The 71,219-nt window shown below is 44.2% G+C and overlaps 4 protein-coding genes across 15 annotated transcripts in view; 1 reads left to right on the forward strand and 3 right to left on the reverse strand.

Moving 5' to 3' along the window:
• LOC130358244 (zinc finger protein 892-like) overlaps window positions 1-5,689 on the reverse strand; it is a 20,615-nt gene extending 14,926 nt beyond the window's left edge. Inside the window, exons 1-6 of one of the 2 annotated variants that reach the window (XM_056561193.1) lie at window positions 5,605-5,689; window positions 4,952-5,102; window positions 4,582-4,707; window positions 2,868-2,991; window positions 2,698-2,789; window positions 1,702-1,807 (exon numbers count right to left, since the gene is read on the reverse strand). In XM_056561193.1, the coding sequence (XP_056417168.1) occupies window positions 1,702-1,807; window positions 2,698-2,789; window positions 2,868-2,991; window positions 4,582-4,707; window positions 4,952-5,071 (568 nt within the window). In that variant the 5' untranslated portion in view covers window positions 5,072-5,102; window positions 5,605-5,689. Of the gene's footprint in view, window positions 1-1,701; window positions 1,808-2,697; window positions 2,790-2,867; window positions 2,992-4,581; window positions 4,708-4,951; window positions 5,103-5,334; window positions 5,532-5,604 lie in introns of those variants that run through there. The other variant, XM_056561192.1, reaches the window with a different exon arrangement.
• Window positions 5,690-11,726: 6,037 nt separating this feature from the next.
• On the reverse strand, window positions 11,727-39,805 carry LOC130358245 (oocyte zinc finger protein XlCOF7.1-like). 3 transcript variants are annotated; one of them, XM_056561195.1, is made up of 9 exons: window positions 38,713-39,176; window positions 33,056-33,219; window positions 32,358-32,519; window positions 30,360-30,483; window positions 28,945-29,042; window positions 27,925-28,024; window positions 21,405-21,499; window positions 16,137-16,233; window positions 11,727-13,863 (listed from the first exon to the last, which is right to left on the reverse strand). In XM_056561195.1, the coding sequence occupies exons 2-9, from the start codon at window positions 33,131-33,133 to the stop codon at window positions 13,163-13,165; spliced, it is 1,455 nt and encodes a 484-aa protein (XP_056417170.1). In that variant the 5' UTR covers window positions 33,134-33,219; window positions 38,713-39,176; the 3' UTR covers window positions 11,727-13,162. The 3 variants fall into 3 exon arrangements, with proteins under 3 accessions (XP_056417170.1, XP_056417171.1, XP_056417169.1); XM_056561196.1 differs by lacking the exon at window positions 38,713-39,176 and adding an exon at window positions 35,654-36,103; XM_056561194.1 differs by lacking the exon at window positions 38,713-39,176 and adding an exon at window positions 39,586-39,805 and having other exon boundaries at window positions 11,728-13,863.
• A 6,619-nt stretch (window positions 39,806-46,424) lies between these two features.
• On the reverse strand, window positions 46,425-68,374 carry MRPL48 (mitochondrial ribosomal protein L48). 7 transcript variants are annotated; one of them, XM_056561204.1, is made up of 9 exons: window positions 68,237-68,374; window positions 58,699-58,786; window positions 58,562-58,614; window positions 53,460-53,500; window positions 50,206-50,291; window positions 49,682-49,851; window positions 47,355-47,457; window positions 47,172-47,261; window positions 46,425-46,636 (listed from the first exon to the last, which is right to left on the reverse strand). In XM_056561204.1, the coding sequence occupies exons 3-9, from the start codon at window positions 58,612-58,614 to the stop codon at window positions 46,562-46,564; spliced, it is 618 nt and encodes a 205-aa protein (XP_056417179.1). In that variant the 5' UTR covers window positions 58,699-58,786; window positions 68,237-68,374; the 3' UTR covers window positions 46,425-46,561. The 7 variants fall into 7 exon arrangements, with proteins under 7 accessions (XP_056417179.1, XP_056417178.1, XP_056417177.1 ...); XM_056561203.1 differs by having other exon boundaries at window positions 58,693-58,786; XM_056561202.1 differs by lacking the exon at window positions 68,237-68,374 and adding an exon at window positions 67,793-67,941 and having other exon boundaries at window positions 53,460-53,497.
• The window catches only part of RAB6A (RAB6A, member RAS oncogene family), a 44,065-nt gene continuing 40,907 nt past the window's right edge, over window positions 68,062-71,219 (forward strand). For 2 of the 3 annotated variants that reach the window (XM_056561217.1, XM_056561216.1), the window contains exon 1: window positions 68,487-68,617. In XM_056561217.1, the coding sequence (XP_056417192.1) occupies window positions 68,548-68,617 (70 nt within the window). In that variant the 5' untranslated portion in view covers window positions 68,487-68,547. Of the gene's footprint in view, window positions 68,081-68,486; window positions 68,618-71,219 lie in introns of those variants that run through there. The other variant, XM_056561214.1, reaches the window with a different exon arrangement.

The raw sequence follows: 71,219 nt of genomic DNA on the forward strand, positions 1-71,219 counted from the left end.
TGCATTACACATAACTTAAAAGGGGTACTCCGCTGCAAAACTTTTTTTTTTATCAACTGGTGCCAGAAAGATAAACCAATTTGTAAATTACTTCTATTAAAACATCTTAATCCTTCCAGTACTTATTAGCTGCTGAATACTACAGAGGAAATTATTTTCTTTTTGGAAGTATCCCCTTACACCCTTCACTTCAATTCCCTGGTTGGACTTGATGGACGTACGTCTTTTTTCAACCATACTAACTATGCAACTATGTAACACAGAGCTCTCTGCTGACATCATGACCACAGTGCTCTCTGCTGACATCTCTGTCCATTTTAAGAACTGTCCAGAGTAGGAGAAAATCCCCATAGGGAACATATGCTGTTCCTCTGTAGTATTCAGCAGCTAATAAGTACTGGAAGGATTAAGATTTTTTTTAATAGAAGTAATTTACAAACCTGTTTAACTTTCTGGCACCAGTTGATTTAAAAAGAAAAAAAAAAAAAGTTTTCCACCGGAGTACCCCTTTAACCAACATGTATTGTTTCTCCTTGGGGAGAGTACCATAACGATGTATGCCCTTCATTCTCCCCTAAGAAGAAGGGTATACAAAGCAGTTCTCTGGCGCTACCTTTTCCTTCAAGCCAATGTTTTTTGTTTCTTTAAGAAGCCTCAGAACATGACTGGGGATTTATTGAGCCAAGACAGAGAATCAGTAGACGGCTGTATCAGGGTTTACTGCTCCTCATCAGTACAAAGCAGGGCGCTGGCTGAAGAGAGGCCCGAGTCGTGGGACCAAAGCAGTGGGTTTGGCTTCTTAACTCTCCAGTCATGTTATGAGGCTCCTTAAAGGGGTACTCAGCCCCTAAACATCTTATCCCCTATCCAAAGGATAGGGGAGAAGATATCTGATCATCAATAATCTCGACTGCGGCACCCCAGACAACCGGTGCACAAAGCAAACTTTGCTCTGTGCCGGATGACTGGCAATGCGGGGCAGAGGCTTGTGATGTCACGGCCACACCCCTCAATGCAAGTCTATGGGAGGGGGCGTGACGCCCCCTCCCATAGACTTGCATTGAGGGGCTGTGGCGTCACGAGCTTCCGGCGCTGCACCCAACGCTCTAAACGAACGCCGGGTGCAGCAGGGAGATTGCGAGGGTCCCCAGCAACGGGACCCTCGGCGATCAGACGTCTTAAAAGATATCTAGGGGCGGAGTACCCCTTTAAAGGAGCAGAAACACTGGCTTGAAGGCGAAGCTACGTCCAAAAGGTGGCACCGAAGAAATGCTCTTTAATATCCTTCTTCCAACATAACTGAGCAAAGATTCTAAACCAACTCTATTTATTAATACAACTAGAGACGAGCGAACTTACAGTAAATTTCATTCGTCACGAACTTCTCGGCTCGGCAGTTGATGACTTTATCCTGCATAAATTAGTTCAGGTTTCAGGTGCTCCGGTGGGCTGGAAAAGGTGGATACAGTCCTAGGAGACTCTTTCCTAGGACTGTATCCACCTTTTCCAGCCCACCGGAGCACCGGAAAGCTGAACTAATTTATGCAGGAAAAGTCATCAACTGCCGAGCCGAGAAGTTCGTGACGAATCGAATTTACTGTAAGTTCGCTCATCTCTAAATACAACCATGGCCATAACTCTGAGCCCTCACAGGGTCCAAGCCCCCTGACTAATGGTCAGAACACGGAGGTCACCACTCACCTGGATAGATATATGTAGTGCTCTCCTCCTCCTCCTCCTCGCACGGCTCATCCCCCCACACCTCCGTGTCCACAGCTTCTACTTTAATGACTCGGAAGCCTTTATCCTAAACAGAGCAAAGTTATATGGATTATAGAAATAAACACAGAGGACGCTTACACCTCAGTCTCTGCATCTACATCTATCATTTCAGATTTACATCGGATTAAAGGGGTACTCCAGTGGAAAACGTTTTTTTTTTATTTTTTTTTTTTTAAATCAACTGGTGCCAGAAAGTTAAACAGATTTGTAAATCACTTCTATAAAAAAAATCTTAATCCTTCCAGTACTTTTTAGGGGCTGCATATTAAAGAGAAATCCCAAAAAAAGAAATGCATTTCCTCTGATGTCATGACCACAGTGCTCTCTGCTGACCTCTGCTGTCCATTTTAGGAACTGTCCAGAGCAGCATATGTTTGCTATGGGGATTTTTTTCCTGCTCTGGACAGTTCCTAAAATGGACAGCAGAGGTCAGCAGAGAGCACTGTGGTCAGGACATCACAGAAAATGCATTTCTTCTTCTATACAGCCCCTAAAAAGTACTGGAAGGATTAAGATTTTTTTTAATAGAAGTCCTTTACAAATCTGTTTAACTTTGTGGCAAGAGTTGATTTAAAAAACAAAAAACAAAAAAAACAACAGTTTTCCTGGGAGTACCGAACGCTGGAGCCGGCAGCACGTGACGTCATAGCACCGCCCCCTTGTGATGTCACACCCCGTTCCCTCAATGCAAGTCTATGGGAGGGGGCGTGACATCCGTCACGCCCCCTCCCATAGACTTGCATTGAGGGGGCAGGGTGTGACGTCATGAGTGGGCGGGGCTATTATGTCACAAGCTCCCGGCGCCTGGTCCAGCGTTCGGAACAGTTTGTTCCAAACACTGGGCAACGGAGTACCCCTTTAAAGCTCAAATTTTCTGAATGGCACCCAGGCTGTGTCAGATCACACCCCACCTACCTGATCACCCTGCAGGACGCCATCACTCGCCTCTGTAGACTCCTGTGGATCGTCTGGACTGGGACATCTCTGTGATGTGTTACTGGAACCATCTGGAGTAGACACAGAGGCTGAGCCCCTTTATATAGAGGATTTATCAGATCACGTGTGTATGTAGTGACATCACTTACCTGGGGATGGCAGCGACTGCTGGGTCTCCATTGTGACGTCCTTATACAGATCCTTGTGTCCTTCTAGATACTCCCACTCCTCCACAGAGAGAAAGACCGCCACGTCCTGACACCGGAGAGAAACCTGACACATGGGGACAGATACCTCAATATTTATACTATGTACTGACCCCGAGGAACATCCTATACTGTGAACCAGCAGAATAGTGAGTGCAGCTCTGGAGTATAATACAGGATATAACTCAGGATCAGTACAGGATAAGTAATGTAATGTATGTACACAGTGACCTCACCAGCAGAATAGTGAGTACAGCTCTGGGGTATAATACAGGATATAAGTCAGGATCAGTACAGGATAAGTAATGTAATGTATGTACACAGTGACCTCACCAGCAGAATAGTGAGTACAGCTCTGGGGTATAATACAGGATATAACTCAGGATCAGTACAGGATAAGTAATGTAATGTATGTACACAGTGACCTCACCAGCAGAATAGTGAGTACAGCTCTGGAGTATAGTACAGGATATAACTCAGGATCAGTACAGGATAAGTAATGTAATGTATGTACACAGTGACCTCACCAGCAGAATAGTGAGTACAGCTCTGGAGTCTAATACAGGATATAACTCAGGATCAGTACAGGATAAGTAATGTAATGTATGTACACAGTGACCTCACCAGCAGAATAGCGAGTACAGCTCTGGAGTATAATACAGGATATAACTCAGGATCAGTACAGGATAAGTAATGTAATGTATGTACACAGTGACTCCACCAGCAGAATAGTGAGTACAGCTCTGGGATATAATACAGGATATAACTCAGGATCAGTACAGGATAAGTAATGTAATGTATGTACACAGTGACCTCACCAGCAGAATAGTGAGTACAGCTCTGGAGTATAATACAGGATATAACTCAGGATCAGTACAGGATAAGTAATGTAATGTATGTACACAGTGACCTCACCAGCAGAATAGTGAGTACAGCTCTGGAGTATAATACAGGATATAACTCAGGATCAGTACAGGATAAGTAATGTAATGTATGTACACAGTGACCTCACCAGCAGAATAGTGAGTACAGCTCTGGAGTATAATAAAGGATATAACTCAGGATCAGTACAGGATAAGTAATGTAATGTATGTACACAGTGACCTCACCAGCAGAATAGTGAGTACAGCTCTGGAGTATAATACAGGATATAACTCAGGATCAGTACAGGATAAGTAATGTAATGTATGGATACAGTGACCTCACCAGCAGAATAGTGAGTACAGCTCTGGAGTATAATACAGGATATAACTCAGGATCAGTACAGGATAAGAAATGTAATGTATGTACACAGTGACCTCACCAGCAGAATAGTGAGTACAGCTCTGGAGTATAATACAGGATATAACTCAGGATCAGTACAGGATAAGTAATGTAATGTATGTACACAGTGACCCCACCAGCAGAATAGTGAGTGCAGCTCTGGAGTATAATACAGGATATAACTCAGGATCAGTACAGGATAAGTAATGTAATGTATGTACACAGTGACCCCACCAGCAGAATAGTGAGTACAGCTCTGGAGTATAATACAGGATATAACTCAGGATCAGTACAGGATAAGTAATGTAATGTATGTACACAGTGACCCCACCAGCAGAATAGTGAGTGCAGCTCTGGAGTATAATACAGGATATACATCATGTCTCCTCCTCACCTCTCCCGTCAGCAGCTCGATGATCTTGGTGGTGAGGTCTAGGATCCTCTTCTTGTGTTTTCTCTCTAAATAAGATGGAGGCGTCTCTGTGCTGGACTGGGTGGTCGTCTTCATGGGACCGTGATCCTAATAAATAAGACACAAGATAAGACGTGAAGATTCTCCCCTGAAGCACCATTATAATACTGAATCCCCACAATTCCTCTGGCCACATCTCTGAGACATTAATAATGATAACAGATTTATGAATAGATATGAGGAGGTCATGTGACAGCTCCCAGAATCCTTCACTTTATTAATAGCAAATTCATTGATGTCATGTGACCTAATTCCCAGTGATGTGATGTCACATGACCTCGCCATCACTCACCTCTCCGGTCAGCAGGTAGACGATCTCCAGGGCGACATTTACGATCCTCTGGGTCACCTCATCGCAGTCCATCCTCACCTGATCAGTCATGGAGGGGGTATTGTGGTGGACACTGACCATGATCAGATCCTCCGCGGGAACGATGGTGATACTGCAAAAAAAATTGTAAAAATTAAAAAATAATGTAGTAATTTTAAAGAACGGCGTTTCACTCCTGGCGGCGGTCTGTCACTGCGTTCGTGCGATACAACCATCCACAGAATTGCATGAACCGCTCAGTTCTGCGACTCTATGGCGCTAAAACCGCACATATATTTTAAATTGTACTTTTTTCATGCAATTGCATCCTATGAGGATAATGGTGGTTGTAGTAGATACATTACCCCCCCCAGGAAGCCCTCAGATCTGGGCACAACAGCTAAAACGATACATCTATGGTTTACAGCAAAAGTATGTCACGTGACGGTCGCTCTATAATCCACATTGCACTAGTCTGGCGAGGCTACAGGAAAATGGCGCCCCTCTCCTTCCATTCGGCTTTGAATGTATAAGGGGGTGAAGAGAGACATGTTGCTGAGGTATCGGTATGTGGAGGAGCGCATTGCCGTATTCTCCTAATAAAATAAAATACAAAACAGACGTTTATTTTTTACCGATCTACACCAAAATGGCCGCCTCCCGGCCGCTACGACGGCGTCTATTTCACAGTAAGCTCTACTCTAGTCACGTGGTGTCGGGCAATCACGTGACTTTTCTCTGCCAATCCAGGTGAAGCTGCGCTCTGAAGCTGTAATGCGGTTGTCTACAACCTGTCGGTTTCCATCTGTTGCCCGACTACAACCCTCAGCGTGTTGGCTGTCCGGGAATGCTGGGAGGTGTAGTTTTCTTTTATCTTTATTTTTTAACAGAGACCATAACTGTTATGTTGTTCCTGGTATTGCAGCTCTGCACTATTAAACTCAATAGGGCTGAGCTGCAATACCACACACAACCTGCAAATGGGGAGGCGCTGTTTTGTGAAAGAATGCAGCCCTTTTAACCCCTTCCTTTCCATTTTTTTTTCTTTTTTTTTTATCATAGCCATACGAGGGCTTTATTATTCTATATTCTTCATTATTATTGTTACTTGTATAAGTGATTACTTGTTCTATACGCTGCTATACTAACGTGTTGTGATCCAGTACACATCATTGGCCTAGTCCTGAGAATATCAGTCCGGACAAACTCCAAGGAGAGGTTCTAAGTGTGACCAGCCCCATCCCCATAAATGCCAATGCCAGCCATGTGGAATTCCGCCACCCGTTCATTCTTTCGATAAAGATTGTACAGCAAAATCTCACTGACAGTAAAGAAAGACTGCTGCAAAGCTGATTCTGCCTGAAATTTCCAAGATATATTCCGTCAATGTTGGCACCCCGGAAATTTTCAAAAAAATTAAGTATTTCTCACAGAAAAGGATTTTGGCAAAATGTAGTCTTGCTTTTTTATGTCTCTCCTGGGTCTCCTCCATAGCGTTTAATTTCATTTAAATGTCGACGGATAGTTTGCGCTGACACTGATGCTCCCTGAGCCTGCAGGACAGCTTGAATATCTTTGGAACTTGTTTGGGGCTGCTTATCCACCATCCGGACTATCTTGCATTGATTTCTATCAAGAATGTTTCGGTAAATTTGCTAATTTATCCTTCCTTCACTTATATGAAGTTTTTCTGAAAAGCTGCCCCACACCATGATGTTTCCACCACCAAACTTCACTGTTAGTGTGGTGTTTTTATGGTGATGTGCAGGGGCATTTCTCCTCCAAACATGAGGGGAGATTTTTCAAAACCTGTTCAGAGGAAAAGTTGCCGAGTTGCCCATAAACGTGGAAAATGGAGAAAAACTATCTTAGAGGCGCTGCGCAAAACGTGGTCACAGATGGAAAGACTCGAGCCAGCACAGGGCAATTAATATTTTATTAGACACAACGGACGACGCGTTTCGGCACACAGAGTGCACCTTCCTCAGGTCCAAACATACAGTGCAAATTCTGGGGGTGGATCAGATGCAAGATTGCAAGGCAGACCCACGCCAGCACCGCTCATCACAGGAACCCCACAAGTGCAATCTTGCATCTGATCCACCCCAGAATTTGCACTGTATATTTGGACCTGAGGAAGGTGCACTCTGTGTGCCGAAACGCGTCGTCCATTGTGTCTAATAAAATATTAATTGTCCTGTGCTGGCTCCAGTCTTTCCATCTGTGACCACGTTTTGCGCAGCGCCTCTAAAGACAGTTTTTCTCCATTTTCCACGTTTATGGGCAACTCAGCAACTTTTCCTCTGAACAGGTTTTGATAAATCTCCCCCCATGTTTGGAGGAGAAATGCCCCCGCACATCACCATAAAAACACCACACTAACAGTGAAGTTTGGTGGTGGAAACATCATGGTGTGGGGCAGCTTTTCAGAAAAACTTCATATAAGTGAAGGAAGGATAAATTAGCTAATTTACCGAGGCATTCTTGATATAAATCAATGCAAGATAGTCCGGATGGTGGATAAGCAGCCCCAAACAAGTTCCAAAGATATTCAAGCTGTCCTGCAGGCTCAGGGAGCATCAATGTCAGCGTTAACTATCCGTTGACATTTAAATGAAATTAAACGCTGGCGGTGCTGGCGTGGGTCTGCCTTGCAATCTTGCATCTGATCCACCCCAGAATTTGCACTGTATGTTTGGACCTGAGGAAGGCGCACTCTGTGTGCCGAAACGCGTCGTCCATTGTGTCTAATAAAATATGAATTGTCCTGTGCTGGCTCGAGTCTTTCCATCTGTGACCACGTTTTTGCGCAGCGCCTCTAAGACCGTTTTTTTTCTCCATTTTCCACGTGTTGCTCAAACTGGTCCTTGCGCAAGGGTCCAGTCCCGGTCAGAGTGCGGCAGCCATTACCTACTAAAACCATACTCCCACCGGTCCACGGCAAGTATTGATCCCAGGAAACCTGGGACTAAGGCTTGCCATCCGATCTGGTGAGTATATCACTTAGGTGTGGTGGAGGGTCACGCTAAGTCGGTATGCGTAACCAAACGGAGCGCCCCCCCACCCCCGTTTTCTTTTTCCCTCTTTCCTACGACTGTGTTGCCCATAACAATCACATCGCTGCTTTCATTTTTGAAAAGGCCTTTGAAATATGAAAGAAGCGATCTGATTGGTTGCTATGATAACTTCATATTATTCTTCTCACTCCTCACCTGGTCGAGGCAAATTCATGGTGAGATTATTCATCTGTCCATTTCCGTATTATGGCCCCAGCAGTGCTCACTAGGGCTGAGCGAACTTACAGTAAATTTCGATTCGTCACCAACTTCTCGGCTCGGCAGTTGATGACTTATCCTGCGTACATTAGTTCAGCCTTCAGGTGCTCCGGTGGGCTGGAAAAGGTGGATACAGTCCTAGGAAAGAGTCTCCTAGGACTGTATCCACCTTTTCCAGCCCATCGGAGCACCTGAAAGCTGAACTAATTTATGCAGGATAAGACATCAACTGCCGAGCGGAGAAGTTCGTGACGAATCAAATTTACTGTAAGTTCGCTCATCTCTACTGAGTGGTCTACCGGTTCATACCGAATACCGAATTTTTTTTCCTGCACGATATGAATTTTAACCCATACCGCAATACCGGTTTGGCCCCTCACCCTCGGGAATAAATGAATTATCAGCCGCAGCGCGCTGTCCCCACATCGGGGAACTAATCATATGTGACCCGCGAGCGCTGTTCTGCCCCCCAATTAATTATTAGCCCAGCGCTGCGCTGTCCCCATCGGGGTACTACTCACATATGTCACCCGCAAGCGCTGCTCTCCTCGTCCTCCTGTTTGTTGCGGCCGCCGGCGCTGACACTCTATACCAGTGGTCTCCAACCTCCAGATGTTGCAAAACTATAACTCCCAGCATGCCCGGACAGCCAACGGCTGTCCGGGCATGCTGGGAGTTTTAGTTTTGCAACATCTGGAGGTCCGCAGGTTGCAAAAGGTAAACAAAATAAACTTTAACTCACCTTCCCCGTCGGTCCGGACCTGCTTCCTAGTGAATGGAACGTCGGACAGCCGTCAGCCTATCACCGGCCGCAGCGATGTTCCGCCTTGGCCGGTGATAGGTTGAGCCCACTGTCATGTAAGAAGCCGGCTGTCCGACGTTCCCGTCCCCCGGAAGAGCGTAAGGCCGACGTCAGAACATGCGCTAAAGTTTATTTTTGTTTACCTTTTGCAGCCCAGACATAGGGATACCGCACAGTACAGAGTGTCAGCGCCGGCGGCCGTTACAAACAGGAGGATGAGGAAGTGACGTGAGTAGTACGCCGATGGGGACAGCACAGCGCTGGGCTAATAATTAATTGGGGGGGGGGGGAATACCGTTATATACCGTGGAACCGCCATAAAAGTTAGAAAAATACCGCAATACACATATTTGGTCATACCGCCCAGGCCTAGTGCTCACTGGAACGTAGAAATGAGTCTGTAACCAACACCATTGTTATGTTCGGTTGTAAAGGTCTTGAGGCAGCTCTTTGCTTTTACCCATCATGAGATGTGTCCTATGTGACATCTTGGTAATGAGACCTTTTTGTAGCCATTAATTGGGATTGAACAAGCTGGTATTTATATGTACTGACAAGGGGCTTGACTGCTTTTTTTTTTTTTTTTTTAATACTGACATTTCAGCTGTTGTCTTTAGAGATGAGCGAACTTACAGTAAATTCGATTCGTCACGAACTTCTCGGCTCGGCAGTTGATGACTCATCCTGCGTAAATTAGTTCAGCCTTCAGGTGCTCCGGTGGGCTGGAAAAGGTGGATACAGTCCTAGGAAAGAGTCTCCTAGGACTGTATCCACCTTTTCCAGCCCATCGGAGCACCGGAAAGCTGAACTAATTTATGCAGGAAAAGTCATCAACTGCCGAGCCGAGAAGTTTGTGACGAATCGAATTTACTGTTCGCTCATCTCTAGTTGTCTTGGCTTTCCATGCCCTTTTTTTCCCCTTCAGATTATTAGCAGAGTACACGGTGTTGCCTGGTCATCCTACCTAAACCTTGTGGGAATAGGAAAAACAACAATCAAGCTCTTGTCCTCATATTCTGTCCTCGGCGGGGTGCTGAGCTGTGCTGAAGAGATTGTAGGCATAAATGGGGGTCAACTCATCATTAGAAGGTTGTGTCAGCACTCAAGTAGTTAGCATTAGGATGGGGACTTTATTATACTGCTTGAGGCCAAGATGGCTGGGTTCACACCATGTTTTTGCCATACTGTTTTCAATCAGTTTTTCTAAAGAAAACCGTATGGCAAAAAAAAAACCGGATGGAACAGTATGGGAAAAAGTAAACAGTATACTGTTTTTAAAAGTGCATACGGTTCTGTCCGTTTTTATTTTTAAAAAAAGCCATACGTTTAAGAAAATGTTGTCCATTTTTAATGGGAGGGGTGTTGGGTGGGGACTTTAGGATGCAAATGCGCATGTGCAAAGTAAAAACCGTATACATGTGCGTTTCCCATTGAGGTCCATGTTAAAAAATAAAATGTATGCGGTTGCAGTACTGTTTTTAAACCGGAGACAAAACCGTGGTCAATTATGGTTTTGAATGGGGGAGAAAACCGTATTGCAAGCAAACCGTACGCAACCGGGTGCATACGGTTTTCAATTATTTGTCTATGAATACGGTTTTCAATACGGTTCCACACGTTTTCAATAATGAAAACGTATACGGGAAACGTACTTGAAAAACATGGTGTGAACCCACTCTAAGGCTGGGTTCACACCACGTTTTGTTAAATATGGTTCCCGTATACGGCTGGGAGGAGGGGGGCGGGGCTTAATCGCGGCGCCCGCACTCAGCCGTATAGGGGAACCGTATTTAATGCATGTCTATGAGCCGACCGGAGTGAACCGCAGCCTCCGGTCGGCTGCGGTTTCCCGACCGCAGGCAAAAACGTGGTCGACCGCGTTTTTGCCTACGGTCGGGAAACCGCATACGGCCGAAAACGAAGTCGACCGGAGGCTGCGGTTCATTCCGGTCGGCTCATAGACATGCATTAAATACGGTTGCCGAATACGCCTGAGTGCGGGCACCGCGATTAAGCCCCGCCCCCCTCCTCCCAGCCGTATACAGGAACCGTATTTAACAAAACATGGTGTGAACACAGTCTTACACAGCATAACAACACATGACTAAAATGCATCACTCCCATATGGTTGCCCCTAGATCAGTAAAAAAAATATATTAAATGGGCACTGTCAGATTCAAAAACTTTTTATATGTTGTACATCTTGGCAAAACATTAACCTTTCTAATATACTTAAGAAAATGTTATTTCCTTTTTATAGAAATCCTGGCTTATAAGAAAAGACCACTCGGGGTCCCCATACCATTCAGAACATAATCCTGTAAAGCTGCAGCATCATCTTTGTACACAAGCAGGGACAAAGTCCAGTAAGTGAGGGCGGGACTAGCACTCCTCTGTGCTCACTCCTGTCCTATCAGACTGCAGCAGGGAGGAGGGGTTACAGAGCTGCCTGCAGTGATTGGATAAAAGGGACCAAGCACTCAGGAAGAATAATGAGTCATGCAGAGTGAGGACACGCCCCCTCCAAAGCACAGGATAACAAACCAAGTGAGCAACATATAGAAAGTATTTGTGAGAGAAATATAGGTGCTAGACACACACATTTGTGGCATATGACAGGTACTTTTAAGAAATACCATTTCTCTTCTATAGCTTCCATTTAATTACAATACATATGATACATCGCTAAATGCAAAAAGGCAAACAATGGCTTCTCCCCAGCGCGAAAGAACAAGGCATATATCAGCGAGAGTCACAACGCTACCTACAGGAACAACAGAAAATCTGCAGAATACAATCGATGCCCTGAGTATGAGGTGTTGCATAGTGGATATCAATGATGATTAACTCGAGCACTGCAAGAAAGAAATACTAAGGGAAAAGGGGAGGGTAAAATCTGCGGCAGGTACAGAGGGAAGGGGCGGCGGGTACAGGGGGATAAGGGGCGTCGGGTATAGGGGGATAAGGAGCAGCGGGTACAGGGGGATAAGGGGCGTCGGGTATAGGGGGATAAGGGGCGTCGGGTACAGGGGGATAAGGGGCATCGGGTACAGGGGGATAAGGGGCGTCGGGTACAGAGAGATAAGGGATGGCGGGTACAGAGGAATAAGGAGCATCGGGTACAGAGGGCTAAGGGGCGGCGGGTACAGAGGAATAAGGGACGGCAGGTACAGAGGGATAAGGAGCATCGGGTACAGAGGGATAAGGAGCATCGGGTACAGGGGGATAAGGGACGGCAGGTACAGAGGGATAAGGGACGGCAGGTACAGAGGGATAAGGGACGGCAGGTACAGAGGGATAAGGAGCAGCGGGTACAGAGGAATAAGGAGCATCGGGTACAGAGGGATAAGGGGCGGCAGGTACAGAGGGATAAGGGGCGGCAGGTACAGAGGGATAAGGGGCGGCAGGTACAGAGGGATAAGGGGCGGCAGGTACAGAGGGATAAGGGACGGCAGGGACAGAGAGATAAGGGGCGGAGGGTACAGAGGGATAAGGGACGGCAGGGACAGAGAGATAAGGGGCGGAGGGTACAGAGGGATAAGGGACGGCAGGTACAGAGGGATAAGGGGCGGCTGGGACAGAAAGATAAGGGGCGGCAGGTACAGAGGGATAAGGGACGGCTGGGACAGAGAGATAAGGGGCGGAGGGTACAGAGGGATAAGGGACGGCAGGTACAGAGAGATAAGGGGCGGCAGGTACAGAGGGATAAGGGGCAGCAGGTACAGAGGGATATTGAATGTCTGACATTAGAAAGGTAGGTGCAAAACTACAACTCCCAGCATTGTAGTTTTGCAACAGCCGGAGGTCCACATTTCGGAGACCACTGTTCTATTACGTGCAATCTAAGTGCTTCTATTTTGACCATAGTTCTTCATAGGTTACTAAGCAATAGCGATTCTGCTGGTCAGCTGTAGGGGGCACACCAGGCGATCCTTGGTAAGGGCTGCTGGCATCACTATACGTGCTAAATGCTAGCGGTGGAAGGTCTTCCTGGATACATCCACAAGCACCATCTTTACTGGGACTTTTCCAGTTTGGGGCTAAAACAGTGCGCCCATAAAACTTCTAGTACACCTCAACACGATTCCAGTTGTTACGGTATTCGCAGCACCGTAATTACTTATCCCCCACGTGGATCTGCCAGTGTCTCACGAGCCCTTTCTTGGTTGTAAAGGACTTGTTGCACTGAGAGCACGAGAACATCTTCAACCCCGAGTGACTGATCTTATGCGCGGAAAGCGTGGATTTGTGGGCGAATGATTTACCACATTCAGAACACGAAAACGGTCGCTCCCCCGTGTGAGTCCTCTCGTGTTCTACCAGAAGCGATCTCCTCGAAAAGCTCTTCCCGCACTGGGCGCATGAGAACGGCCTTTCTCCGGTGTGAAGGAAGCGGTGTTTGTCGAGTGCAGATTTCTGGGTAAAACATTTACCGCAATCTGAGCAGCAAAAAGGCTTCTCCCCCGTGTGGATTCTCAGGTGGTTGACGTAGGTGGATCTCATGGTGAAGCTCTGGCCACAGAAGGAACACGAGAAGGGCTTGAAGCCCGTGTGAGTCCTCTCGTGGTCGATGACAATGGATCTGTGGGCAAATTTTTGTCCGCAATACGAACAGGCGAACGGCTTCTCACCGGTGTGGATTCTCTGGTGGTCGACCAGGGATGTTTTGTGTTTGAAGCATTTTCCACAGTCTGTACATGCGAAGGGAGTTTCCCCCGAGTGAGTCCTTTTGTGTCTACTGAGCTTTGATTTATGGGTAAAACATTTACCACATTCAGTGCATGAGAGTACGTTATCATTATTGGACGATGCTGGACCTGCAAGAGAGACAGAGAAAGGGAAGTAATTGCTTGGTCTCTCAACAAACAATATTTTCAACATAACAATTGTGACTGGAAAGCAGACTCACTATACAATATACACAACATACAATGTACAGACAGTCCAGATCTGTGAAACGTGTCAATGGCTGAAAGAACCGACCAATCAGAATGGGCATTAACTGGTAAAACCCTTGTATTACTGAAGTGTATGCACTGACTGGTGTCTGGTAGCGCCCCCTACAGTACAGGGAGGTATTACATGTTCTGTACTACTCTTTACCTGTATTACTGAAGTGTATGCACTGACTGGTGTCTGGTAGCGCCCCCTACAGTACAGGAAGGTATTACATGTTCTGTACTCTTTACCTGTATTACTGAAGTGTATGCACTGACTGGTTTCTGATATCACCTCCTACAGTACAGGGAGGTACTACATGTTCTGTACTCTTTACCTGTATTACTGAAGTTCATGCACTGACTGGTGTCTGGTAGCGCCTCCTACAGTACAGGGAGGTATTACATGTTCTGTACTCTTTACCTGTATTACTGAAGTGCATGCACTGACTGGTGTCTGGTGGCGCCCCCTACAGTACAGGGAGGTATTACATGTTCTGTACTCTTTACCTGTATTACTGAAGTGTATGCACTGACTGGTGTCTGGTATCGCCTCCTACAGTACAGGGAGGTACTACATGTTCTGTACTCTTTACCTGTATTACTGAAGTGTATGCACTGACTGGTGTTTGGTAGCGCCCCTACAATACAGGGAGGTATTACATGTTCTGTACTCTTTACCTGTGCCACAGTTAGCTGCTCCTTTGGACACCAGGTGAGGGCGGCTCCATTACTTTTTTAGGACACTGTGTACTGTACAGGACCCTGAAGAAGCTCCTGTCCTCTACATAGACAGTGATTACAGCTCCCAGCAGATCTTTATTACTATTATATGTAAGGACTTTGCTTTATCTGTATTAGTTATCTACTTGTTGTTTTTTTCAATCCTTACTCTTTTCTATTTTTTGGCTTCAGAACCAATTTCCAGGTTTCCATGGAGTTATGGCCTCAACATACAATGGTCGTCCTGGAACCAATTCGTATTGTAACTTGAGGGACCCCTGTATTATTAATGCACTTGGGAGTTTTGCTCTGAAAATGAATGGAGGAACGGGGGTGGGGTGGGGGTGAAGACGCTATACATGGCCTGACCCTAGACGAGTGCCAGTCGTAGATTGTAGATCAGCGCTCGCTTACTGAACCAATACATGTCTCAGGTGTTGGGTGGGGAGGGCCACATGAATGATCACTGGATCGTTCTCCTGACTCTTCCCTGTATTCAGCTGTCGGGCCTACATCCCCTGTTAGGCTATGTTTACATGGCAGAATAAACAACCCGAAAATTCCGGGTGGACATTCTGAAAATAGCGGCTCCAGCAGAACATGCTGGAGCTAGGATCACTCAGAAATGCGCAGTCTCCATAAGATTTTCCATTTCCCCTGTGCCCAAGCTGCAAAAAACATTAAAAAAAAACTTTAACTCACCTACCTACGTTCCCCCGTTGCACCTATATCGGCGTCCCAGTCCTCTGGTGCTGGTCTTCTTCCCGGTTCCTGTGCTCGGATCGTCACACTGTGCTCAGCTTATCGCCGGCAGCAGCGATGTCCCGCCTCGACCGGTAATAGGCTGAGAGCACTGTCATGTAAGGAGCCCGGGCAGCAAGAAGAAGGCGGGCCCAGGCGGGACATCGGTGTGTCCAGCGATATGCTGAGCGCAGTATGAGTCACCGAGCCCAAGAAACAGGAAGAAGACCAGCACCGGAGGACCGGGATGCTGATATGGGCGCAACAGGGGAACGTAGGAAGGTGAGTTAAAGGGGTATTCCGGGCAAAAACATTCTTTTCTTTTTGAATTTCTTTTTAGTCTTGTCCACAGTGCTCTCTGCTGACACTTCTGTCCGTGTCAGGAACTGTCCAGAGCAGCATAGGTTTGCTATGAGGATTTTCTCCTGCTCTGGACAGTTCCTGTTAGGGGCATCAGGTGTCAGCAGAGAGCACTGTGGACAAGACAAAAAAAGAAATTCAAAAAGAAAAGAATTTCCTCTGTAGCATACAGCTGCTAAAAAGTACTGGAAGGGTAAAGATTTTTTAATAGAAGTAACTTACAAATCTGTTTAACTTTCTAGCACCAGTTCATTTAAAAAAAAAAAAAAAATGTTTTCCACCGGAGTACCCCTTTAATTAATGATCTGTACTTCGAGGATGTCACTCACCTGGGATGAGATCTGTAGAAGTCTCCTGAGGATACAGCTCATCCCCCCACGACTCCGTCTCCACAACTTCAACTTTGATGACTCTTAGGCTTCCATCCTAAACACAGCAAAGTGATTCAGACTATGGTCCGCTCACGTCTTCACATATATATACATATATATATATATATATATATATATATATATATATATAGGGTCTTTATCCCCCTCAATAACGTCAACATTAACACCAATTGGGAAGTCCACTTTAGTAATCGGAGTTCAGCGTGTTACACTTTTACAACTACATGATTATATGGGCACCAAGATGGTGAATGGTAAGACTGTAATCATTTAGTAATCTTACATACTAAAGAAGCACTCCGGGAGTTCTTTATTACCCCCCTTATATAGTGCAGCATAGGCTATTATTAGAGCAATGTAAAGGTTCTTGTGTATGCCTTGTGTATACCTGTTTTAGCTGATGTGGCAGGCATTGGGTTTTCAGCCATACTAGTTTTTATTTCAGAACTTAAATATTTTTTTTTTTTTCAATGCTGCCTACATTTCCCATGATTCCTCTGGCTTTGCAGAGACAGGGGGTGGAGTCTCATCACTGCAATTCACCTAATGAGACCAACCTAATCACCTGGCTAGACTCCAGCAACCAGAAGCTTAAAGGGGTATTCCAGGCCATAGCTTTTTTTTATATATCAACTGGCTCCGGAAAGTTAAACAGATTTGTAAATTACTTCTATTAAAAAATCTTAATCCTTCCTATAGTTATTAGCTTCTGAAGTTGAGTTGTTATTTTCTGTCTAACTGCTCTCTGATGACTCACGTCCCGGGAGCTGTGCAGTTCCTATGGGGATATTCTCCCATCATGCACAGCTCCCGGGACGTGACATCATCATTGAGCAGTTAGACAGAAAACTTCAGAAGCTAATAACTATTGGAAGGATTAAGATTTTTTAATAGAAGTAATTTACAAATCTGTTTAACTTTCCGGAGCCAGTTGATATATATATAAAAAAAAAGTTTTTGCCTAGAATACCCCTTTAAAGGGGTATTCTGGTGGAAAACATTTTTTTTTTTTAAATCAACTGGTGCCAGGAAGTTAAACAGATTTGTAAATTACTTCTATTAAAAAAAATCTTTTTTTTTTTTTTTTTTAAAACTTGACAAAAAAAAAAATCTTAATCCTTCCAGTACTTATCAGCTGCTGCATACTCTACAGGAAGTTCTTTTCTTTTTGAATTTCTTTTCTATCTGACACCTCTGTCCATTTCAGGAACTGTCCAGAGTAGGAGCAAATCCACATAGCAAACTTATCCTGCTCTGGACAGTTCCTGAAATGGGCAGAGGTGTCAGCAGAGAGCACTGTGGTCAGACAGAAAAGAAATTAAAAAAGAAAAGAACTTCCTGTGGAGCATACAGCAGCTGAGAAGTACAGGAAGGATTAAGATTTTAAAATAGAAGTAATTTTCAAATCTGTTTAACTTTCTGGCACCAGCTGTTTAAAAAAAAAAATAGTTTTCCACCGGAGTACCCCTTTAACCTCTTAAGGACACGAGCTTACCTGTATGCCCTGCACCCGGTCCCGGTCTATAATGCAGGGTCATTCCGCTATTAACCCTTTAGATGTGGCTTTCAAAATTGATAGCCGCATCTAAAGTAACAAAAATACACTCCCGGCAGCTCAGTCAGGCTGATCGGGACCATCACGGTGAAATTGCGATGTCCCGATCAGCTAGAATGCAAGCAGAGGATCCGTTACCTGCCTCCAGTGCATCCAATCAGCGATTGATTGCTCCAAGCCTGAAATCCAGGCTTGAGCAATCGACCCCCGATAACACGGATCATTGCCATGTTAATGCATGGCAGTAATCTGTGTAGAAGATCAGTGTGTGCAGTGCTATAGCCACTAGAGGGGGCTATTACATTGCAAAAAAAAATGTGTTAAAAAAAAAACCCTAATAAAAGTAAGAATAACCCCCTTTTCCCATTTAAAAAAAAAACCTGTGTAAATAAAAATAAACATGTGGTATCGTGCCGAAATGTCGGAACTATAAAAATATATTGTTAATTAAAGCGCACGGTCAATGGCGTACGCGCAAAAAAAACTCCAAAACTTTTTGGTCACTTTTTATATAATGAAAAAATTAATAAAAAGCGATCAAAAAGTCCCATCAATACAAAAATGCTACTGATAAAAACTTCAGATCACGGCGCAAAAAAATTAGTCCTCATACCGCCGCGTACATGGAACAATAAAAAAGTTATAGGGGTCAGAAGATGACAATTTTAAACGTATACATTTTCCTGCATGTAGTTATGATTTTTTCCGAAGTCCGACAAAATCAAACCTATATACGGTAAGTAGGGGATCATTTTAATCGTGACATCACGAGCACAGTGCTCCCAACTTTTCCATCATTTTTAGGTGTACATCACGAAGTGCTCTCTACTACCTGTGAACGTAGTGTGACCTGTGCAGACTGATTGTTTTATTAGTCCTCTTTAAAGGGGTACTCCACTGGAAAAAAAATTTTGTTTGTTTTGTTTTTTCAAACCAACCGATGCCAGAAAGTTAAACAGATTTGTAAATTACTTCTATTAAAAAATCTTAATCTTTCCAGTAGTTATTAGCTGCTGAATACTAAAAAGGAAATTATTTTCTTTTTGGAACACAGAGCTCTCTGCTGACATCACGAGCACAGTGCTCTCTGCTGACATCTCTGTCCATTTTAGGAACTGTCCAGAGCAGCATATGTTTGCTATGGGGATATTTCTCCTACACTGGACATTTCTTAAAATGGACAGAGATGTCAGCAAAGAGAACTGTGGACAAGACAAAAAAGAAATTCAAAAAGAAAAGAACTTCCTCTGTAGCATACAGCTGCTAATAAGTACTGGAAGGGTAAAGATATTTTAATAGAAGTCATTTACAAATCTGTTTAACTTTCTGGAACCAGTTGATTTAAAAAAAAAAAAAACGTTTTCCACCGGAGTACCCCTTTAAAGGGGTACTCCACTGGAAAAAAAAAAATTTTGAATCAACCGGTGTTTTAGAAAGTTAACCCGATTTGTAAATTACTTTTATTTACAAATCTTAATCCTTCCAGTACTTATCAGATGCTGTATGCTCCACATTAAGTTCTTTTCTTTTTGAATTTCCTTTCTGTCTAAAGATATTTTAATAGAAGTAATTTACAAATCTGTTTAACTTTCTGGCACCAATTGATTTAAAAAAAAAAAAAATTTAAAATTTAAAAATTTCCACTGGAGTACCCCTTTAATCTTAGGATCTGGGGTCCCTCACTGACTTGTCATAAAAAATATTTCAATGATCACCAGCTTTCAACAAACTTTTCAGGATAGCCTATTTCTGGCCATTATATAACTTGGATATGGTATTTTCCACCAGTTTTCCCCTCTGCAGGCTCCAACTCGGTTTTCTCTGAGCCTAGTGCAGTGTTTCCCAAGCAGGGTGCCTCCAGCTGTTGCAAAACTACAACTTCCAGCATGCCCGGACAGCCGTTGGCTGTCCGGGCATGCTGGGGGTTGTAGTTTTGCAACAGCTGGAGGCACCCTGGTTGGCAAACACTGGCCTAGTGGGTATAGACAATCTGCTATGATGTCTCCCATACACCTTACCTACAGGAGAGTAGATCCTGCTCACCTATATGTCATAGCACACCCTCAGAAGAGAGGAACCTCCTCTCTATGGGGGAGATTTATCAAAACCTGTCCAGAGGAAAAGTTGCTGAGTTGCCCATAGTGCCCATAGAGCCTAGTGCAGTGTTTCCCAAGCAGGGTGCCTCCAGCTGTTGCAAAACTACAACTTCCAGCATGCCCGGACAGCCGTTGGCTGTCCGGGCATGCTGGGGGTTGTAGTTTTGCAACAGCTGGAGGCACCCTGGTTGGCAAAACACTGGCCTAGTGGGTATAGACTATCTGCTATGATGTCTCCCATACACCTCACGCACAGGAGAGGAGATCCTGCTCACCTATATGCTTTATAAAGAAAAGTTTTGGTTGTGTTTTTTTTGCAACAATGTTTCAAAATCACTAATAACTACACATTTTTACAGCCATTTACGCAATTGTAGTAAATAGCCCCATTTCTGCCACGATCTTGGGAAAATCCAATAGATAACTGTCAGGGGTGTGGAAATTTTTATAAAAAACGACTTATCCACGGGACTAAAACGGAGCAAAATCTATTTGTCCCTCATGACGATCCATTTGTCCAGGCCAATTTTCGCTTTTACACTCTCGTTTTTTCCTCCTTGCCCTATAATAGCCATACCTACTATAATGATACCTTTTAGTTTTTCAATAACATATTCTCCGAAACAAAAACGTCAGCGCCGCTCATGAATATTCATCCCCCCCTCCCTCTGGTTAGGAGCGGCGAAGAGAGGGAGAACAGGAGGGATGAATATTCATGAGCGGCGCTGACGTCAGTGCCAGTTAGCCCACAGAAGCCCCGCCCGTGCCAGTTACAGCAGGATATACGCAGAGATTAAAACTACAATTGCGGGCGAACGGCGGCGCGGATCAGACCAAGGTAGGGCTCATTTTAATCAGCGTCTCCCGCACTATCCACCAGTACCTGTGGATATTGCGGGAGAAAATATGTGACAGTTTTCCTTTAAGACTTTTAGGAGGAATCATTAGATTTCTCATACAGATCAACAGAGTTCTATTGAACTCCATTGATCTGTGTGCTCTGTGATCCATTGATAGAGCCTAGTCCAGCCAGACTCTATCAATGTATCAATGACAGAGCCACGGACACCAGGGAACAGAGGTAAGCCCTCCGGCTACCTCTATAGTGGATCTCCCGCTCGCGACCACGCTGCGGGGGGGGGCGATCCACCCCACTAGCCCACCAGGGAGCAATCACATTACCCTTTAGTTGCCGCTGTCAGCTTTGACAGCGGCGATCTAAAGGGTTAATAGCCAGCTGCGGCAATCGCCGCATGCTGGCTATTAGCGGCGGGATGAGGTGTAAATTTGGGGAGGAGCAGTCGCAAGTCTGCTACTGCCCGGCTACTGAGAACAGCTGGGGGCTGCAGAGTATGGAGCGGGCAGGAGTCAGGAGTACCCTACATACAGACTGCTGAGCGCCGCTGCGCTTGTCAGGTCCGGCCCTGCTTTCTCGAAGCCGGGCTTAGGGCCGGAAAAATTCACCTGCCCGGCGCCCGGAACTGGATGTCCCGGGCGTCGGGCGATAGGAATTCCACATCCCTGAACTGTGTAATCCCCCTGAACACCATCTACCTGGTGATCCTGCAGGGCGCTGTCACTTTCCTCAGACTCCCGTACACAGTCCGGCCTGGGACGTCTCTCTGACGCGTTCCTTCTTCTGGACCCCTCTGAAAGAGACAGACACAGGGTAAATACACCGGTCTGGATACACATGCCCATCTCACACATAAGTTTTACTTTTACATAAAGGCAGTATTGAAAACCTAATTTTGCAACTTTTATGTTTGCTATGGGGATATTTCTCCTACTCTGGACAGTTTATTAAAATGGACAGAGATGTCAGCAAAGAGCACTGTGGACAAGACAAAAAAGAAATTTAAAAAGAAAAGAACTTCCTCTGTAGCATACAGCTGCTAATAAGTACTGGAAGGGTAAAGATATTTTAATAGAAGTAATTTACAAATCTGTTTAACTTTCTGGCACCAGTTGAAAAAAAAAAAAAAAAAAAAGTTTTCCACCGGAGTACCCCTTTAAAGGGGTACTCCACTGGAAAACATCTTTTTTTAAATCAACTGGTGTTTTAGAAAGTTAACCCGATTTGTAAATTTACTTTTATTTACAAATCTTAATCCTTCCAGTACTTATCAGCTGCTGTATGCTTCACAGGAAGTTCTTTTCTTTTTTAATTTCCTTTCTGTCTGACCACAGTGCTCACTGCTGACACCTCTGTCCATGTCAGGAACTGTCCAGATTATAAGCATATCCCCATAGCAAACCTCTCCTGCTCTGGACAGTTCCTGACATGAACAGAGGTGTCAGCAGAGAGCACAGTGGACCGACAGAAAATAACTACACAACTTCCTGTGAAGCATACAGCAGCCGATAAGTACTGGAAGGATTAAGATTTTTATATAGAAGTAATTTTCAAATCTGTAGAACTTTCTGGCACCAAATGATTTAAAAAAAATAAAAAATAAAAATTTCCACTGGAGTACCCCTTTAATCTTAGGATCTGGGGTCCCTCACTGACTTGTCATAAAAAAAAATTCAATGATCCCCAGCTTTCAACAAACTTTTCAGGATAAGCTGTCATGTGTGAACATGAAGAATAGCCCTATTTCTGGCCATTATATAACTTGGATATGGTATTTTCCACCAGTTTTCCCCTCTGCAGGCTCCAACTCGGTTTTCTCTGAGCCTAGTGTCTGAGCCTAGGCTGTCCGGGCATGCTGGGGGTTGTAGTTTTGCAACAGCTGGAGGCACCCTGGTTGGCAAACACTGGCCTAGTAGGTATAGACAATCTGCTATGATGTCTCCCATACACCTCCCACACAGGAGAGGAGATCCTGCTCACCTACATGTCATAGCACACCCTCAGAAGAGAGGAACCTCCTCTCTATGGGAAAGATTTATCAAGACCTGTCCAGAGAAAAAGTTGCTGAGTTGCCCATAGCAACTAATCAGATAACTTCTTTCATTTTTTTTCAAAAAGCCTCTGCAAAATGAAAGAAGTTATCTGATTGGTTGCTATGGGAAACTCAGCGACTTTTTCTCTGGACAGGATTTGATAAATCTTCCCCTATATCTCTATAGACCACCCTCAGAAGAGGGCATCCTGCTCTCCTATATCTCTAAAAACCAGAAGCAGCTGCAGCATGAAACACATTATAGAGAAGTACTGAGCAGTGTAAGCTGTGAATCCAGCCCTGGGGTGAGATATAACAGCCATGTCTCTGCCTTGTCCCCTTCCCATTAAAGGGGTACTCTCTTGAAAAACTATTTATTTATTTTTTAATCAACTGGTTCCAGAACGTTGATCAGCTGCTGTATGCTCCACAGGAAGTTGTGTAATTCTCTCCAGTCTGACCACAGTGCTCTCTGCTGACACCTGTCTGTCTGTCTCAGGAACTGTCAAGAGTGGGAGCAAATCCCCATAGCAAACCTATCCTGCTCTGGACCGTCCCTGACATGGACAGAGGTGTCAGCAGAGAGCATTGTGGTCAGACTGGAAAGAATTACACAACTTCCTGTGGAGCATACAGCAGCTGATAAGTACTGGAAGGATTAAGATTTTTAAATAGAAGTAATTTACAAATCTGTTTAATGTTCTGGCACAAGCTGATTAAAAAAAAATGTTTTTAACCGGAGTACCCCTTAAAAGACTTCTATGGGCAGCTGTAAACTGCTCCCTCAGTGAGACGATCTTGTCTTGTCAAGACAGATTTTAAACGTTTTTTCAGAGTCAATGATAAGTCTAGCAGGGGAAGAATGAACCTGCTAAGTAGGGAAAGAGGCATTTTTCTATAGTAAGATACTTTTCACATGTGTTATTGATTTATGCAAAGTATGCTTAACCCCTAAGGACCAGGCCAATATTCATTTTTAAAGGGTACCTCTCATCAAAAAAACTTTTGATATGTATGCAAAATAACTTTACAATTGCATGTTATTAAAAAATCTGCTTCTTTCTATTTAATTTTCCACTTTGAAGAAATGACCACTAGGGGTCTCCCTACCAGTCCTGGCAGCAAGCATTTCAGACTCATGCTGGAGTCCTAAACACTACGAGCTGCCAGTCTGCTTTGTTCACAAAGGAGAACACTCAGAGCTGCCAGCCTGCTTTGTTCACAGCCTGTTTGGCTGTGAACAAAGCAGGCTGGCAGCCCTGAGTGTTTAGGACTCCAGCATGAGTCAGAAATGCTTGCTGACAGGACTGATCAGGAAAAATACAATAGAAAGAAGCATATTTTTCATTAACATGCTATTGGAAAGTTATTCAACATTCATTCATCTAAAATCTATCAAAAGTTTATTTGATGAGAGGTCCCCTTTAACTCCTCTCCTTTTAAAATCCACTTTGAAAATCCTCTTTTATTTTTCCACCTACAGACCCATAGGAGGGCTTGTTTTTTTGGCGTGACCAATTGTACTTTGTAATGACATCACTCATTTTACCATAAAACATGCAGCGAAACCAAAATAATATTTGTCAGTGGAAAACTGCAATTTTGCAACTTTGTGTGTGTCGGGGGGGGGGGGGGGGATACCCAATTTATATAGTTTATCTATTGTTGTACTATTTGTATTAATGCAAACTTTTTTTTAACAAAATTCATATGCATAAAATTGTCCTTTTCTGACCCCTATAACTTTTTTATTTTTCCATATTTCCATATACAGGGATGTATGAGGGCTCATTTTTTGCGCCATGATCTGTATCACTTCATGTTTTGATGGGACTTTTTTTTTTTTTATGGCTAAGCCAAGCTTCATCAGCTTGGCTTAGCCAAGATCCTCATCCGCCATTTTAGCTCCCCGAACATCCGCGATTATGTCACTAGGTTTGGTGAGATACCGGCAACTTTGACTTTAACGCCTTAAGGACCAAGTGTTTTTCTGTTTTTGCACTTTCGTTTTTTCCTCCTTACCTTTTAAAAATCATAACCCTTTAAATTTTGCACCTAAAAGTCCACATAAAGGCTTATTTTTTGCGCCACCAATTCTACTTTGTAATGACATCAGTTATTTTACCCAAAAATCTACGGCAAAACTGAAAAAAAATCATTGTGCGAAAAAATTGAATAAAAAAAACACAATTTTGTAAATTTTGGGGGCTTCCGTTTCTACGCAGTACATTTTTCGGTAAAAATGACACCTTATCATTATTCTGTAGATCCATACGGTTAAAATGATCCCCTACTTATATAGATTTGATTTTGTCGTACTTTTGGAAAAAATCATAACTACATGCACGGAAATTAATACATTTAAAATTGTCCTTCTGACCCCTATAACTTTTTGATGTTTCCGCGTACGGGGCTCATTTTTTGCGCCGTGATCTGACGTTTTCATTGCTACCATTTTAGTTTGATCGGACTTTTTGATCGCTTTTTATTCCTTTTTTTTTATGGTATGAAAAGTGACCAAAAATACTCTTTGCGCATACGCCATTGACCGTGCGGTTTACTTTACGATATATTTTTATAGTTCGGACATTTTCGCACGGGTTGATCATATCATATGTTCATTTTTATTATGTTTATATATTTTTTATATGGAATTTGGGAAAAGCGGGGTGATTTTAACTTTTAATAAGGAAGGGGTTAATGTGTGTGTTTTTAAACTTTTTTTAAACTTTAATTTTTTTACACTTTTAGTCCCCTTAGGGGACTTTTAGGAGGAATCATTAGATTCCTCATACAGATAAACCATGCATTAATCTGTGCTCCACCAATCAATCAATCAATTTTAGTGCCATGGCAAGAGGAGGGGTAAGACCTCTGGCTACCTCTACAATGGACTCCCCCTCCTTGTAGATGGGCTGTGGGGGGCATCCTCCTCACTAGACCACCAGGAATGGTTTAAAAGGTCCTTTTAGACATCACTGTCAGCTTTGACAGACAATCTAAAGGGTAAATAGCCGGCTATTAGCGGCGGCCCTCGGCTACTAAAATCAGCTGAGGGTCACTGGTATGGAGCGGGCTCCAGTCAGGACTACATCTGTCATGCATCACGAAGGGGTTAAAGTGAAGTTCTCCTTCCCCAAATGTTTTATTTTATTTTTTTATGAAGAACCTGTCACCAATTGTTTTTTTTTTTTTTTTTTTTAAGAGGTTAATTTTTTTACATTTTTCACATATTTATTTTAAAAAATGTGTTGTCACAAAATATGAAAAATTTAATAACTTGTCATATCTTCCACTGTTGACCAGCAGAGGGAGCCAACATGAGGAGTCTGGGGAAAGCAAGCAACTTTGTCTGGCTGCTGCAAATTAGACCTCGCCTGTCTACCTTCCTCCTCTGTCTTTGTGCAAAAGGAGAGGGGGGGGGGTTGTAGTTTTTTCAATTCCACTGTCACCATTTTGTTGGTGTCTGAAGAGTGGTAGAGAACAGACTAGATGTCTTTTGATAGGTCACTGCTCCTCAGGGACTTCAAGAAAATGGTGCTGGCTCCCCCATTCATTTCACCTAATCTGTGATGTGCACATGTGCAGTAAGCAGCCCAAGCTTTTCTATGAGACACTCTCAGTCTTAACTTTCTTATACCCTGTGCCTGCCATAAAGCAACTGTGTAGGTGTTGTGAAGGTGTGCCACAAAGAGGCAAAGAGGCTACAGTAATGGCAGCCCCCAGTACACACTTCATTAATAAATAACATTAAAACTACATTGTCCTAAAACTATCAACATAAATGAAATGCTTTATCTTGATGGAATAATTTTATATATAAAAAAAAAAAAAAAAATGGTGACATAAACATGGGAGTCAATGGGAACTGTACAGAACTGTATGTGTGTACAGTTCCATCCGGTTTTCACCATACGGTTTTTGACTTTGCACATTTTTTATTGGAATTTCAATCAAACAAGTGAAACTTTATTCATAATGGAATGAAAAGTTAAAAACGTACACGTTTTTTTCTTAAAAACGGATGCAACCGGACATCATTTTTCAAACCTTATACGGTTTTTAACCCTATACAGGTTGAAATTTGTACACACGTTTCGATACAGTGTAGTCCGGTTTTGAGGAATCCGTTTTTCATCAAAAACCTGATACGGGAACTGTATTGCAAAAACGTGGTGTGAATGCAGCCTAGGAAGTAGATTTTCAGTGGCGGTCATACTATTTTACATACAGCTGCTATCTTCCGAATCAGATTCTGTGGGCTGATTAATGGGTGCGACCGTATCCACCCGAATACATTGTTTGCCGTAATAGCAGGTTCTTATGGACGGCATTGGGGAGATTTATCAAAACCTGTGCAGAGGCAAAGTTGCCCATAGCAACCAATCAGATCGCTCCTTACATTCTTAAAGGGGTATTCCAGGAAAAAAAAAATTTTTATTTAGATCAACTGGCTCCGGAAAGTTAAACAGATTTGTAAATTACTTCTGTTAAAAAAATCTTAATCCTTTCAATAATTATCAGCTGCTGAAGTTGAGTTGATCTTTTCTGTCAGGCAACAGTGCTCTCTGCTGACATCTCTGCTTGTCTCGGGAACTGCACAGAGTAGAAGAGGTTTGCTATGGGGATTTGCTTCTTAACTGGGCGGTTCCCGAGACACATCATCAGAGAGCACTTAGACAGAAAAGAACAACTCAACTTCAGCAGCTCTTAAGTACTGAAAGGATTAAGATTTTTTAATAGAAATCATTTACAAATCTGTTTAACTTTCTGGAGCCAGTTGATATATAAAAACAAAGTTTTTTTTCCTGGATAACCCCTTTAAGGCCTTTGAAAAATGAAAGAAGTGATCTGATTGGTTGCTATGGGCAACTTTTCCTCTGCACAAGTTTTGATAAATCTCCCCCGTTATGTTTAGAGCAGTGTTTCCAAACCAGGGGGCCTCCAGTTGTTGCAATAGTTCAACTCCCAACTGCCAAAAACTTTCCGGCATGCTGGGAGTTGTAGTTTTGAAACAGCTGGAGGACCCCTGGTTAGGAAACACTGGTTTAGAGCGTGCTTGGAAAGACCATTATGGGTCAAATGTTGCATGCGTGTTTTTGGTGAACCAAACATGTGAAGATTCTGCACTTCTAGATGCTGCGGTTTCTCCTTCTCGATGTCCATGTTTAGAGGTCACCACTCACCAGGACTGATTCCTGTAGACGTCTCCTCCTCCTCGCACGGTTCTTCTTCTAAATCATCCGTCTCTGTGACTTCAACTTTGATGATTCTTAAGCTTCCATCCTAAACAAAGCAAAAAAAACATAGTATATATCAGTGGTCTCCAACCTGCGGACCTCCAGCTGTTGCAAAACTACAACTCCCAGCATGCCCGGACAGCCAACGGCTGTTCGGGCATGCTGGGAGTTGTAGTTTTGCAACAGCTGGAGGTTCGCAGGTTGAAGACCACTGGTATATATCATCACATATCATATAAACACTGATTCTCAAAGAACGTGTTTTGCTACATGAAGCTTTGTTACTTGTATCCATGCAGGAATTTCGGACGACGCAGTTAAAGGGGTACTCCCACCCTAGACATTTTATCCCCTATCCAAAGAATAGGGATAAGATGTCTGGGGACCCTCTGCCTCTGGGGACCCCCGCAATGTTGCATGCGGCACCCTAGATGCCCTAGATGCCTTATGGTAGTGCCGGCTCTGGTTTTGCAACAGCTGGAGGCACACTGGTTGGGAAGCACTGTCAGACACAGAGGGCAGGACCTGGACCTACTACAGACAGCCAATGATTTAAAGGGGTATTCCAGAAAAAAACTTTATTTTTTTTATATCAACTGGCTCCAGAAAGTTAAACAGATTTGTAGATTACTTCTATTAAAAAATCTTAATCCTTCCAATAATTATCAGCTGCTGAAGTTAAGTTGTTCTTTTCTGTCTGACAAAAGTGCTCTCTGCTGACATCTCTGCCTGTCTCGGGAACTGCACAGAGTAGAAGAGGTTTGCTATGGGGATTTGCTTCTACTCTGGACAGTTTCCGAGACAGGTGTCATCAGAGAGCTCTTAGACAGAAAAGAACAACTCAACTTCAGCAGCTCATAAGTACTGAAAGGATTAAGATTTTTTTAATAGAAGTAATTTACAAATCTGGATAACCCCTTTAAGTCATCGGCCCTCAATAAGACCACATAAAAAAAGGAACAATACCTGATCATCCTGCAGGACGCGGTCATCCTCTTCGGTAGACTCCTGTGGATCATCTGGACTGGGACATCTCTCTGATGTGTTTGTCTTACTGGACCCATCTGTAGGAGACATAGACAGAGGCTGAGCACGAGGGGGGGTCAAGATTTCCACTCAAGGGCAGGTCCTGCAGGAATCCTGCTAATGGGAACAGTGTTCCTGCGTGAAAAAAGTGCAGGAATTCCGTTCCACTGTGTTCCTGCAGGACTTGAGCCCTGCTGAGTACCCTTTTTTATTTAAAGAGTACCCATCATCAAATCATATTTTCTAACTAAACCAACTCAGATTAGGCTCCTTTCACACTATGGCCCTCATTTACTATTGCAAACCCGACATGTTTTGTCGGATTGTGCGCCAGATTCTGGGGCGTGGCCGTCGGGGAAAGGGGCGTGTTTCCCGACATTTTCACAAAAACCCAACATATTTACTAAGGTTTCCACATAAAATGTGGTGGATTTCAACTGAGGAAAACCCGACAGATCAGATCATGTGTAAATAAAGCAAAATGTAGGGAAAGTGGAAAATGTAGGGAAACCTTAGTAAATACCGTGAAAAAAAAATTGTAGGGAATTAAAACCCACAAAGAAACCTACACAACAGTCTTAATAAATAAGGGCCTATATGTTGCTCCATTTTAAAGACCAGTTATAATGTCCCGTATAGAAAACCGTTAAAACGTCCGTTACAAAATCCCATTCAAGTCTATGGGATTGTTTTATTATCCATTATCACCCGTTCTAGCCCGTTATGAATAACGGTTGTTTTTTGTGACCGGAGAAAAATACGTTACATGCACTGAATTTTCTCCCGTCACAAATAACGTCCGTTATTCATAACGGGCTATGATGGGCTATAATGTATAATAATAAAAAAAAATCCCATAGACCTGAATGGGATTTTGTAACGGCCGTTTCTAAAGGTTTTCTTAACGGGACATTATAAGGGGTCTTTAAAACGGAGCAACATATAGTGTGAAAGGAGCCTTATATTCTCTCCTCCTGCCCTGAAAAATTTTTTCCGAGCTTTAAAAAGCTCTATGATACATTTCCGCTTGTTCACGTTGTGGGAGCTCCCGGCAGGAGAAAGTGGGCTTCCCCCCACAGACGAAACGTCATACGAAGCCAGCGAGAGCTTCCTGGAGTTTGGTCTCCTGAGACCAAACTAACTGTTTGACTTGCGGCAGGGAACAGAACAGAGCCACCTAGTGGCCGTTTTTCCAATCACTTTAAAAACATATAAAAGGTTGAGAATTTTAACAGCAAGTAAATAGCAAAGTCTCTTATAATTACATAAGGAACAATATATTAAAAGTTTAGCTTGGTGACAGGTTCTCTTTAAGGATTTATCAGAGCACGTGTGTATCTAGTGATAGCACTTACCTGGTGATGGCAGGCACTGCTGAGTCTCCATCAAGAAGTCCATATACAGATCCTTGTGTCCTTCTAGATACTCCCACTCCTCCACAGAGAGAAAGACCGCCACGTCCTGACACCGGAGAGAAACCTGACACATACAGTGGGGCAAAAAAGTATTTAGTCAGCCACCAATTGTACAAGTTCTCCCCCTTATAAAGATGAGAGGCTGTAATTTCCATCATAGGTTATAACCTCAACTATGAGAGACAGAATGAGAAAAAAATCCATAAAATCCCATTGTCTGATTTTGAAAGAATTTATTTGCAAATTATGGTGGAAAATAAGTATTTGGTCAGTAACAAAAGTTCATCTCAATACTTTGTTCTATACCCTTTGTTGGCAATGACAGAGGTCACATGTTTTCTGTCTTCACAAGGTTCTCACACACTGTTGCTGGTATTTTGGCCCCTTCCTCCATGCAGATCTCCTCTAGAGCAGTGATGTTTTGGGGCTGTCGCTGGACAACATGGACTTTCAACTTTTCAACTCCCTCCAAAGGTTTTGTATGGGGTTGAGATCTGGAGACTGGCTAAGCCACTCCAGGACCTTGAAATGCTTCTTATGAAGCCCCTCCTTCACTGCCCGGGCGGTGTGTTTGGGATCATTGTCATGCTGAAAGACCCAGCCACGTTTCATCTTCAATGCCCTTGCTGATGGAAGGAGGTTTTCACTCAAAATCTCACGATACATGACCCCATTCATTCTTTCCTTTACACGGATCAGTCGTCCTGGTCCCTTAGCAGAAAAACAGCCCCAAAGCATGATGTTTCCACCCCCATGCTTCACAGTAGGTATGGTGTTCTTTGGATGCAACTCAGCATTCTTTCTCCTCCAAACACGACGAGTTGAGTTTCTACCAAAAAGTTATACTTTGAGTTCATCTGACTATATGACATTCTCCCAATCCTCTTCTGGATCATCCAAATGCTCTCTAGCAAACTTCAGACGGGCCCGGACATGTACTGGGTTAAACAGGGGGACACGTCTGGCACTGCATGATTTGAATTCCTGGCGGTGTAGTGTTACTGATTGTAGCCTTTGTTACTTTGGTCCCAGCTCTCTGCAGGTCATTCACTAGGTCCCCCCGTGTGGTTCTGGGATTTTTGCTCACTGTTCTTGTGATCATTTTGACACCACGGGGTGAGATCTTGCATGGAGCCCCAGATCGAGGAAGATTATCAGTGGTCTTGTATGTCTTCCATTTTCTAATAATTGCTCCCACAGTTGATTTCTTCACACCAAGCTGCTTGCCTATTGCAGATTCAGTCTTCCCAGACTGGTGCAGGTCTACAATTTTGTTTCTGGTGTCCTTCGACAGCTCTTTGGTCTTGGCCATAGTGGAGTTTGGAGTGTGACTGTTTGAGGTTGTGGACAGGTGTCTTTTATACTGATAACAAGTTCAAACAGGAGCCATTAATACAGGTAACGAGTGGAGGACAGAGGAGACTCTTAAAGAAGTTACAGGTCTGTGAGAGCCAAAAATCTTTCTTGTTTGTAGGTGACCAAATACTTATTTTCCACCATCATTTGCAAATAAATTCTTAAAAAATCTGACAATGTGATTTTATGGATTTTTCTTCTCATTCTGTCTCTCATAGTTGAGGTTATAACCTATGATGAAAATTACAGCCTCTCATCTTTTTAAGTGGGAGAACTTGCATAATTGGTGGCTGACTAAATACTTTTTTGCCCCACTGTACAGAGAGACTGTCATCAGCTGGAGCATCTGAAGACTGTCTAGTCTAAGTTTGCACTGTCTAAGAATCACACAGTTGTAGTAAAAGGTATCTGTATATAACAATGTTTCCCAACCAGGGTGCTTCAAGCTCTTGCAAAACTACAACTCCCAGCATGCACGGACAGCCGAAGGCTGTCCGGGCATGCTGGGAGTTGTAGTTTTGCAACAGCTGAAGGCACCCTGGTTGGGAAAACACTGGTGTATAAAGGTCACTTAGTCCTTACCTCTCCAGTCAACAGCTCAATGATCTTGTTGGTGAGGCCCAGGATCTCCTCCTCGCGGTGTCCCTTCTGTATCGGTGAAGACACCACTGTGGGGTTCTGGGTCTTGCTAAGTCCTCCACGGGAGGTCACAGGTCGGATGGAATTCTTCACGGGTCCATAATCCTAATAAATGAGACAGCATTAAAGGAGTACTCCGGTGGAAAACATTTTTTTTTTTTTTAAATCAACTGGTGCCAGAAAGTTAAACAGATATTTAAATCACTTCTATTAAAAAAAAATCTTAATCCTTCCAGCACCTATCAGTTGCTGTATAATACAGAGGAAATTCTTTTCTTTTGGAATTTCCTTTCTGTCTGTCCACAGTGCTCTCTGCTGACACCTCTGTCCATGTCTCAAACTGTCCAGAGCAGGAGCAAATCCCCATAGCAAACCTATCCTGCTCTGGACAATTCCTGGCAAGGACAGAGGTGTCAGTAGAAAGCACCTTGGACAGACAGAAAGGAAAATCCTCTGTAGTATACAGCAGCTCATAAGTACTGGAAGGATTAAGATTTTTTAATAGAAGTAATTTACAAATCGGTTTAACTTTCTGGCACCAGTTGATTTAAAAAAATAAAAAATAAATTCCACTGGAGTGCCCCTTTAAGGAGATTGAGATGGAGATACAACGGGAGTTTTCCAAAATCTGAATCCCTTACCTCTCCGGTCAGCAGGTAGATGATCTCCAGGGTGACATTCAATATCCTCTTGGTCATCTCATCATTGTCCGTCTTCATCCTCCAGCCGATGGGTTGGACATGGAATTCAGGCTCCTGTGGTGGACACAGATCATGGGAAGTTCTCAGCAGTCATGACCCTGGGACTGCAATACAAGAAATGTGGGAAAAGAAAGATTAGAAAAAGATTTCCTGAACGTACAGTGGGGATCAAAAGTTTGGGCACCCCAGGTAAAAATTTGTATTAATGTGCATAAAGAAGCCAAGGAAAGATGGAAAAATCTCCAAAAGGCATCAAATTACAGATTAGACATTCTCATAATATGTCAACAAAAGTTACATTTTATTTCCATCATTTATACTTTCAAAATAACAGAAAACGAAAAAATGGTGTCTGCTAAAGTTTGGGCACCCTGCAGAGTTAATATCTTGTACTGCCCCCTTTGGCAAGTATCACAGCTTGTAAACGCTTTTTGTAGCCAGCCAAGAGTCTTTCAATTCTTGTTTGAGGTATCTTTGCCCATTGTTCTTTACAAAAGTCTTCCAGTTCTTTGAGATTTCTGGGCTGTCTGTCACACACTGCTCTTTTAAGGTCTATCCATAGATTTTCATTTATGTTGAGGTCAGGAGATTGTGACGGCCATGGCAAAACCTTCAGTTTACGCCTCTTGATGTAATGCCCCGTGGATTTCGAGGTGTGTTTAGGATCATTATCCATTTGTAGAAGCCATCCTCTCTTTAACTTCAGCTTTTTCACAAATGGCATCAAGTTAGCATCCAAAATTTGCTGAAATTTTATTGAATCCATTTTTCCTTCTACTCGTGAGATGTTCCCTGTGCCACTGGCTGCAATACAACCCCAAAGCATGATTGATCCACCCCCATGCTTAACAGTTGGACAGAGGTTCTTTTCATTAAATTCTGTTCCCCTTCTTCTCCAAACGTAACTTTGCTCATTCCAACCAAAAAGTTCAGTTTTAACCTCATCGGTCGACAGAACTTGCTTCCAAAATGCATCAGGCTTGTCTATATGTTCATTTGCAAAGTTCAAATGCTGATTTTTGTGGTGAGGACGTAGAAGAGGTTTTCTTCTGATGACTCTTCCATGAAGACCATATTTGTACAAGTATCTCTTTATAGTGGAATAGTGTACCACAACTCCAGTGTCTGCCAGATCTTTCTGGAGGGATTGTGCAGTTAAATGTGGGTTCTGAATTGTTTTTCTCACAATCCTGCGAGCGGTTCTTTCTGATATTTTTCTTGGTCTTCCAGATCTTGCTTTAACTTCCACTTTTCCTGATGACTGCCATTTCTTAATCACATTCCGAACAGAGGATATTGACATCTGAAAACGTTTTGCTATCTTCTTATAGCCTTCTCCAGCTTTGTGAGCGTCGACTATTTTCAGTTTCGGATTTCTAGACAACTGCTTAGAAGAACCCATGGTGCTGATTGTTGGGGCAAGGTCAGATGAGTCTGGGCATTTAAAACCTTTGAGATTGACATCACCTGATCTTCCCAGATGATGATTGAGAACAATCCATGACACTGGCAGGTCTCAGCTTTGCAAAGGGGGCAGTGCATGCTATAAATTCTGCAGGGTGCCCAAACTTATGCAGACGCCATTTTTTTGTTTTCTGTTATTTTGAAAGTGTAAATGATGAAATAAAATCTAACTTTTGTTGTCATATTATAAGAATGTCTAATCTGTAATTTGATGCCTTTTGGGGATTTTTCCATCTTTCCTTGGCTTCTTTATGCACATTAATACTAATTTTTACCTGGGGTGCCCAAACTTTTGATCCCCACTGCATACGTGTTTGTAGGTCCCCGTAAGTGGCCTATTTAGCTTTTAACATTATTATTATTTTATTTTATTTTTTATTGTCCAAAACGCTGCAAAGCAACAAACTAATCGTTCACTAGTAACTGAGATTGTGCCATCACTAACCAAAGTGGTTGGTGACTGCCAAATACTGGTATAACAAAAACTGCCAATTCAAAAAGGATGGTGTGACATCACAAGGGGCGTGGTCGTGACGTCACGACCACTGGCGCAGGAACCCGACATTTGTTTACAACGCCGGGTGCTGCGGGAAATCGCAAGCCTTTGAAGAGGGGATAAGATGTTTAGCAGCAGAGTACCCCTTTAAAGATACAACAGTGGTAAAAGGCCGTTGACTGAAAAATCTAAGAAAAGCTGACTTAGTTGCCCGTAGCCAGAGCCAACGGCCCAGCCCGGATCACAGCCCTCTTCTTCAGGAGCTGTGACCAGACGACAAACTGGAAACACAGACTAACGCACTGACTACTAGGAACGATTGGAAAAGAAGGAATTTGCTGACAGGCCGTGATCAGAGATGAGACAATACATGACTGACACAGTGGAGTCCATATATGAGGAGATGCTGGACAGAACTGGATTACGGCCTAGACATCTGCCGTGTCACCAATGGAAAGCACTCTGAACATTTGTAGTGTATAGTAGAGATTTAAAATGGTCTGACAGACTGGCCCCCCACTCCTTCAACCTCTACAGCAATACTGGCAGAACTCATACATTTATTTCCCAAAGACAACCTCTAGATATGACGCTGAGCATGTGCATTCAACTTCTTTGGTTGATCATGGCGTGTTCGGTCCTGAGTCGCCCTGTCCTGCAAAACCGTTGTATGGTCTTGCCCGCCGTGCTGCAGCTCAGTTTGAGGGTCCTGGCAATCTTCTGATAGCCGCGGCCATCTATTCCTGGCAGACTAGAATCATATAAACAGATGTATCTGTTGATTTCTACTGACAATTCATAATCAACACATCCGTGTTCGTTTAAAGGGGTACTCCACTGCTCAGCGTTTGGAACAAACTGTTCCGAACGCTGGAGCCGGCAGCTTGTGACGTCATAGCCCCACCCCCTCATGACTCAGAAGTGGATGGGGCGATTCACTTCTGAGGTAGCCGGAGGGCTTAAGTCACGTTCTGTGCCGGCTGCTTTGCCGTGAATGATAAAGCCTGGCAGGACCAGGCTTTATCAAATCGAGCACACAGATCAATGTGGTTCTATGAAACCACATTGATCTGTATGAGGAATCTAATGATTCCTCCTAAAAGTCCCCTAAGGGGACTAAAAGTGTAAAGAAAAAAGTCGAAAAGTTTAAAAAAAAAAAACACCCATTAACCCCTTCCTTACTAAAAGTTTAAATCGGGGGGATTTAAACTTTTAGTAAGGAAGGGGTTAATGGGTGTTTTTTTTTTTTTTTAACTTTTCGACTTTTTTCTTTTTCCCAAATTCCCTTTTTCCCAAATTCCACATAAAAAATATCTAACCATAATAAAAAATAAACATATGTGGTATCGCTGCGTGCGGAAATGTCGGACATATAAAAATATACTGTTAATTAATCCGCACGGTCAATGGCGTACGTCCAAAGAAATTCCAAAGTTCAAAATAGTGTATTTTGGTCACTTTTTAACTAAAAAAAAAACGGAAAAAAAAAAACGATCAAAAAGTCCGACCAATACAAAAATGGTACAGATAAAAAATTCAGATAACGGCGCAAAAATTAGCCCTCATACCGCCCCGTATGCAGAAAAATAAAAAAGTAATAGGGGTCAGAAGATGACAATTTTAAACGTACTAATTTTCGGGCATGTAGTTATGATTTTTTCCAGAAGTACGACAAAATCAGAATAAAGATAAGGTGTCATTTTTACCGAAAATTGTACTGCGTAGAAACGGAAGTTACAAGATTGTGATTTTCTTCAATTTTGTCGCACAATGATTTTTTCTTTTTGCTTTAGTGTAGAATTTTGGGTAAAAAGACTGATGTCACTGCAAAGTATAATTAGGTGCAAAATTGAAAGGGTTATGATTTTTAAAAGGTAGGGAGGAAAAAACGAAAGTGCAAAAACAGAAAAACGCTCGGTCCTTAAGGGGTTAAAATTATCAACATAAATATGTTTAAAATGTAATTGAAAAAACGGCCACTAGGTGGCTTTCTTCTGTTCCCTGCCACAATTAAACGAGTAGCTCAGTATTGAAAAACATATCCCCCCTGAGGATAGAGGATAAGTTTCAGATCGTGGGGTTCTGACCGATTGGAACCCCCCACCCCCCCCCCCCCACCCCACCCCCACGATCTCCCGGCAGCGCTCTGGCTCTCCCACAGAGTTGTATTGAGGGGGCGTGTCAGACGCCACTTCAAGGGGTGGTCGAAATGCCCCTTGCTGGGGAGATTGTAGGGGGTCCCAGCAGTCGGACCCCCCCCCCCCCCCCCCCCGTGATCTGAATCTTATCCTTAGGATAGGGGATACATTTAGGATAGGGGATACAGTGAGTTTGGTCTCTTCCCAGCCTGGCAGGAGACCAGACACAGAGCCTCACTGAAAGATTCATATACTTAAAGGGGAACTCCGGTGGAAATCAAATTTTTTCAATCAACTGGTGCCAGAAAGTTCTACCAATTTGTAAATGACTTTTATTAAAATATCCTTCAAGTACTTATCAGCCAGAGTATGCTCCACAGGAAGTTTTATTTCTTACCGGAATTCTATTCAGTCTGACCACAGTGCTCTCTGCTGACACCTCTGTCCGTGTCAGGAACTGTCCAGAATAGGAGCAAATCCCCATAGCAAACCTCTCCTGCTCTGGACAGTTCTTGTTACGGACAGAGGTGTCAGCAGAGAGCACTGTGGTCAGACAGAAAAGAACTCTAGAAAGAAATACACCTTCCTCTGTAATATACAGCAGATGATAAGTACTGTAAGGATTAAGATTTTTAAATAGAAGTCATTTTACAAATATGTTTAACTTTGTGGCACCAGTTAATTAACCCCTTAAGGACGCAGCCCTTTTTCACCTTAAGGACGCAGCCCTTTTTCACCTTAAGGACGCAGCCCTTTTTTGCAATTATGACCACCGTCACTTTACGAATTAATAACGCAAAAACACTTTTACCGAATATTCTGATTCTGAGATTGTTTTTTCGTGACATATTCTACTTTATTTTGGTGGTAAATTTTCAGCGTTACTTGCATCCTTTTTTGGTAAAAAATCCCAAAATTTCATGAAGATTTTGAAAATGTTGTATTTTTCGAACTTTGAAGCTCTCTACTTGTAAGGAAAATGGATATTCCAAATAAATTTTATTTTTCTTCACAAACACAATATGTCCACTTTATGTCGGCATCATAAAATGAACATATTTTTGCTTTTGAAAAAATTAGAGGGCTTCAAAGTAGAGCAGCAATTTTCAAAAATGTCATGAAAATTGCTAAATCTGAAGGGACAGATGTTACAGAACTACAACTCCCAGCATGCCTGGGCAGTCGAGGCATGTTGAGAGTTGTAGTTTGACAATATCTGGAGGGCTACTGTTTGGGCACCACTGTAACAGTGGTCTCCAAACTGTGACCCTCCAGATGTTGCAAAACTACAACTCCCAGCATGCCCAGACAGCCTTTGGCTGTCTGGGCATGCTGGGAGCTGCAGTTTGGCCCCCCTAGTGGTTGCCACAGTAAAGATCGATTTACTTTCACTTTCAACACAGGGCAGCGGAGTACCCCTTTAAAGTGTAAATCCGATACATCACTCCCACACAATTATCGCCAGCGTGATCTGCGCTGAATAGATGTATTGTACTTACGCTTTAAGTTCCTACGTGTTTCCCTAACTACAGATTCTTCAGGGATCTTCATAACATAGCTGGGTAAAAAGGGTCACATCAGTGGCAGCACCACTGCACGGTATGGCGGTGTGTAGCTCTAGCGCAGCGTTTCCCAACCAGGGTGGCTCCAACTGTTGCAAGCATGCTGGGATTTGTAGTTTTGCAACAGCAGTCCTGCCAAATGAGTGCACCTTTTTACCTTAAAGGGGTAGTCCAACGGTGAAAAACGTATCCGCTTTCCTAAGGATAGGGAATAAGTTTAAGATCGCGGGGTATCCGACCGCTGGGGCCCCTGCTCTCTGCCCAAATAGCGGGTGTCGACCACCGCAAGACGTGGCGGCCGACATGCCCCCTCAATACATCGGTATGGCAGAGCCGGAGATTGTCAACCGCAGCTTTGTGCAGTGGTCGACACGCCCCCTTCCCACGGGCTGCCAGGACCCCATACAGATCATCGCGGGGGCCCCAGCGATCTGAAACCTATCCCCTATCCTTAGGATAGGGGATACGTTTTCAGCACTGGACTACTCCTTTAAACCGCCATTTTGCTAATTTTTAGGGTATTTTGGTTGCAATTTTTTTAATTTGTGTAAAAAAAAAAATCCTTTATTATAAATGTCAGTGCAGTTGCCCATAGCAACCAAAGATATCAAACCAATGCCCCTTTGGAAAATATAAGCAGCGAACTGATTGGTTGCCATGGGCGGGACCTCCAGTGATGGGGATAGAGTAGAGGCGTTGCCCATAGCAACCAGATCTCAACTGTCATTCCTACAGAGCAGGTTAGAAAACGAAAGCAGCGCTCTGTAGTGTTCACCCATAAGGGCTCGGTAGTAACAGAGAACATGTCACCTGGTTCCTGAGACGCTCCCGTCTTCAGCCGCTCCTGGAAGCATCGCTCAGCAGCTGAAACGCATCGAGCATCGCAGGGGTTTCTGGGAGTTTAGGTCACATGATCGCCTCTCTGTCATCTCCCAGTAGTGTTTTGCGAGGCTACAAGAAAATGGCGCCTCTCTTTTATATTGTACTGTAACAATAAATAAGAAATGTAACGGGATGAGAAGTGAGGTATGTGTGAGATATTAATAACTGCGTTATAGTTTGCCAGTAAAATTGATAGGGAGCGGAACCGATGGTGCTTTCTAGGGACCACAATAACATGGCCGCCTCCCTCCGGCACAGAGGACACCGGCGAGAATATAAGGATACAATAAATAAGCCCCTATTGGTGGCTTGGATCGCTCCCTTTGTAGTGATAGATAATCAAAGCATAGGAGTGTTTAGCTGCAGACTGGAGCTCCATTCCCAACCGGAAACATGTGACCTCTACATTATTTTTCATGACAATGAAAAAAAATAATGATTGGGGACACTTTTCTTTAACCCCTTAAGGACCAGGGGGTTTTCAGTTTTCGCACTTTCGTTTTTTCCTCCTTACCTTTAAAAAATCATAACCCTTTCAATTTTGCATCTAAAATCCATATTATGGCTTATTTTTTGCGCCACCAATTCTACTTTGTAATGACGTCAGCCATTTTACCCAAAAATCTACAGCAAAACGGAAAAAAAATCATTGTGAGACAAAACTGGAAAAAAACGCTATTTTGTATATTTTGGGGCTTCCGTTTCTACACAGTGCATATTTCGGTAAAAATGACACCTTCTCTTTATCTGTAGGTCCATACGATTAAAATGATCCCCTACTTATATAGGTTTGATTTTGTCGCACTTCTGAAAAAAATCATAACTACATGCAGGAAAATGTATATGTTTAAAATTGTCATCTTCTGACCCCTATAACTTTTTTATTTTACTGCGTATGGGTCGGTATGAGGGCTCATTTTTTGCGCCGTGATCTGACGTTTTTAGTGGTTCACTTTTTGTGTGGATCGGACTTGTTGATCACTTTTTATTCATTTTTTCATAATATAAAAAATGACCAAAATGCACTATTTTGGAATTTGGAATTTTTTGCGCGTACGCCATTGACCATGCGGTTTAATTAACTATATATTTTTATAAATCGGACATTTCTGAACGCGGCGATACCATATATGTTTATTTTTATTTACACTTTTTTTTTTTAAATGGTAAAAGGGGGGTGATTCAAACTTTTAATAGGAAGAGGTTAAATGATCTCTATTCACTTTTTTTTTTTCACTTTTTTTTTTGCAGTGTTATATATAACACTGCACACACTGATCTTTTACATTGATCATTGTTATCCCATAGGGACCTATAACACTGCACACGCTGATCTTTTACATTGATCATTGTTATCCCATAGGGACCTATAACACTGCACACACTCATCTTTTACATTGATCATTGTTATCCCATAGGGACCTATAACACTGCACACACTGATCTTTTACATTGATCATTGTTATCCCATAGGGACCTATAACACTGCACACGCTGATCTTTTACATTGATCATTGTTATCCCATAGACCTAACACTGCACACACTGATCTTTTACATTGATCATTGTTATCCCATAGGGACCTATAACACTGCACACACTGATCTTTTACATTGATCATTGTTATCCCATAGGGACTTATAACACTGCACACACTGATCTTTTACATTGATCAGTTGTTTCTCATAGGAAACCAGTGATCGATGATTCTGCCGCTTGATTACTCATGACTGGATCTCAGGCACTGAGCAGTCATTCGGCGATCGGACACCAGGAGGCAGGTAGGGAACCTCCTCGTGTCTAACAGCTGTTCGGGATGCCGCGATTTCGCCGCGGCGATTCCGAACAGCTCCTGAGCTAACCGGCATGGTTTCACTTTCACTTTAGACGTAGCGTTCAACTTTGAACGCTGCGTCTAAATGGTTAATAGCGCGCGGCACCGCGATCACTGCTGCTTGCTATTAGCCACGGGTCCCGGCCCGCTATGATGCGGGGCCACGTTGTGGCCCCGCGTTATAGAAAGGGAAAGGACTCAGGACGTACCGGTACGCCATGGGTCCTTAAGGGGTTAAACCCAGTGTTTTGCAAACAGGGTGCCCCCAGCTGTTGCAAAACTTTGCTACAGCCGGGGGGGGGGGGGGGGGGGGGGGGGGGGGGGGGGGGCAGGGCACACTGTGTGGAAAATATTGCTTTAACCCCTTAAGGCCACAGCGGACAATTATTTTAGCGTTTTCGTTTTTTTCCTCCTCACTTTCTAAAATCCATAACTCTTTTATATTTCCATTCCCAGACCCATATGAGGGCTTGTTTTTTGCGTGACCAGTTGTACTTTGTAATGACATCACTCGTTTTACCCTAAAATGTGTGGTAAACCCCCAAAAATATTTTTTGTGTAAGGAAATGTAAGCGAAAATCATAATTTTGCAAGTTTGGGGGGGGAGGGGTTTGTTTTCGCGCTGTACACTTTGCGGTGAAAAGGAGATGTTTTCTTTAATATCTGGGTCAATACGATTAAATGATTCCCATGGTTACATATTGCACTGCTGGTTAAACAATCTCAAACTTTGTTTACAAAATCAGTATTTTAAAATTGCCCTATTTTGACCACCTCTAACTTTCTTATTTTTCCATATTCAGGGATGTGTGAGGGCTCATTTTTTGCGCATGATCTGTAGTTTGTTTTGTTCCACATATTTGCGTACATGTGACATTTCATTGTATTTTATTAAATGCTTTTGCAGTATGATGTGGAAAAAAAAAAAAGCTGAAATTTTTTACTTTTTTTTTACGTTTACGCCGTCGTCGTATGGATCATTAACATTATATTTTTATAGTTCGGACATTTACGCAAGCAACAATGCCAAATATGTTTATTATTTATCTTTTTTTACGCTTTTTTGTATTAATATTCGGAAAAGGGTGATTTAAAACTTTATTGGGGGAGGGGCTTTTTCACTTTTTTTTTACATTTATTTTACACGGAGGAGGCAGGTGAGGGGACCTCCGTCCGCCATCTTGGCTGATCTGATCCCCCGCGGCCAGAGCGGCATCCAAGGGGGACCTGCATCTTTGTTGTAGTCCTCTGTTGAGCAGTGTTTCCCAACAAGCATGCCTCCAGCTGTTGCAAAACTACAACTCCCAGAATGCCTGAACAGCCCAAGGCTGTCCGAGCAGGCTGGGAGTTGTAGTTTGGAGGCACGCTGGTTGGAACACACTGATATAAAGGATACAAGGAACAAAATCATAGAATGTTGCAGAATCTAGATATTACCTTTTTTAATGCGGAATCTTGTAATAACCTTTTTATTTACATTTATTTTTTACAGAATCTTGTCATACCTTTTGTACAGGTACAAAGAAGAAGAAACCATTGCAAGACAGACTACAACGTAGGAACTAGAGATGAGCGAATTTACAGTAAATTCGATTCGTCACAAACTTCTCGGCTCGGCAGTTGATGACTTTTCCTGCATAAATTAGTTCAGCTTTCAGGTGCTCCCGTCAGCTGGAAAAGGTGGATACAGTCCTAGGAGACTCTTTCCTAGGACTGTATCCACCTTTTCCAGCCCACCGGAGCACCGGAAAGCTGAACTAATTTATGCAGGATAAGTCATCAACTGCCGAGCCGAGAAGTTCGTGACGAATCGAATTTACTGTAAATTCGCTCATCTCTAGTAGGAACCCGTTGGGTGAACAAGATCCACACACATAACTGGTAAGGGGTAACATTGATATAAATCCTAGAGGCCAAGCCTAGCATTCAAAGGTCTTTGTTACCGTTCCTTGTGCTTCATACATTCATGTACTGTACATTCCTAAAAATAACACGTTAATAATTTTTATTTTTATCACTGAGATGTATTATTACCAGGATGTGGATCAGAGTAGATGAAGACACAGCCCTGCCCCCCACCCATACTCATTTGCATTCATGTTATAGAGGTAACCTCCTTTAGTTTGCCCATAGGAAGGGCAATACAGCACGCATGGCTTCCTCACCACTGGAGGTTTTCCTGTCCTGCGTGTTGCTGTACACTCTTTGTGAGTGAAGGGAGGTTACTACACGTACATTATAATAAACTTCACGTTTCTTTTACCATTCTGTGTCCATGTCATTTATTATATTTCTTTATGTAAAAAAAAATAGTGTTTTCAGAATGTGGATGACATGATATAGGGGTTTAGGTGTCCAATGGTATTCCGCCACCAGATTTGCACAATTTGGCGTTTAGTAATGTAGATGACCTTGGGTGGTACAGTTGCCGAGGCAATCGTACGACACCCAGTTCCGTGCACAAGCCCTTTTCTGATGAGCTGGACTCATGTATGGAACTTGCAGTGAATCGCACGGATGCAGAGGATCAGAAGAGATGGAGTTGGGAACACACAACAGGAACTAGAGCCCTGTATTGGAACTGGGATCCGCATGAATGACCCAATGAAAAACCCGCAGGCGGGAATGAGGCTGCTGCGGGCAGGAGAGGACGGTCAGGCGCTACGTCTGCCAGTCCTGCAAATCCCACACTGTATACCCAGCCTCTGCAAAATTTGGTGCCGCCACTGATTTAACCATTTAAGGACCCAGGGTCGGGCCCGGCCTCTAACAACGGCCGTGACTCGTGGCTAATAGCGCGCAGCACTGATCGCGGTGCTGCGCACTATTAAACCTTTAGACGCGGCGTTCAAAGTTGATCGCCAAGTCAATAGTGAAAGTGAACTACTCCCAGCTAGCTCAATGGGCTGTTTGGGACCGCCGCAGTTAAATCGCGGAAACCCGAACTGCTGGAGGACACAAGGAGGGTCCCTACCTTCCTCCTGCGTGTCCGATCGCTATATGACTTCTCTGTGCCTGAAATCCAGGCAGAATCATTGATCAATGTTATCCTATGGGATAACAATGATTAAGGTAAAAGATCAGTGTGGGCAGTGTTAATAAAGTTAATAAAGATCAATTAACCCCTTCCCTAATAAAAGTAAGAATCACCCCCTTTTCCCATTAAAAAAAAAAATCTGTGTAAATAAAAATAAACATGTGGAATCACTGTGTGCGGAAAGGTCTGAATTATAAAAATATATTGTTAAATAAACCACACGGTCAATGGCGTATGTGCAAAAAAAAACAAAGTCCAAAGTAGCGTATTTTTGGTCACTTTTTATATCATGAAAAAAAGCGATCAAAATCCGATCAATACAAAAATAGTACCACTAAAAACTTCAGATCACGGCGCAAAAAATGAGTCCTCATACCGGCCCGTACGCGGAAAAATAAAAAAGTTATAGGGGTCAGAAGATGACAATTTTAAACGTATTAGTTTTCCTGCATGTAGTTATGATTTTTTCCAGAAGTCCGACAAAATCAAACCTATATAAGTAGGGGATCATTTTAATCGTATGGACCTACAGAATAATGATAAGGTGTCATTTTTACTGAAAAATTTACTACGTAGAAACGTGAGCCCCCAAAAGTTACAAAATGGTGTTTTTTCTTCAGTTTTGTCGCACACTGATTTTTTTTTCTGTTTCGCTGTAGATTTTTGGGTAAAATGACTGATGTAATTGCAATGTAGAATTGGTGGCGCAAAAAATAAGCATCATATGGATTTTTAGGTGCAAAATTGAAAAAAAAAAAAAGTTATGACTTTTTAAAGGTAAGGAGGAAAAAATGAAAATGCAAAAACGGAAAAATACCCGGGTCGTTAAGGGGTTAAAGTGGCTGCAGTGCCAGCAGCCTGGTCAGAATCTGGATCATGGGCTGCAATGGCCACTTTAAATGAGTGAGCCACCACAGCCTGACACTGACATGTTAAACAGCCCCGCCCCCTACACCTGTCCTGTCAGGTGGATGTCACTTTATGGGTCTGCTCCAGCCCACAGCGCCAGGTTATAATGTCATGTATTTTGTGATTTCTCTGTAGTGTATTTTCATATGTTTAATGTGATAGTTAACTCTATCCATGACAGCAGTAACAATCTCTGTAGGAGGATGCATGGGAAATCATATGTGCACTTTGATCAGGAGTGAAGATAGTAAGTGAGTCCAGTCAGAGAGACAGAGAGCTATGTGAATTATCCCTGTAGCCTACCTCCCCATACCTCTAATAAGGACAGGTTCCATGTTTTTCTTCTAGTCTACCTTTCCTGAGTGGCTGTCTGCCCCCACACGGATCCCGCCGACCAGGACATCAATCAAGTTCATATCAGCATTGGGGATAAGTGCCAACAAGCCGTCAGGCCTCAGTGGCCATCCCCTTTCTATGAAATCTGTGTTTTCTACTTTGTCAAAGTCAGTCAAGTCAAGTCTGTCCAAGTCAAGCCCAGTCAAGTACTAGTCACCTCTAAGTCAACAACCCTACAGTCTACATACATGCCATTAACCCCCAGCTCTCCACACTAGTACTGGGAGAATGTGACTTAACCCCTTCACGACTGGCTGCTGTATATAAAAAAGGTACAATAGCTGAGCTCGCTTCATGCTCGCTAATGCCGGACATAACCAATCAGGCTGATGTCAAGAATTAACTCTTTAAACGCAGTATTAACCCTTCTGCATGAGGGAGGAGGTCCTATGTTGACTTAGCAAATTGATAGCCGCAGCCCAGCAGCCTGCTTAAGGTACTCTGGTAACACTAGACTATAAAATATTAACATCACCTAGCCCCCTGACATGTTTCGTCTTCAGAGGTCTGGGATAACCCATGGTGTAGGTATTGGTATCTCAGCCACTATTGTTTAATATTTAAATTATCCAAAGAATAAAAAAAGCCTTTTATATTAAATACACATTTATTAATCATTTAAACCTGCGATCACATGGCTTCTGGTGCTCACACGGCTGGTACAGTTACTGACACACACGGACAATGGTAAAGTCCATAAATCCCTGTTGCTCTATTATAGGGCGGTCTCAGAACATTGACGCTCTCAGGTTCTCCAGGTCCGGCCGAGCCTTGAATCTCTCCAGGTAATCCACCTCAGTGTGCTGCAGAGAGGTAAGAGAGTAATCATATATATGTATATGTGTGTGTGTGCATATAGATAGATAGATATATACGAGATAGATACGAGATAGATATGAGATAGATATGAGATAGATAGATATGAGATAGATATGAGACAGATAGATATGAGATAGATAGATATGAGATAGATAGATATGAGATAGATAGATATGAGATAGATAGATATGAGATAGATAGATAGATATGAGCTAGATAGATAGATAGATAGATATGAGATAGATAGATATGAGATAGATAGATATGAGATAGATAGATATGAGATAGATAGATATGAGATAGATAGATATGAGATAGATAGATATGAGATAGATAGATATGAGATAGATAGATATGAGATAGATAGATAGATATGAGATAGATAGATATGAGATAGATAGATATGAGATAGATAGATAGATATGAGATAGATAGATATGAGATAGATAGATATGAGATAGATAGATAGATATGAGATAGATAGATCTTAGATATGTCATTTAATCATAGATATCTCACCTCTTTAACAAGTAGGTTAACCCCTTCAGGCTGGTTCATGGTGAACACTTCTACGATAATTGGAGCCAAAGTGGCGCTCAAGCCGCTAACCTGGAAACCAAGCAGCCGATGAAACGGTCAGAATGACAGCCGCATCTATAATATCGGTTCTTGTTGATGTTCGGAAAACACTGCTCTACTGACCTGGACAACCCTCTCATGGATGGTGAGAACAGAGTCCACAAACATCTTATTCCCCACGTCCGGCAGGAGCAGAGACTCTTTGGTCTTTGTTGGTTTCGCGTAACTGCAAAGACACATATGCAAAGTTTATAGGCATCTAACACAGTCACCAGCAGAATAGTAACTCAGGATCAGTACAGGATAAGTAATGTAATGTATGTACACAGTGACCTCACCAGCAGAATAGTGAGTACAGCTCTGGAGTATAATACAGGATATAACTCAGGATCAGTACAGGATAAGTAATGTAATGTATGTACACAGTGGCCTCACCAGCAGAATAGTGAGTACAGCCCTGGAGTATAATACAGGATATAACACAGGATCAGTACAGGATAAGTAATGTAATGTATGTACACAGTGACCTCACCAGCAGAATAGTGAGTACAGCTCTGGAGTATAATACAGGATATAACACAGGATCAGTACAGGATAAGTAATGTAATGTATGTACACAGTGACCTCACCAGCAGAATAGTGAGTGCAGCTCTGGGGTATAATACAGGATATAACACAGGATCAGTACAGGATAAGTAATGTAATGTATGTACACAGTGACCTCACCAGCAGAATAGTGAGTGCAGCTCTGGAGTATAATACAGGATATAACTCAGGATCAGTACAGGATAAGTAATGTAATATATGTACACAGTGACCTCACCAGCAGAATAGTGAGTACAGTTCTGGGGTATAATACAGGATATAACTCAGGATCAGTACAGGATAAGTAATGTAATGTATGTACACAGTGACCTCACCAGCAGAAAAGTGAGTACAGCTCTGGAGTATAATACAGGATATAACTCAGGATCAGTACAGGATAAGTAATGTAATGTATGTACACAGTGACCTCACCAGCAGAATAGTGAGTACAGCTCTGGAGTATAATACAGGATATAACTCAGGATCAGTACAGGATAAGTAATGTAATGTATGTACACAGTGACCTCACCAGCAGAATAGTGAGTGCAGCTCTAGAGTATAATATAGGATATAACTCAGGACCAGTACAGGATAAGTAAAGTAATGTATATACACAGTGACCCCACCAGCAGAATAGTGAGTACAGCTCTGGAGTATAATACAGGATATAACTCAGGATCAGTACAGGATAAGTAATGTAATGTATGTACACAGTGACCCCACCAGCAGAATAGTGAGTACAGCTCTGGAGTATAATACAGGATATAACTCAGGATCAGTACAGTATAAGTCATGTAATGTATGTACACAGTGACCTCACCAGCAGAATAGTGAGTACAGCTCTGGAGTATAATACAGGATATAACTCAGGATCAGTACAGGATAAGTAATGTAATGTATGTACACAGTGACCTCACCAGCAGAATAGTGAGTGCAGCTCTGGAGTATAATACAGGATATAACTCAGGATCAGTACAGGATAAGTAATGTAATGTATGTACACAGTGACCTCACCAGCAGAATAGTGAGTACAACTCTGGGGTATAATACAGGATATAACTCAGGATCAGTACAGGATAAGTAATGTATGTACACAGTGACCTCACCAGCAGAATAGTGAGTACAACTCTGGAGTATAATACAGGATATAACTCAGGATCAGTACAGGATAAGTAATGTAATGTATATACACAGTGACCCCACCAGCAGAATAGTGAGTGCAGCTCTGGGGTATAATACAGGATATAACTCAGGATCAGTACTGGATAAGTAATGTAATGTATGTACACAGTGACCTCACCAGCAGAATAGTGAGTGCAGCTCTGGGGTATAATACAGGATATAACTCAGGATCAGTACTGGATAAGTAATGTAATGTATGTACACAGTGACCACTCCAGCAGAATAGTGAGTGCAGCTCTGGAGTATAATACAGGATATAACTCAGGATCAGCACAGGATAAGTAATGTAATGTATGTACACAGTGACCTCACCAGCAGAATAGTGAGTACAGCTCTGGAGTATAATACAGGATATAACTCAGGATCAGTACAGGATCAGTAATGTAATATATGTACACAGTGACCTCACCAGCAGAATAGTGAGTACAGCTCTGGAGTATAATACAGGATATAACTCAGGATCAGTACAGGATAAGTAATGTAATGTATATACACAGTGACCCCACCAGCAGAATAGTGAGTACAGCTCTGGAGTATAATACAGGATATAACTCAGGATCAGTACAGGATAAGTAATGTAATGTATATACACAGTGACCCCACCAGCAGAATAGTGAGTGCAGCTCTGGAGTATAATACAGTAATGTATGTATGCCGTTTGTCTAGAATATAGCAGATCTCACCTTTCCTCCACTTTAATAGACATCTGGTTGAAGAAATTATGCAGGTACTGAGTAAAGTGTTCTACGTAGAGCATGTTGTACCCCGACACTTGGAAGTTTACCACCCCGTATTCATATTCTGTGCCTTGTTTGATCTCCTTTTTTAGTAACTTGCCCTTTTTCTTTTGGTCCTAACAAGTAAAAAAAAAAAAAAAAAATAATAATATTTCAATATTGCCTACTTACCTAAACCAGATCTTATTATAGAGAACCACAGGCCCTCCTGCATTTCACAAACAGTCTACGTCAGTGGTCTCCAAACTGCGGATCTCCAAATGTTGCAAAACTACAACTCCCAGCATGCCCGGACAGCCGAAGGCTGTCCGGACATGCTGGGAGTTGTAGTTTTGCAACATCTGGAGGTCTGCCGTTTAGAAAGCACTGGTCTTTGTCATGTAATGCTGAGACCTCCGCTCCTCAAATGTCTGTGGCTGTTCTAGTCTGTAAAATATTAATCCCCCCCTCCCGGTATACAACGTCCTCACCACTTCTGGAGGTAACAAGAACCTGTAGCGGCCGATGCCATGAGTGGGCTGTGACTTGTAGGATCTCCTGTCCTCTATCCGGAAACCTGTAAGGCAAGAGAAGGTGGATCAGCGACACTTACATGGCCTGGGAAAGCAACGTGATCCTCTTAAAAGGCCGGAACAGTAACATAAATATCATCATTATTACAGATGAGCGAACTTACAGTAAATTCGATTCGTCACGAACTTCTCGGCTCGGCAGTTGATGACTTTTCCTGCATAAATTAGTTCAGCTTTCACGTGCTCCGGTGGGCTGGAAAAGGTGGATACAGTCCTAGGAAAGAGTCTCCTAGGACTGTATCCACCTTTTCCAGCCCACGGGAGCACCTGAAAGCTGAACTAATTTATGCAGGATAAATATCAACTGCCGAGCCGAGAAGTTTGTGACGAATCGAATTTACTGTAAGTTCGCTCATCTCTAATCATTATATCCAGAGCTGTACTCACAGCGGATTGCTATTGGAAACAGTCAAAAAGATGGATGGATTCTGTGCAGAGCGCCATTCACATGCATAGTTATCTGCTGCATTTCCGTCACATCTAACAATATTAATCCCCTTAAAGGGGTACTCCAACCCTAGACATCTTATCCCCTATCCAACGGGCCCCCCAGCGATCTCCTGCCCAGCACCCCAGTAATCCGCACTCCACTTTATGCTGGATGAAAAGCGACCACAGCCGTCAGGCCCCCCCCCCCCCTACCTCTATATTTCACCCATAGACATTAAAAGGGGTACTCCGGTGGAAAACTTTTTTTTTTTTTTTTTTTTAAACAGATTTGTAAAATTATTTCTATTAAAAAAATCTTAATCCTCCCAGTACTTATTAGCTGCTGAATACTACAGAGGAAATTCTTTTCTTTTTGGAACACAGAGCTCTCTTCTGAATCACGAGCACAGTGCTCTCTGCTGACATCTCTGTCCATTTTAGGAACTGTCCAGAGTAGGAGAAAATCCCCCATAGCAAACATATGCTGCTCTGGACAGTTCCTAAAATGGACAGAGATGTCAGCAGAGAGCACTGTGCTCGTGATGTTAGCAGAGAGTTCTGTGTTCCAAAAAGAAAAGAATTTCCTCTGTAGTATTCAGCAGCTAATAAGTACTGGAAGGATTAGGATTTTTTAATAGAAGTAATTTACAAATCTGTTTAACTTTTTAGCACCAGTTGATTTAAAAAAAAAAAAAAAAAAAAAAAGGAAAAGAAATAAGTAAAAAAAAGTTTTCCACTGGAGTATAGAGGTGGGGGGGGGGGGGGGGCATGATGACCATGGCCGAAGAAAGCCTAGCACAGCCGGCGTTCTGAACATAAATATTCAGAACACCAAGGTGCCAGGTCGGAAATCGCAGGGGGTTCCAGCAACCGCACCACTGTGATCAGACATCTTATCCCCTATCCTTTGGATAAAATATCTAGGGACGGAGAACCCCTTTAAGGACATGTGCTGTAAACTGTAAATGTACGGCGCTGCAGCGAGCTACTTCCCGTACACCGCCATACATGTATGACACGGCTATAAAGCAGATACATGAGCTGCGCTCGCTTCCTATCAGTAGCCAGAGAATCACCGCTAATGGCGGACATCAGCGATCATGCCGATGTCGCACCTAAAAAGGTTTTCTAGGATAATTTTTTTCTATTTTACTGACGGCCTGTCCTGAAGATGTAGAGGAAAAGCAGGAAAAAACCCCTCACTAGATGCTGCGTTAATGTGGAATATAGAAATCAAAACTTTGGAATGATATCCAAAAGAGTTTATTAACCAATAACGCGTTTCGGGTGCAGGGACCCGTCATCCGATCGGCATGCTGAAATGCGTTATTGGTTAATGAACTCTTTTAGACATCGTGGCAATGTTTTGATTTCTATATTCCACATCAACGCTGCGCCCACTGAGGGGGTTTTTCCTGCTTTTCCTCTACTTCTACTGCGGTTGCCATACTGATACCCCACAGCAGCAGCAAAGTGGAACCTTGATCCAGTACCCTTAGCTTAAAGGGTTACTCTGCCCCTAGACATCTTATCCCCTATACATAGGATAGGGGATAAGAAGTCTGATCGCAGGGGTCCCGCCGCTGGGTACCCCCGTGATATCTCCTGCAGCCCCCCTGTCATCTGGTGCACACAGCGAGCTTCGCTCCGTGCCTGATGACTGGCAATGCAGGGGCCGGAGGATCGTGACCTCAAGGTCCCGCCCCCTCGTGACGTCACGCCCCTTCCCCTCAATAGAAATCTATGAGAGGGGGTGTGGTGGCCGTCACGTCCCTCTCCCACAGACTCGCATTGAGGGGGCGTGGCTGTGACGTCATGATCCTCCGGCCCCTGCATCGCCATTCATCAGGCACAGAGCGAAGCTCGCTGTGTGCACCAGATGACAGGGAGGGCTGCAGGAGAGATCGCGGGGGTTCCCAGTGGCGGGACTCCCGCGATCAGACTTCGTATCCCCTATCCTTTGGATAAGGGATAAGATGTCTAGGGGCAGAGTAACCCTTTAAGGGTGATATGCGTACATTATATATGCTCAAGGTGAGCAGTATATATATATATATATATATATATATATATATATATATGTTCTAAAGCCTGTACATCTGTCATGCATGAGACGCTGGCTTCTGTCTGTTCCTTTTTTATCTATTTATCATACTGTCCTGGAGATGGGTATAAGCCATCAATAAAGAAGTCCCAGAAAACCCTTTTAAAAGCCGGCACAGTGCAGTGATTTTGGCAAGGCTGGACAATCATCTAATGCAGTGTCTCATAACCAGTGTGCCTCCAGCTGTTACCAGACAACAACTCCCAGCATGCTTGGACAACAGCTTTTGGCTGTCCAGGTATGCTGGAAGTCATAGTTCTCCAACAGCTGGAGGACTACAGGTTGGACACCTAGCCCTCTGTGGATCATGATAACAGGCTTTCTGGGTTAAGCAAAATCACAGTCACAAAGAAAAAAGCTGCAAAATTGTGTCCCCCAAAAATCCCCCCCCCCCTCCATTTAAAAAAGGCGAGGAGGAAAAACAAAAAGGGGCTGTCTCCTTAAGGCAGTGTTTCCCAACCAGGGTGCCCCCAGCTGTTGCAAAACTACATCTCCATTTCTCTGCTGGGAGATGTAGTTTTGCAACAGCTGTAGGCACCCTGGTTGAAAAACACTGCCTTAAGGAGTTATAGGTGACTCTAGTCCTCCATAGGGCACATTATAGATCAAGTCTACTCACCGTGATCGCTGCTCCGGAGCCCACTGTTTCCTGTGATTCTGCTGCAGAGAAAACATAATAATAATAATAATAATAATAATAATACAATTTTACATCACAAGAGGTTATCTCGTCCTTCTATGGTCATCGTGCAATTCTTTATTTCCCCTGTGGAGGCACTGCAGGTAAATGTAACACTTACTACTGGGTCACCTTACAAATTCCTTAGAGATTACAGCAGCGGGTGACCATGTGATCTGCTTACTTATTGGAGAACCCTTGGGTTGCGTAAAGCAAAGAACAGCGTGTACTACCTGGGCCACACTTAATGGGGTACTCCAGTGGAAAACTTTTTTTTCTTTTAATCAACTGGTGCCAGAAAGTTAAACAGATTTGTAAATGATTTCTATAAAAAAAAAAATCTTAATCCTTCCATTACTTATTAGCTGCTGAATACTACAGAGGAAATTCTTTTCTTTTTGGAACACAGAGCTCTCTGCTGACATCATGACCACAGTGCTCTCTGCTGACATCTCTGTCCATTTTAAGAACTGTCCATAGTAGGAGAAAATCCCCATAGCAAACATATGCTGTTCTGGACAGTTCCTAAAATGGACAGAGATGTCAGCAGAGAACACTGTGTTCCAAAAAGAAAAGAATTTCCTCTGTAGTATTCAGCAGCTAATAAGTACTGGAAGGATTAAGATTTTTTAACAGAAGTAATTTACAAATCTGTTTAATTTTCTGGCACCAGTTGATTAAAAAAAAAAAAGTTTTCCACCAGGCAACCCCTTTAACCTCTTCAGGACATAGGGCGTATGGATACGCCCTGCATTCCGAGTCCTTAAGGACTAGCCGGTTGGGGACCGGAGCCGGATGCCTGCTGAAATCGTTCAGCAGGCATCCCGGCATATCGCCCAGGGGGGTCATTATGCCCCCCCATGTCGGCGATCACCGCAGATCGCTGGACAATTCAGTCCAGCCATCTGCGGCGATTCCGGGTCAATCGGGTCTCCAGTGACCCGGTGACCCGGAATTACTGGCTGTTCGGGGCCGTCTCTGACGGCCCCGAACAGCCAGAGCCTGCAGGGGTGAGGTGGCACTGGTGCCACCTCACGATCGCCCTGATTCGTCGGCCGGATTACCGGCCGACCAATCAGGACGCCTGCTGCGGGTGTCACTCCCGCACCCGCTCCGCCCCTCTTCCGGAGGACGTAAGTGGGTGAGGGACGTGCACCCCGGGTGCTGGGGACCCTGATCCCCGGCGTCAATGTTGGGATCGGGGCCCCAGGAGCGACGGCCGCGGCGGCGACGACGACGAGGGACTGACCTCATGCGGCTGGATCGTGGGAGGTGAGTGACAGCCTCCTGCTGTTGCTTAGCAACAGCTCCCAGCATGCAAAAAGGGCATGCTGGGAGCTGTAGTTATGCAACAGCAGGAGGCAGACCACCACAACTCCCAGCATTCCCTTATGGGCATGCTGGGACTTATGGTTTTGCAACAGCTGGAGGCACATTTTTTCTATGGAAAAGTGTACCTTCAGCTGTTGTATAACTACAACTCCCAGCTTGCACAAACAGCTAAAGTGCATGCTGGGAGTTGTAGTGGTGCATCTGTTGGTTGCATAACTACAACTCCCAGCATGCCCGTTGGCTGTCGGTGACTGCTGAGAGTTGTAGTTTTGCAACAGCTGAAAGCACACTGGTTGTGAAACTCAGAGTTTTTTTTTTTACCTAACTCAGTGTTTCACGACCGGTGTGCCCCCAGCTGTTGCAAACTACAACTCTCAGCAGTCTATGTACACCATGCACCGTACATGCTGGGAGTTGTAGTTTTGCAACAGCTGGAGGCACACTGGTTGTGAAACACTGAGTTAGGTCACAAGTAAAAAACACTACATATACACATACCCCTACACAGCCCCCCTCCCCTCCCCAATAAAAATGAAAAACGTCTGGTACGCCACTGTTTCCAGAACGGAGCCTCCAGCTGTTGCAAAACAACAACTCCCAGTATTGTCGGACAGCCGTTGACTGTCCAGGCATGCTGGGAGTTTTGCAACAGCTGGAGGCACCCTGTTTGGGAATCACTGGCGTAGAATACCACCCCTATGCAAGTCCCTAATTTAGGCCTCAAATGCGCATGGCGCTCTCACTTTGGAGCCCTGTCGTATTTCAAGGCAACAGTTTAGGGTCTCATATGGGGTATCGCCGTACTCGGGAGAAATTGTGTTACAAATTTTGGGGGGTATTTTCTGCTATTACCCTTTTTAAAAAGTAAAATTTTTTGGGAAAACAAGCATTTTAGGTAAAAATTTTTATTTTTTTTTTACATTTGTAGAAGTCGTGAAACACCTGTAGGGTATTAAGGTTCACTTTACCCCTTGTTACGTTCCCCGAGGGGTCTAGTTGCCAAAATGGTATGCTACATATGAGGTATGTCCTTACTCGAGAGAAATTGGGCTACAAATACAAGTAAAAATTTTGTCCTTTTACCCCTTGTAAAAATTAAAAAATTGGGTCTACAAGAACATGTGAGTGTAAAAAATGAAGATTGTGAATTTTCTCCTTCACTTTGCTGCTATTTGTGTGAAACACCTAAAGGGTTAAAACACTTACTGAATGTCATTTTGAATACTTTAGGGGGTGTAGTTTTTATAATGGGGTCATTTATGGGGTATTTCTAATATGAAGACCCTTCAAATCCACTTCAAACCTGAACTGGTCCCTGAAAAATACTGAGTTTGAAAATTTTGTGAAAAATTGGAAAATTGCTGCTGACCGTTGAAGCCCTCTGGTGTCTTCCAAAAGTAAAAACATCTCAACTTTATGATGCAAACATAAAGTAGACATATTGTATATGTGAACCAAAAAAAAATGTATTCGTAATATCCATTTTCCTTACAAGCAGAGAGCTTCAAAGTTAGAAAAATGCAACATTTTCAAATTTTTCATCAAATTTACGGATTTTTCACCAAGAAAGGATGCAAGTATCGACAAAAATTTACCACTATGTTAAAGTAGAATATGTCACGAAAAAACAATCTCGGAATCAGAACGATAACTAAAAGCATTCCAGAGTTATTAATGTTTAAAGTGACAGTGGTCAGATGTGCAAAAAACGCTTTGGTCCTTAAGGCCAAAATGGGCTCCGTCCTGAAAGGGTTAAAAAGGTTTTCTGGGATTTTTTTTTTCCCTTTTACCATTGGCCTGTCCTGAAGATGGGTATAGGACATCGATGAAGAAGCCCCTGAAAACCCATTGAAAAGCAGGCACAATGCAGCGATTTTGTCAAGACCGGACAACCATCTAATGCAGTGTTTCCCAACCAGTGTGCCTCCAGCTGTTGCCAGACAACAACTCCCAGCATGCCTGGACAACAGCTTTTGGCTGTCCAGGCATGCTGGGAGTTATAGTTCTGCAACAGCTGGAGGACTACAGGTTGGACACCTAGCCTCTATAGATCATGATTACATTTTTAATGGTTTGGGGGGGGGGGGGTCCGATGCCACAAAGTCCCAGTCTGGTGCTATATTGTCAGCCAACCCCTCTGGCTACATCTACATGATAGGAAGAAATCACAGGAAATTGCTGGGACTCGTAGTACGATGAACATAGAACATCACAATTGCAATATGATACTGGCAGAAGTCTGCTAGGATACATGCGCCCATTTGTGACGATTTGCAGAATTTAGTGTCGATTTCCTAAAACCAAATTAGCGCAGGTACATAGTGTTCCTCAGTGGGGGGCTATTGAGGCGTCTGCCATCCTGACATGCCCTATCACTCCTATTCTATAGATTTGTGTTGTTTCCATCTTTATCACAATCCTTAGTATAGTGTTTCCCAACCAGGGTGCCTCCAGCTGTTGCAAAACTACAACTCCCAGCATACCTGGACAGCCGAAGGCTGTCCAGGTATGCTGGGAGTTGTAGTTTTGCAACAGCTGGAGGCACCCTGGTTGGGAAACACTGCCTTGGTATAATGGGATAGCCTTAAATATGCTATTTTTCCCTCCAGTCACTACATTCTGCATGCTGGGAGTTGTAGTTTTGCAACAGCTGGAGGCACCCTGGTTGGGAAACACTGCCTTAGTATAATGGGATAGCCTTAAAAATGCTATTTTTCCCTCCAGTCACCACATTCTGCATGCTGGGAGTTGTAGTTTTGCAACAGCTGGAGGCACCCTGGTTGGGAAACACTGCCTTAGAATAATGGGATAGCCTTAAAAATGCTATTTTTCCCTCCAGTCACTACATTCTGCGTGCTGGGAGTTGTAGTTTTGCAACAGCTGGAGGCACCCTGGTTGGGAAACACTGCCTTAGTATAATGGGATAGCCTTAAAAATGCTATTTTTCCCTCCAGTCACTACAATCTGCATGCTGGGAGTTGTAGTTTTGCAACAGCTGGAGGCACCCTGGTTGGGAAACACTGCCTTAGTATAATGGGATAGCCTTAAAAATGCTATTTTTCCCTCCAGTCACCACATTCTGCATGCTGGGAGTTGTAGTTTTGCAACAGCTGGAGGAACCCTGGTTGGGAAACACTGCCTTAGAATAATGGGATAGCCTTAAATATGCTATTTTCCCCTCCAGTCACTACATTCTGCATGCTGGGAGTTGTAGTTTTGCAACAGCTGGAGGCACCCTGGTTGGGAAACACTGCCTTCGAATAATGGGATAGCCTTAAAAATGCTATTTTTCCTTCCAGTCACTACATTCTGCATGCTGGGAGTTGTAGTTTTGCAACAGCTGGAGGCACCCTGGTTGGGAAACACTGCCTTAGTATAATGGGATAGCCTTAAAAATGCTATTTTTCCCTCCAGTCACTACATTCTGCATGCTGGGAGTTGTAGTTTTGCAACAGCTGGAGGCACCCTGGTTGGGAAACACTGCCTTAGTATAATGGGATAGCCTTAAAAATGCAATTTTCCCCCTCCAGTCACTACATTCTGCATGCTGGGAGTTGTAGTTCTGCAAGAGCTGAAGGGCCACAGTTTGGACACCTAGAGCGTGAAGCAATATGAGGGGTTCATCTTGGGACAAATCCTTAATGACTTGCTTCTCTGTCTGTGCATGCTGCACCTTGTAGTCCCACAGCCATGCTGTATGGAGCTCTTACCTGCAGAGAGCTGCAGTGGATCTGAGCAGGGGCCCCCCTCTGACAGGTAGCATCTAATGGGGCACACAAAACAAGATATCAGATCCTGAAATCCCCCACAATATCACCCTTTTCCCTGTAGAAATACTCACAGTCACCTTCTCACCACACGGGGGACAGTACTGGCAAACGCACAGGAAGTGCACCACTGAAATCCTTCCCCGACAATGGCACAGAAAGGTTCTGCTGTAACCAGGGAAACAGGAAATCCTCACGTCAGATTGACTCAGCTGTCACCACCAACTGTGGGTCTCCAGCTGTTGCAAAAAATGACAACAACTGCCATCTCGGGCTCTCAGGGCATGCTGGGAGTTGTAGTTTTGCAATAGCTGGAGAGGGCCACAGAGTTGGGGGACACTGCATTGTGACATGGCTCAAAAAGTCAGAAGGTGTTGCAAAAGAAGAATGACTAGCATAAGAGAAGCGTACTGGGAGTTGTAGTGCTGCAACAGCTGCAGAGCCCTGCTCTATAACAACTTGTCATGACTCTCCAATTAACCCTTGGCTAATATCGTGTAGCGCTTTGCACAAAATGGATGCGCATTACAAAATTGGCGCCTAAATCCCTGCACGGGAGGCTTTTCCCTGCCGTATATATATATAATGTTTATACATTACATTCTCGCCCCGTCTCCATAGCATCACATTACACAGGGTCTCACGGTGGAGACAGCTGCAATGCGTTGTGTAATAGAAGTATCCTTTAAAGGGGTACTCCGGTGCTTATACATCTTTTCCCCTATCCAAAGGATAGGGGATAAGATGCCTGATCGCGGGAGTCCCGCCGCTGGGGACCCCCGGGATCATGCACGCGGCACCCCGTTTGTAATCAGTCCCCAGAGCGTGTTCACTCCGGGACTGATTACGGTCGACCACAGGGCCGGCGGCGTATGACCCCTTTAAGTATCTTTCGGCAATCTCCGGCTCTGCCATAGCGATGTATTGAGGGAGTGTGTCAGCCATCGCTTCATGCGGTGGTCAACACCCGCTATCTGGCCAGCGAGCCGGGGCCCCGTACAGGAAATCGCAGGGGGCCCCCCGTGATCTGAAACTTATCCCCTATCCTTAGGATAGGGGATAAGTTTTTCAGCACTGGACTACCCCTTTAAAGCAGCATTTCCCAAGCAGGGGGCCTCCAGCTGTTGCAAAACTCCCAGACAGCCAAAGGCTCTAGTGACGCTACCTGAGACCGCTAGAGGCTGAAAATGGGACACACACAATGGCGCCATCGTACACGCCCCGTAGGTAGAGAAGTGTTATTTGGCCTCTACGTAGAGACGCTCTACATGAAGAAGACGCTGATTATTGCGGGGAAACCGAGATGAGTATGTTTTTTTTTTTTCTTCCTACAGTTGTCGGTGCTCTGAGCTGAAAAAGGTTGGAAACCACCGGTCTATGGAGTGAATGAATCAGACTGGACTGCCGCGCACTTCACCAGGTTATAACTCGCATTGCGATCTGGTCAGAAGTGAGTGACAGTAGTGCTTTAAAGTGTTATTGTCATTTAGATTAAAGGAGATCTCTGTTGAAAATTAACTTATCCCCTGTACACATAGGGGATAAGTAGCTGATCGTGGGGGTCCCGACCGCTGGGGCCTCTGCGATCACCGGGACCTGACCCGGCTCTTAGTGAGGAGCACATACCGCAGCCGACACACGCTACATTCTTTCCTATGGGAGCACCGAAAAGACCCGAGTACAGCGCTCCGCATCATCGGGGCTTCCACAGAAATGAATGGAGAATGTGCCGTCTACTGGTAGACAACACGCACTCCTCACTGAGAGAGCAGGGTCCCGTCCTGGAGATCACGGGGGGGTCCCAGCGGTCGGACCCCCCGTGATCAGCTGCTTATACTCTATCCTGTGGATAGGGGATGGGTTAAAGGAGTTCTCTAGTGCCGACTATTCCTCCTCCGTTATGCCCAGGCTGAAAAAAAATTTTTAAAATAAACTTTCACTCACCTTCCTGCGTTCCCCCCAAAGCGCTGCTACAGCTGATCGGTCCTTCGGTCCCGTCTTCTTCCTGTGCACGGATCGTCACACGGCGGTCAGCCTATCACCGGCCAAGGCGGGACATCGCTGCGGCGTGTAACGATCCGTGTACAGGAAGAAGGAAGAAGCCAGGACCGGAGGACCGATCAGCTGAAGCAGCGCTCCGGGGGAACGCAGGAAGGTGAGTGAATGTTTATTTTCATTTATTTTTCAGCCCGGGCACAAAGGGTGGAATAGTCGGCACTAGAGTACTCCTTCAATTTTAATCCTTTTACTTTTGGCATGTTGTACAGACCTGTTGTAGGTTCAGATCAGTTGGGGTCTCAATGCTGAGACCCCCTCCGATATTTAAGTCAGTTTTATCACAAAGTGCACTGCGTACAAACAAAGCCCTTACAATTTCCATATTGACTTTTTTTCTTCAATTTTGCCCCACAAGTAATTTTTTATTTTTTTTGTTGTTGTTGTGCTGTACAGTTTATAGCAAAATGAATCATCATAAGGGTCTGTGGATGGAAAAATAAAAGAGGAGAAAAAAACGAAGAGGAAAAAACAAAAACGCAAAAAATGAAAACTGGCCCAGTCCTAAAGGGGTTAAGCCAATATTTATTGCAAAACTACAACTTCCAATATGCCCAGACAGCCTTTGGCTGTCTGGGCATGTTGGGAGTTGTAGTTTTGCAACAGCTGGAGGCACCCTGTTTTAGTTAAAGAGTGCCTGTCATCCAACCATATTTTCTAAACTAACTCAGATTATATTCCCTAACTACTCATAACACCCCTCCTGCCCTTTAACAAAAATTTGGAGCTTTAACCCCTTAAGGACCAGGCCCATTTTGGCCTTAAAGGGGTACTCCGCCCCTAGACATCTTATCCCCTATCCAAAGGATAGGGGATAAGATGTCAGATCGCTGCAGTCCCACTGCTGAGTTCGCTCTGCACGTAATGACGGGCAATACAGGGGCCGGAGCATCGTTACGTCCCGGCTCCGCCCCTCGTGACGTCACGGCCCACCCCCGTCAATACAAGTCTATGGGAGGGGGTGTGGCGGTCGTCACGCCCCCTGCCATAGACTTGCATTAAGGGGACGGGCCGTGATGTCATGAGGGGCGGAGCCATGACATCACGCTGCTCCGTCCCCTGTATCACCCGTCATTACGCACAGAGCGAACTTGCTCTGTGCAGTAATGATGGCGGGGTGCCGCAGCGGCGATCCCCGGGGTCCCCAGCAGCGGGACCCCGGCGATCTGACATCTTATCCCCTATCCTTTGGATAGGGGATAAGATGTCTAGGGTGGGAGTACCCCTTTAAGGACCAGACCAATTTTATTTTTGCATTTTCGTTTTTTCCTCCTCGCCTTCTAAAAATCATCACTCTCTTATATTTCCATCCACAGACCCATATGAGGGCTTGTTTTTTGCGTCACTAATTGTTCTTTGTAATGACATCACTTATTTTACCATAAAATGTACGGCGCAACCAAACAAATATTATAAATGTGGGAAAAGAAAAACGCAATTTAGCAAATTTTGGAAGGTTTTGTTTTCACGCTGTACACTTTCCGGCAAAAATAACACGTTTTCTTTATTCTGTGGGTCAATATGATTAAAATGATCCCCATGTTATATGCTTTTCTATAATTTTACCGCTTACAAAAAAATCTCAAACCATTTTAACAAAATTAGTATGTTTGAAATTGCCCTATTTTGACCACCTATAACTTTCTCATTTGTCGTTATATGGGGCGATATGAGGGCTCATTTTTTGCGCCATGATCTGTAGTTTTTATCAGTATCCCTTTTGCTTAGGTTTTACTTTTTTATTAATTTTTAATAAAAAAATTTTTTTTTGGAATAAAGGGTGACAAAAAAGCAGCAATTTTGGACTTTTTTAAAAAAAATTTACGTTTACGCCGTTCACCATACGGGATAATTAACAATATATTTTAATAGTTCAGACTTTTACGCGGCGATACCAAATATGTGTATTAATTTTTTAACACTTTTTTGGGGAGTAAAATGGGAAAAACGGATGTTTTACTTTTTTATTGGGGATTTTCAAAATTTTTTTATATATTTTTTTTTTACACTTTTTTACACTTTTTATGTCCCCATAGGGGACTATTGATTGCAATCAGTTGATTGCTAATACTGTTCAGTGCTATGTATAGGACACAGCACTGATCAGTATAATCGGTGATCTAATTCTGCTCGATCTCAGACCAGAGCAGAAGACCCCGGGAGACGGCCGGAGCCAGGTGAGGGGACCTCCGGCCGCCATGCTGGATGATCGGATCGCCGCGGCAGCGCTGCGGGCGATCCGATCATCCATTCAAAGTACCGCACTGCCGCAGATGCCGTGATCTGTATTGATCACGGAATCGGAAGGGTTAATGGCGGACAACCGCGCGATCGCGGATGTCCGCCATTACCGGGTGGGTCCCTGGCTGCTGCTAGCATTTACGCACCGGAGCGGTGCTCGCAATCATGTTGGTAAATGTACGTCATGGTGCGCTAAGTACCACGTCACCATGACATACATTTACGTCCATTGTCGTTAAAGGGTTAAAAAGCTCTGTTTCATACCTTTCCCCTTGCTCACATTGTGTGAGTTTCCGGCAGGAGAAAGCGGGCGTTCCCCAGCAGCTATGCCTCACCATGCCCTGCACGCACTTCCTGAGTTTGGTCTCCTGACAGGCCGGGAGGAGAACAAACTAACTGTTTGACTTGTGGCAGGGAACAGACTAGAGCCACCTAGTGGCCATTTTTTCAATCAGATTAAAAACATATAAAGGTTGAGAATTTTAACAGCAAATAAATAGCAAAGTGTCTCATAATTACATAAGGAACATTGGGGGGGAGATTTAGCAAAACCTGTGTAGAAGAAAAGTTGCTAAGTTGCCCATAGCAACCAGATGGCAAAATACCTCTGGAACATGAAAGAAGGGATCTGATCGTTTGTTATGGCAAACTTTTCCTCTTGACAGGTTTTGATAAATCTCCCCCAATATATTAAAAGTTTAGTTTGGTGACAGGCTCTTTAACCTGTTGGGAACGAAGGGCGCGCTTGCGTCCCGGTACTTAAGGACCAAGGGCGTACATGTACGCCCTTGTCCCGTTACTGCAGTTTGAAGCGTGCTCACGAGCGGAGAACGCTTCAAACCCGGTGGGTCCCGACTGCTATTAGCAGCCAGAACCCAGGGTTAATCCCGGACACTGGCGATCAGACCGATGCCCGGCATTAACCCTTTAGATGCTGAGATCAAAGTTGATCGCGGCATCTGAATCTAAAGTAAAATAATTCCGGCAGCTCAGTGGAGTTTATCGGGACCTTCGTGAGGAAACCGCGATGTCCCGATCAGCTGAGAGGACGGCGGGAGGGCGCATACCTGCCTCCTCGCCTTCCGATCGGTGCTCTGCCGATCCAGGAAGCTTCAGCAGGCTGGAGCAGCAGAGCACCGATAACAATGATCAGTGCTATGCTATGGCATGTTATTGGGACTAAAAAAAAAATTAGGTGTTTTAGGTCGATTAGGTGAATTAGGTCGATTAACCCCTTCCCTAATAAAAGTTTGAACCACCCCCCTTTTCCCATTTTTTTTATAAATAAATATAAAATAAAAATAATCATTTTTGTTGATATCAAATGTCCGAACTATTAAAATATAAGGGTAGCTTAACCGCATGGTCGATGGCGTACACGTAAAATTGTGCATCTTTGGTCACTTCATATACCATAAAAAAATGTATACCGGTAATTTTTTTTTAAGTAGTAAAATAAAATAAAACCTACATAAATTGGGTATCCTTGTAGCCGTATGGAACTACAGAATAAAGATAAGGTGTCATTTTTACCGAAAAATGAATTGTGTAGAATCGGAAGCCCAATGGCGTTTTTTATTTTTTTTATTTCACCCCACAAATAATTTTTTTTCTTGTTTTACCGCAGATTATGTTATAAAATAAGTGATGTTATTACAAAGTACAATTGGTGAGGCCAAAAATAAACCCTTATATGGGTCTGTAGGTGCAAAATTGAAAGCGGTATGATTATTAGAAGGTGAGGAGGAATAAAGAAAGTGCAAAAACAAAAATTGGCCTGGTCCTTAAAGGGGTATTCCGCTGCTCAGTGTTTGGAACAAACTGTTCCGAACGCTGGAGCCGGCGCCGGGAGCTTGTGACATCATAGCCCTGCCCCCTCATTATGTCCCGCCCCGCCCCCTCAATGCAAGTCTATGGGAGGGGGCGTGACAGATGTCACGCCCCCTCCCATAGACTTGTATTGAAGGGGCGGGACATTACATCATTAGGGGCGGGGCTACAACATCACGAGCTCCCGGCGCCGGCTCCAGCGTTCGGAACAGTTTGTTCCAAACACTGAGCAGCGGAATACCCCTTTAAGGTGAATATGGGCTTCGTCCCCAAGGGGTTAAGCCAATATGCACAGACTGGCAAATCCTCGGCATGCTCCTGTGGGGGTTGGAGGGCGCACAGGACAGGTAAGAAGGCGACCCTTGTACAGATGATCACGGTGACCCCACTGGTTGGACCCCCAAGGATCAGAAACATTTCCCCTATCCTGTGGATAGGATATGTTTTATTTCCCCGGAGTACCCCTTAAAAAAAATGTAAAAAATAAATGAATTAAAGGGTAGCGCCCACCATCCTTTTTTTTCTTTTTCTATCCCTAACCCCCTCCCTGCTTTTAATATTTTTTTTTTACTATGTTAAAAATGACTTTTTGTCTGCCTGGTAGTGTGCTCACTACCAGGCAGACTTCCCCAGCAGGCACCACGTCACTGATTCCTGCTGGGGAGGGCAACTTCCGCCCTTAGTTCATCTATATAGGGTGCCTCCAGCTGTTTCACCACTACAACTCCCAGCTTGCCCTGACATCTATTGGGTATCAGGCCAAGCTGGGAGTTGTAGTGTTGAAACAGCTGGAGGCACCCTGTGCAGAAAACAATTACCGTAGTTAGGGCCATGGGCGCGGCGCTACCCCATTCCCTCGGTCTGTTCCCCGATCCCCCCCCCCCCGTGTTTAATATGCAGAACCCCGCTCTCCCCCAACCCCCGATCTCCCCTAAAATAGATCGGTACATACTGCCAGACAGTCCGGCGTGCAGGGGCAGCAGCAGCGGCGGACTCATGTGCAGGAGGAGTGGCCGGCCGGCCAGGGAGCCAATGCGCTCGCTCCCTGTCTGTCTGATTGACAGGCAGGGAGTGAGCGCAGGCTGAATGAATTAGGACCGATGCCCGGCCGGCATCAGTCCGAATTCAGGCGTGACGTCACGCCAGCCTGCAGCCGGCCACTAGGAGGGAGACCCCTAGTGGCCGGTTTTCAAGCATTTTAATAAAAAAAAAAAAAAAAAATGTATTAGATATGTTGTAGTACATATGTACTACAACATATAAAAAAAAAGTTCATGACAGTGCCCATTTAAAGAAAAATAATTTTTTTTTAACCCTTTAAGGACACAGCCAGTTTTTATTTTTGTGTTTTTGTTTTTTCCTCCTCTCCTTCTAAGAGCCATAACTCTTTTATTTTTCCCTCCACAGACCCATATGAGGGATTGTTTTTTACACCACCAAATAAACTTGTATGTGAAACAAAAAACAATATTATTTGTGGAGGAAATTGAAAGGAAACACGCAATTTTGCAACTTTTGGGAATTTTTTGTTTTGTCTTACAAAGCCTCATATACGAGTTAGAATGAGGCGAAGGCTGTCCGGTTATGCTGGTAATTGTAGTTGTGAGAAAAGCTGGATTAACCTCTTAAGGAACTTAGGGCGTACCTGTACGCCCTACGCCCGGTATTTAAAACGGGGTCACGCCGTGACCCCGCATCATACCGGGTTGGTCACGGTGGCTAATGATAGCCGGGACCCTGGGCTAATAGCGTGCGGCACCGATAGTTGTGCCGCGCGCTATTAACCCTTTAGATGTGGCGATCAAAGTTGATCGCCGCATCTAAAAAAAGTGAAAGCTTCCAGGCAGCTCAGTCGGGCTGATCGGGACTATCGCGATAAAATCGTGATGTCCCGATCAGCTAGGATGCGAGCGGAGGTCCCCTTACCTTGCTCCGTCGCGTCCGATCTGCGTTTGATTGCTCCAGGCCTGAGCTACAGGCTTGAGCAATCGACCACCTATAATGCTGATCCATGCAAAGCTATGGCTTTGCAGGGATCAGGGTAAAAGTTCAGTGTGTGCAGTGTTATAGTCGCCTATGGGATAACAATGATCAGTGTGTGCAGTGTTATAGGTCCCTATGGGAGCTATAACACTGCAAAAAAAAAGTGAAAAAAAAAAGTTAAGATCATTTAACCCCTTCCCTGATAAGTTTGAATCACCCCCCTTTTCCCATAAAAAAAAAATGTGTAAATAAAAATAAACATTTGTGGTATCGCCGCGTGCGGAAATGTCCGAATTATAAAAATATTTCATTAATTAAACCGCACGGTAAATGGCGCACGCGCAAAAAAATTCCAAAGTCCAAAATAGCGTATTTTTGGTCACTTTTTATATCATGAAAAAATGAATAAAAAGCGATCAAAAAGTCCGATCAATACAAAAATGGTACCGATAAAAACTTCAGAACACGTCGCAAAAAATTAGTCCTCATACCGGCCCGTACACGGAAAAATAAAAAAGTTATAGGGGTCAGAAGATGAGAATTTTTAACGTATAAATTTTTTTGCATGTAGTTATGATTTTTTCCAGAAGTGCGACAAAATCAAACCTATATAAGTAGGGGATCATTTTAACCGTATGGACCTACAGAATAATGATAAGGTGTAATTTTTACCGAAATATGCACTGCGTAGAAACGGAAGCCTCCAAAAATTACAAAATAGCCTTTTTTCTTCAATTTTGACGCACAATTAATTTTTTTTCCATTTCGCTGTGGATTTTTTGGTAAAATGACTAATGTCACTGCAAAGTAGAATTGATGGCGCAAAAAATAAGCCATAATATGGAATTTTAGGTGGAAAATTGAAAGTGTTATGGTTTTTAGAAGGTGATGAGGAAAAAATGAAAATGGAAAAACCCTGCGTCCTTAAGGGGTTAAGCCAATATGCTAGTATTAAAAGCTTCAGCATATCCACCCAACACGCTGGTACTTGTAGTTCCACAACACAGGTAGGCAAGGACCGAACATTCACACACAAAAAAAAAAAAAAACATCACGTGACCCGACCCAGCCCTAGTCCAGGCCCCGCCCACTGATGATGATGATGGCACTTCACAGGGGCAAAGATCTGTGATGACATCATCCGGAAGTGACAGCAAGTAACGTGGCGTCCGCACTACACGCTGCAACCTAACTACCATCACAGACCCCGCCTCCCTATGAGACCACGCCCTATACTGCTACCCGAGTTAACCAATAGCAGTCGTCTTGCGGATCCTCCTATCACCGCCCGTCGTGAGCTTTTAATGCGTGACGTCACGAAGCCGAGGCTGGTGGTTAGGAGGCGACATATTGGTTGGGGCATTCATGCGTTCCTGTTATTTCATATACTCGGTATGTTGTAGTTGGATTATAATGTATATCTACAGGTTGTGTTATTGTGTGGCGCAGTGATTCACAACCTGCGGCTCGTCAGTTATAATAAAAATTCCTTCATTTCTCTATACATACGCCGCCTATTGCCGCACTTATAATGGCTGCCTGCAGTGGACACAAAGCCCCTCCTCCTGCCACGTGATTGGCAGGTTTTGAGCTCCCTCTATTGGCTGATGTGTTCGGTCGTCCTGGAGACAGGGCCTGGCAGTTGAGTGCTGCAGGGTTGGGCTGTGTGCTGGCTGTAGGGGCGGGGCCTGTGTGTCAGGTGTGTGTGAGAGGTCACGGGAAGCGGCTCCTCTCTTGCTGTGTCGTCCCCGCTCCCCAGGCGCCCCCTCCCGCCTCCCCCGGCAGCAGCTTCCCGATCCTGCAGCGCTCGCTCCGACATCATGTCCTCCGGAGGAGACTTCGGGAACCCGCTGAGGAAATTCAAGCTGGTCTTCTTGGGAGAGCAGAGCGGTGAGTAATGGGGACCCGCGGGTCACCTGACACCCAGTCACCCCGTTATAGTCTCCACCCATTACTGTCCTGTAGTCTCCTCTATCCCCCCCTATTACTGTCCTGTAGTCTCCTCTATCCCCCCTATTACTGTCCTGTAGTCTCCTCTATCCCCCCCTATTACTGTCCTGTAGTCTCCTCTATCCCCCCCTATTACTGTCCTGTAGTCTCCTCTATCCCCCCCTATTACTGTCCTGTAGTCTCCTCTATCCCCCCTATTACTGTCCTGTAGTCTCCTCTATCCCCCCTATTACTGTCCTGTAGTCTCCTCTATCCCCCCCTATTACTGTCCTGTAGTCTCCTCTATCCCCCCCCCCTATTACTGTCCTGTAGTCTCCTCCACCCCCCCTATTACTGTCCTGTAGTCTCCTCTATCCCCCCCCTATTACTGTCCTGTAGTCTCCTCTATCCCCCCTATTACTGTCCTGTAGTCTCCTCTATCCCCCCTATTACTGTCCTGTAGTCTCCTCTATCCCCCCCTATTACTGTCCTGTAGTCTCCTCTATCCCCCCCCTATTACTGTCCTGTAGTCTCCTCTATCCCCCCCCCTATTACTGTCCTGTAGTCTCCTCTATCCCCCCCTATTACTGTCCTGTAGTCTCCTCTATCCCCCCTATTACTGTCCTGTAGTCTCCTCTATCCCCCCTATTACTGTCCTGGAGTCTCCCCTGTCCCCCCCCCCTATTACTGTCCTGTAGTCTCCTCTATCCCCCCTATTACTGTCCTGTAGTCTCCTCTATCCCCCCCTATTACTGTCCTGTAGTCTCCTCTATCCCCCCCTATTACTGTCCTGTAGTCTCCTCTATCCCCCCTATTACTGTCCTGTAGTCTCCTCTATCCCCCCTATTACTGTCCTGTAGTCTCCTCTATCCCCCCTATTACTGTCCTGTAGTCTCCTCTATCCCCCCTATTACTGTCCTGTAGTCTCCTCTATCCCCCCTATTACTGTCCTGTAGTCTCCTCTATCCCCCCCCCTATTACTGTCCTGTAGTCTCCTCTATCCCCCCCTATTACTGTCCTGTAGTCTCCTCTATCCCCCCCCCTATTACTGTCCTGTAGTCTCCTCTATCCCCCCCCCCTATTACTGTCCTGTAGTCTCCTCTATCCCCCCCTATTACTGTCCTGTAGTCTCCTCTATCCCCCCCCCTATTACTGTCCTGTAGTCTCCTCTACCCCCCCCCTATTACTGTCCTGTAGTCTCCTCTACCCCCCCCCCCCCCCCTATTACTGTCCTGTAGTCTCCTCTATCCCCCCCCCTATTACTGTCCTGTAGTCTCCTCTATCCCCCCCCCTATTACTGTCCTGTAGTCTCCTCTATCCCCCCCCCTATTACTGTCCTGTAGTCTCCTCTATCCCCCCCTATTACTGTCCTGTAGTCTCCTCTACCCCCCCCTATTACTGTCCTGTAGTCTCCTCTATCCCCCCCTATTACTGTCCTGTAGTCTCCTCTATCCCCCCCTATTACTGTCCTGTAGTCTCCTCTATCCCCCCCTATTACTGTCCTGTAGTCTCCTCTATCCCCCCCTATTACTGTCATGTAGTCTCCTCTATCCCCCCCTATTACTGTCCTGTAGTCTCCTCTATCCCCCCCTATTACTGTCCTGTAGTCTCCTCTATCCCCCCCTATTACTTTCCTGTAGTCTCCTCTATCCCCCCCTATTACTGTCCTGTAGTCTCCTCTATCCCCCCCTATTACTGTCCTGTAGTCTCCTCTATCCCCCCCTATTACTGTCCTGTAGTCTCCTCTATCCCCCCCCCTATTACTGTCCTGTAGTCTCCTCTATCCCCCCCCCCTATTACTGTCCTGTAGTCTCCTCTATCCCCCCCCCCTATTACTGACCTGTAGTCTCCTCTATCCCCCCCCTATTACTGACCTGTAGTCTCCTCTATCCCCCCCCTATTACTGACCTGTAGTCTCCTCTATCCCTCCCCTATTACTGTCCTGTAGTCTCCTCTATCCCCCCCCTATTACTGTCCTGTAGTCTCCTCTATCCCCCCCTATTACTGTCCTGTAGTCTCCTCTATCCCCCCCTATTACTGTCCTGTAGTCTCCTCTATCCTCCCCCCCCCTATTACTGACCTGTAGTCTCCTCTATCCCCCCTCTTTCTCTCTCCTCCTGTCACCATTAGCCAACCCCTGATTTTCCTCCTCCTGTCGCCTCCCCCGATGTGCCTCCTGTCGCCTCCCCCGATGTGCCTCCTGTCGCCTCCCCCGATGTGCCTCCTGTCGCCTCCCCCGATGTGCCTCCTGTCGCCTCCCCCGATGTGCCTCCTGTCGCCTCCCCCGATGTGCCTCCTGTCGCCTCCCCCGATGTGCCCCCTATTATTCTCTTGTAATCCCCTGACTGCCTCTACCCTCTTAATACCGCGATCCTGTCACCTCTCGTCTCTTCCGCCTCTCCTGACCCAGACGATCCTCATTGTGATAATGTCCGGCTGAAAATGTGGTCTGTCTGGGTGTAATCTCTGCAGCAGTGGCTGTGCGCGATGTTCTGCAGCAGTTCTGTTTGGCACCTACCTGTCACCTGTGTACGAGATGTAGGTCTCAGCACCCACAAGGTCT

This window comes from Hyla sarda, chromosome 2 (genome assembly GCF_029499605.1).
Source record: "Hyla sarda isolate aHylSar1 chromosome 2, aHylSar1.hap1, whole genome shotgun sequence".
NCBI lineage: Eukaryota > Metazoa > Chordata > Amphibia > Anura > Hylidae > Hyla > Hyla sarda.

Bases quoted from the DNA above. Each gene is read 5' to 3' on its own strand.
- LOC130358245 (XM_056561195.1), bottom strand. From the start codon at position 33,133: ATGAAGACGGACAATGATGAGATGACCAAGAGGATATTGAATGTCACC. The intron at 32,520-33,055 runs GTAAGGGATTCA...CTCATTTATTAG, and splicing joins TCTACCTGCTGACCGGAGAG to GATTATGGACCCGTGAAGAA. The intron at 13,864-16,136 runs GTGAGTGACATC...TCTCTCTTGCAG, and splicing joins TTCTACAGATCTCATCCCAG to GTCCAGCATCGTCCAATAAT.
- MRPL48 (XM_056561198.1), bottom strand. From the start codon at position 67,926: ATGGTAGTTAGGTTGCAGCGTGTAGTGCGGACGCCACGTTACTTGCTG. The intron at 58,615-58,692 runs GTGAGTATTTCT...GTGCCCCATTAG, and splicing joins CGTGTGGTGAGAAGGTGACT to ATGCTACCTGTCAGAGGGGG. The intron at 49,852-50,205 runs GTGAGGACGTTG...TTTACTTGTTAG, and splicing joins TCTTGTTACCTCCAGAAGTG to GACCAAAAGAAAAAGGGCAA.